Source organism: Medicago truncatula, chromosome 3 (assembly GCF_003473485.1).
Source record: "Medicago truncatula cultivar Jemalong A17 chromosome 3, MtrunA17r5.0-ANR, whole genome shotgun sequence".
In the NCBI taxonomy this organism is placed as follows: domain Eukaryota; kingdom Viridiplantae; phylum Streptophyta; class Magnoliopsida; order Fabales; family Fabaceae; genus Medicago; species Medicago truncatula.
The window spans coordinates 33,328,172-33,400,260 of NC_053044.1; the positions used below are offsets into that span (position 1 = coordinate 33,328,172).

General features: G+C 31.5%; 5 protein-coding genes across 7 annotated transcripts; 4 read left to right on the forward strand and 1 right to left on the reverse strand.

Moving 5' to 3' along the window:
* The first annotated feature begins 1,648 nt into the window (after positions 1-1,648).
* LOC25489234 (TATA-box-binding protein) lies at positions 1,649-5,320 on the forward strand. The gene is made up of 9 exons (XM_024778179.2): positions 1,649-1,851; positions 1,952-2,039; positions 2,199-2,270; positions 2,655-2,705; positions 2,890-2,934; positions 3,048-3,140; positions 4,385-4,486; positions 4,578-4,651; positions 4,993-5,320. Coding segments are annotated over exons 1-9 (645 nt in total). The 5' UTR covers positions 1,649-1,732; the 3' UTR covers positions 4,994-5,320.
* A 4,279-nt stretch (positions 5,321-9,599) lies between these two features.
* Positions 9,600-16,416, forward strand: LOC25489235 (protein PTST, chloroplastic). Of its 2 annotated transcripts, none has more exons than XM_013605131.3 (9): positions 9,600-9,741; positions 12,235-12,275; positions 12,383-12,692; positions 13,514-13,606; positions 14,442-14,510; positions 14,729-14,834; positions 15,012-15,100; positions 15,995-16,107; positions 16,200-16,416. In XM_013605131.3, exons 2-9 carry the CDS (start codon positions 12,253-12,255, stop codon positions 16,300-16,302), a joined length of 906 nt encoding a protein of 301 aa, XP_013460585.1. In that variant the 5' UTR covers positions 9,600-9,741; positions 12,235-12,252; the 3' UTR covers positions 16,303-16,416. The 2 variants fall into 2 exon arrangements, with proteins under 2 accessions (XP_013460585.1, XP_013460584.1); XM_013605130.3 differs by having other exon boundaries at positions 9,601-9,741; positions 13,517-13,606.
* A 4,851-nt stretch (positions 16,417-21,267) lies between these two features.
* LOC25489237 (uncharacterized) lies at positions 21,268-23,307 on the forward strand. 2 transcript variants are annotated; one of them, XM_039832344.1, is made up of 3 exons: positions 21,268-21,803; positions 22,442-22,629; positions 22,877-23,307. In XM_039832344.1, exons 1-2 carry the CDS (start codon positions 21,554-21,556, stop codon positions 22,606-22,608), a joined length of 417 nt encoding a protein of 138 aa, XP_039688278.1. In that variant the 5' UTR covers positions 21,268-21,553; the 3' UTR covers positions 22,609-22,629; positions 22,877-23,307. The 2 variants fall into 2 exon arrangements, with proteins under 2 accessions (XP_039688278.1, XP_013460588.1); XM_013605134.3 differs by lacking the exon at positions 22,877-23,307 and having other exon boundaries at positions 22,442-22,750.
* Positions 23,308-25,364: 2,057 nt separating this feature from the next.
* Positions 25,365-27,447, forward strand: LOC25489238 (uncharacterized protein At4g22758). Its single transcript, XM_013605135.3, has 2 exons — positions 25,365-25,875; positions 27,124-27,447. Exons 1-2 carry the CDS (start codon positions 25,626-25,628, stop codon positions 27,297-27,299), a joined length of 426 nt encoding a protein of 141 aa, XP_013460589.1. The 5' UTR covers positions 25,365-25,625; the 3' UTR covers positions 27,300-27,447.
* Positions 27,448-40,841: 13,394 nt separating this feature from the next.
* On the reverse strand, positions 40,842-43,075 carry LOC25489240 (DELLA protein 1-like). Its single transcript, NM_001425021.1, has one exon. It carries the CDS (start codon positions 42,840-42,842, stop codon positions 41,058-41,060), a length of 1,785 nt encoding a protein of 594 aa, NP_001411950.1. The 5' UTR covers positions 42,843-43,075; the 3' UTR covers positions 40,842-41,057.
* Between the last annotated feature and the right edge of the window lie 29,014 nt (positions 43,076-72,089).

The following is a 72,089-nucleotide window of genomic DNA, read 5'->3' on the forward strand; positions in this document are numbered from 1 at the left end:
AAACAGATAGTTAAGTTAATTAATTGTAAAAGTTGGCCCTTTAAGTTTTTTCCGTACCAATAAGGTCCTTTAAGTTATTTAACCGTAACAATATGGGGATTTCATATCTTAAAAATGTAAGTTATTTGAGGTCTAAAAATTTAAATTAAATAACCTAAAGGATCATAGTGTTACAAAAAATCCTAAAAGTACTAACTTGTTGCAATTAAATAACTTAAATGCGTAAATGGTACGAAAAAAACTTAAAGGACCGGTTGTTACAATTAAATAACTTGATCTCCGGTATAAAAATTTAGTTTTTTTTTTTTTTTTTTTATTAGAGGAAGTTTTTTAGGCTCAATTTAGTAAAAATAAGGAATACTCCCTCCGTCCCAAATTGTATGACATTTTGGGCATTTCACACATATTAAGAAATGCAATTAATATTGTGTGGAAAAGAGATATTATGAGTCGTTTTACAAATTTGTCCTTAATAAATAATACGAGAAAGATAAATGAAAGAATTGAAAGAAGAGAGAGTAATAAATAGTTAAGGTTATAATAGGAAAAGTAACATTAATGTTGCATTGATATTTTAAAGCGACATATAATTTGGGACATTTTTTTTCCCTAAAGCGACATACAATATGGGACGGAGGGAGTAGTTGATAAGCTAGCTAATAGGTGATAACTTATAACTGATGATTGATAGCTGATAAGCTAGTCAAACTGTTTAATAAAATTAGCCGTTTAACTAACTAATAAATGTAAAATGACATAAAAAGGTATTTTTAATTCATAATAAAATTTATATCAATTTATATTCAAGCATTTAGAATTTTGTAATTTAAATTACATTTTTTTCAGTTATTTAAATTATTAATTTAATATACCTTTTATATTATAAATTAAATTTTACATTTATTTAGTGTTTTTACTTTATAAAACAATAAAACACATTATTAGCAAAGTAAGAGCTAAATAGACGTAAAACAATTTTTTTTTTACAGATATACTTAGTTCAAAACCAATGAGGTATATTTTCATTAAATAACAAAACAAATATTAAGCTTATATATTTAAAAATAAAAATGAAGTGGCAGGCTAGTAACAAGCAGACCAAGTGAAATTCCTAAAATAAAAAAATAAAAACAGACATATTTGTTTTTAAATTGGTATACAACGACTGCACATGTATTAACGAGGCATTCTCCTTAAAAAAAAATGTATTAACGAGGCATTTTATAAAAATATTAACTAGGTATATTTGCTTTTTAAGGTCACGAGTTATATTTATTATACTAATGTATTATTTTAAATTATAAGAGTAGTAATAAATTATAATGGATTAAATTGAATTTTTGATAAAATAACAAGGGTAAAAATGGAAGAAAAAGATCCTTATCAAAAAGGATTTCCTTTGTGAGACGAACTTATAAACTATCCACTATAAACTATAAGTTAGCTTATTGTCCATGCCAAACAGAGCCTAATTTGTATGTACATTGCAAAATAGAAAACAACTCGGGATGAATTGGTTTAAATGGTAAATCAATTATATGTTTATTTATCAAATTTTGTGGAAATATACCTCAATCAAATAAGAAATTTAATCTGCAGTGGAAATTGTTCTCATTCATTACAATAAGATTTAACTCCTTTCAAAAGAAAAAGAAAAAAAAAAAGATTTAACTGATTTTTTAATTAACACTTGTTTGTGAGTAGTATCAGTTCAGTGCTCCTCCCTTCGTTCATGCTGTTCCACACCGACTGCCACTCGCCTCTGTTCACACAAATGGACGAACAAGGATTCGAAGAGAAACAATCTGTGAAATTACAAAACCATCCTTCTGGGATTGCTCCCACCATTATGTCAGTATCCCATTTTTTCTTTTTCTTTCGATTAATAATGGAATTGCTTTTGTGTTTTTGAATATCGAAAAATGAATATGATTTGAATTTGTATTGCCAGAAATATTGTGTCAACTGTGAATTTGGATTGTAAGTTGGACCTTCAATCCATTAAGCTTCAAGCTCCTACTGCAGAGTACAATCCCCAGGCAAGTGTTGTTTCTTAATTGTGAATGGCACCTTCAGCCACGTATGCGCTACGCTTGTGTTATCTGAAATCAATTATCAATAGTTACATGTTTGATATGTTATCATAATCGTTGGAAATTTGTCTGCAGTGCTGATGTCTGTGATTCGAATCTTTTCAGCGTCATCCTGCTGTGGTTATGAGGATCAGGGCACCAGAATCAAAAGCACAAATCAATTCTTTTGGAATGATGGTATATGTTCCTTTTATTGCTTCTGGCATACACTTCTGTATAGTTTAGATGGAATCGTAAGTAAGATACAATTTCACTACCAACTGTTTGCTTCGTTGTTTTACTTAATTATGCTAATGAGATCCGTGGACACGTATTTTCACTTCTTATGCCAATTGAATGCTATATTGAATAATTCATAAACAGATCTGTCCTTTTCCCACTCATTTAGCATTATTGCTGCTTGTAATATAGTTGCAGAATTTACAATAGGATCCATTTTTACTGCCTTATTTTATTTTTGAAGTACACTATTGCTATTCTAACAATAACATTATTTTAGCATGTTGCTTGTAATGGATTTATGTTTCTAAAGTTTTTTTTATATTTAATTTCCACTGTTAGGTTTGTACTGGAGCTAAGAATGAGAGCCAGTCAAAATTGGCAGCAAGTAAGGTATACTAATTTTCTTTTCTAAGCTCATTCCTTTATCGTCGTCTATATTAAAGCTTCTAATTTGAAGTTCATTAGACTGGAGAACCGTGCCATTAATGTTAGCTTGTGTTGAACATATTCATTTTGTAGTTTGTAGAAAAATAAAATCCTTGTAATACTATTCTAATTTCTCGGTCTCCTTTAGTATGCAGCAATCATCCGGAAGATGGGCTTCCCAACTAAATTTAAGGTGCGTCTACTCTCGCTTATCGCATAACCTCCACTAAAAAGCTTCATCCAAACTTGTTTATGATTTTTCCCACTTCTTGGTCATTGATTAATTCCTTTTCTATCGTGCTTTAGGATTTTAAGATTCAGGAAATTGTTGGCTCTTGTGATGTCAAGTTTCCCATACACCTTGAACGTCTTGCTAATTCCCATGCCGCTTGCTCTAGTGTAAGTACAAAATGAAGCAATCATTTTTTGTTTTGCCAGGTGAATTTAGTGGAAAACCGGTCTTGACAACAATTTGTCGTAGTAACCAGTAGTGTTTCTGGTCCTATGGAGCATGCAATATTTTCTATAGATTGTTGTCAATGATATGAAGTTTTTATTTTACTTTTTTTAAAAATCTTATTAGGGTATGTTTAGGCTTGTGATGAGTTTTATTTTACATATAATTATCATTGCTCACTACACTTTTCATTAATATTTTGCATTAGTTTTGCATTTCCTTGAATTATTTAATGATCTCAAGTATTTTACAAATGACTGAATTTTTAAACACGGTTCACTAACCGAACTCTTTTGACTCAGTCCAGTTCGTGAACAGAACTGGCAGCCACTAAACATCAGTTGCTAAATCGAATGTTTCAATCAAAATTCCAAATCTACTCATTGTAGTTAGCCATAGTACACAAAATTTAACTAGTTACCCTCAACAACCTTGATCGTACCATTCATCTTTACTTTCATAAACCTTAAGGCTTCATTCATCTATGACAGTGAGGCTCACTTCGGCAATCAGCATTCAAACTAACCTTCTTCAACCTTAGTAAGTACGTGTCAGACACTCATTTTGATGTGCTTTTCATTTTTGCAGATTATATATTTTTACTTCTGTTTGTTTTTCTGAGTTTTCTTCTAAGAGGTAACCGCTTGTTTGATGAAATACTCCAATGACCCAAGGTTTATCCAATTCATAATACATGACAAGATGCTAAACCTTAATCTATCTGAGTATTTCATCAACAACTACAATAAAACCCAGAAAAACAAATGAAAGCAAAATTTATATGATCTACAAAATGTCAAATCACAGCAGGAGAGTCTTTACCCATACCTCATTTAGGCGAGGAAAATTGCATACAGAAGAGAGCCTCTGTGTTGAAGATGAATGAACCACAAAAGTTCATGCAAATTAAGATGTCTAGATTGGAGTTAGGATTTGGGATTTATGGTTAGTAAAAAGGAGATGGTTTGGTTTTTTTATAAAGCTATCCATTGGGAAACCAGAATGGGAAGAACTAGTATTTTCAGTTATGATGCTTTTGTGTGGTGAAGTGTAATAGATGCAAAGAACCCTTTTCAATTTTGTCTGCTCAAGTGCAGTTGGTTTCCTAATTTCATTCCATACTAGAACTTGTAAGTTTAAGGGATGATAAACACATATTGAACTTGCTTGTTTGTTCCTGCTGTAGTATAACCCAGTGTTGTTTCCATGGCTAATCTATGAAATGAAGCAACCAAAGATAGTCTTATATATATTCAACTCGGGAAAAATTCATCTAAAAGGAACCAAGGTAATGAATGATCTTGAGATATACCAATGTAATTTATATATTGTTATTTTTCTGATTTATTTGACTGATATTTTCATTTTCTTTTCTTTAGTCGAGAGATGAGATATTCACAGCCTTTGAGAAAATATATCCAGTGCTTACTGAGTTCAGGAAAAACCAACAATGGTATGGATGTAGCTCTATTTTAGCTATCTTTTGAATTGGTAGTCGATATGCATGTTCTTTATCTGTGTTTTGCTTTCTTCCCATCAACTGTCAGATTATTATTGCAAATGAAACTTAACCCTCCATTCTTTTTAATGGAATGATGGAATATGTCATATAGATTTTGTTATGGGTTTGTATATTTCCTCAATAGTTAAATATGATGTATCTTTAAATGTAATGTGGCATGTTTTTTGAGCATTTTTCTTGGTGTTGTGTTGTGGAGATCGTGTGATTATGTGTTTGTAATGAAATATATATCTCGAGTTCTAATGTCTTCGGATATTTGCTGTTAATGGCAGATCATTGTCAAGAGCAAGGTTTTCTGGTTGAGAAAGCTGTCTATCGCGTGGGTTTGATCTAGCTGTAATTGAGACTGTAGATATTTGGATTTTTTTAGATGAACTAAGCACCCTTTATTTTCTTCTTCCTTGGTCAGAAGAGTAAAAGCAACCATGTTCTCAAGTGTATTGGAGCACTAAAATTTAGATGCGAGAAGGACCATATTATGACCTATAGTTTGATGAGTTGACTATGATTTGTATCCTGCAAATAGGAAAACAATTTTCCAGTTTTAAAAAGTTTTTAGATTGCAAGGGAAATATGAATTATTGGTTATTTATGATTTTAGTTTTATTTTTTATCTTCAAAAGTGGTTGAATGGAATTTTGGATTTCTTTGGATAATGTTAGGTATGAAACTGCATATGATTATTTACCAATCGTAGATGTTCTGTTGTCTGTTGTCAATTAGTAATAGGAAAACATATATTTCCTCCAATCTCGAATATAAGAAAAAATTCATTTTTAAGGTTCATTCGATAAATGATGTATCTGATCTATTATAATATAAATTGGATGCATCCTTTTTAAATGGAGTATGTTACATGGTTGATCATGTAGGCAAAGCAAACACTTCTAGGCCATTTTTTTATGACAAAAGTTGCAGTCTTTTTATAGGAATTGGATCACTGTTGCAGTCTTTTTATAGGAATTGGATCACTTTTTGTTTAACAACATCATTTTCCTAATCCATATGGCTGATGACTCGCAAAGAAAATATCAGTGCAAAAGGGAGAGCATAAATAGTTTGTCACAATATAAAAGGGGATAGAAAACCCTTTTTACTCGTGTCATTTCTACTCCACCACTACACCAAAGAATCTTTTATTTTTGACTTCTTAGTAAACCGTTTTAAAAATATGCTTTTGAAAAATAGGCCTTATATGTTCCCACATTAATGTTATAATTTTTTGTAAATTAAAACACGTACATCTCAATTCTCAATTGGAATTTTTTTTTCTTCTTTCGCACCGGTTTCCGACCCACCAATGGTGGACGACTAATCCAGCTCATGCATAGAGGCATGCGCACTGGCCAAGTGTTGTTGCCCCTGAGAATCGGACCCGATATTCCCCGAATACATCCTTGGAAGGAGCTCCTTGCCACTGGAGCCCAAGCAACTTGGTTTCAATTAAAAAATTTGTATCAGAAGGCTAAAAGTTGGAGTACTAACTACGTCATTACAATTTTCAATAAAGTTACATTACATATTCTCAAAGTTAGTTGGGTAGCTAGTTAGTTTTGCACGATAGAGTTTGGATATTTTATGACATAATAGAATAAATTTTTCATTCCATTATTTGAAAAGTGAATGACGTGGAATGAGTTATCAACTTTTTATTTCATTTTTATCCTTATTTAAAAACATTATTATTTAGAATTATGACACTATATTTTATTAAGAGTCAGGATCCGTTGATATCGGGTATTTCGGGTATTTGACTTACACCAAATCTTGATCGCTCAAAAAATTAATCCCACGGTCAATAATTAGGCTAATTATGCGGCCCTTTTTCCTCTTTCACAATTTGTTAAGAGTTAAGCGCCGTATGCTACCTTCTACCTCTTGGATCGGCAGCATCACTATTCAGAATCTCAACCATTTTTTAGAGGATTAACTAATCATAAAGCTTTTTCATATACTGTATGATACCAACTTAATTATTATGCATCAATTGGGAGGCTTGTTTTTATAAGAACATATAACAACCCAATTTGATGGGTGAATAAAACAGAAATAAGAGACTTTCAATTGAAATTTATTGAAATTTTAGATTAAGAACACGAATTCAAATACCTAACGAAAAGTAAAAAGTATCAAAAGTGTTAAAAATTAAGAAATTGCGTTGGATTTTCTAAAATTGAATCAATAGATAAACATATCATGAAATTTTGAGATTTACTAAGAACATGTGATATGCAACTATCAAAGATGGAGAGATGTGAAGGTAGGAGCTTCCCGTGGAGTGTGACTCGGTGAGATCTTTAGCTACAGTTAAAAAACAGATCTTGTGGTATAAGGTGCACGGAAAGGAAAAGTTTATATTCATTATTTAGTATGAATTGTATGATTTAATAACTTTAATGGTTGAGATTTGGTGTAACTCAAATGACTTATAGTGTCAACGGATCCCGACTCTTTTATTAAAGTAAGTAAAAAAATATATAACTTATATATACTAACTAAAAAGGGGTGTTGACAATTAAATCATTTTATTTTTTGTCAAAAGAATTAAATCATTTTACCTATATCAGGTTTGAAAGTTGAAACCTTTCAGTGAAAAAAAACCTGAAACCCCATATGACTAGTGTTTTGGAAGGTTAAAAATATGCACAAAATAACTATGTAAAAGAGGAGATTTAAAAGTGACGTTGTGGATAATGGTGATTTAAACCTCTACAAAATAATTGCATACTCTACAAGAAAAGGTAGAAGACACGATGAAGAGAGGTTGTTGAGGAGTAGGCACACACACATAAAAGGATTGGAAGTGTTGAAATTTAGGGTCTAATTCATCCTTACAAAACCGGTTCATAAGATGGGGAGTGTCTCCTCTTTATAAACTCTTATCAAGAGTCTTATCTATCCGATGTGGGATTGGGTTTTGAGCACACTGACAAATCTTTTGTTTGCAAATTAAACAAGACTCTCTATGGTCTCAAACAAGCTCCTAGAGCTTGGTTCGAAAGACTTAAGAGTGCTCTTGTTCGACACGGTTTCGGAGCAAGCAAGTGTGATCCTAGTCTTTTTATGATCAAAAGTTCTTCACTCACTATTCTAGTTCTAGTGCATGTCGATGACATAATTATCACTGGAAATTCTTTACCCTACATTCAAAATCTTATCGGCCAACTTAACTCAGAATTTGCTCCCAAACAACTTGGTGCATTAGATTATTTTCTCGGGATTGAAGTTTCATATCTTCTTGGTGGTTCTCTATTTCTTTCTCAAGCAAAATATATCAGAGATTTGTTAGTCAAGGCTCATATGGATTCAGGTAAAGGGATAAGTACGCCTATGGTATATAGCAGCAAACTGACCAAATTAGGTTCCAACTTTGTTGCTGATCCTACTCTATACCGATCCATTGTTGGTGCTCTTCAGTATGCTACGATAACCAGACCAAAAATTTCATTTTCTGTTAATAAAGTATGCTAGTTCCTCTCCCAGCCTCTGGAGGAACATTGGATTGCTGTAAAACGTATCCTTCATTATCTCAAAGGCACGCTACAACATGGTCTTCTTATTCAGGCTGCTCCTGTCCATCAGCCTTTCACTCTTACTGATTTTTGTGATGCAGACTAGGCATCTGACTCAAATGACAGGAGGTCCACGTCTGGAGCTTGCATTTACTTAAGGCCCAATATCGTCTCCTGGTGGTCTAGAAAGCAGAATCTTGTTGCTAAATCTAGTACAAAAGCTGAATTCAGGAGCCTTGCCACTCTATCCACTGAGATTCTCCGGCTTCAGTCCCTGCTCTTTGAGTTACAATTCCAATATCAGACACCTCATATCTTGTGTGACAATTTAAGTATTGTTTCCCTTGCTCACAATCCTACTCTACATAGCAGAACAAAAACACATGGAATTGGATATATTTTTTCTCAGGGAAAAGGTCTTAAATAAAAGTCTCACTGTCTCACATGTGCCTGCTCATGAACAATGGACTGATATTTTAACCAAGCCTCTCTCTGCAAATCGGTTTCTGCAACTCAGAGACAAACTTAGAATCTTTGATAAGCTAACTGCTGCAAAGACTCCTCCAGTTTATAAGGGGTATGTTAGAGTAGTGCAGTAAGGTTAGCTTACTTAGTGATTAGTCATGACAGCTGGTGCATGTGCCGGCTATTGAGTTAGTTAGAGTAAGAGAACTCTATATATACAAAGTTTCAACCTTATAACAATTGAATTAGTTAATATAAAATACATTTACATTCAGAATTTCAATAGGAAGAAAATAAACTATTTACATGAAATAGAAAACAGGGATAAAATCGTAGTTACATTATTTATGGGTTCGATTCCATTGCATACACCCCAAATTTGGGGTAATGAAAATTTGGAGAAAATGGTGGTATTGGATGGAATTGATTCCATCATGCTCCATTCCATTCCATTATGTTTTACAAAGCCAAACAATGGAATCTAGGTTCATCCCACTCCATTCCATTCAACTCTATCTCATACCACAATCCAAACAGAGCCTAAATCTGACAAGGATGTTTAGTTATCCTTGGGTCAAGTGTTATGATGAAGCATTTTCTATTAAAGTCTTGTACCGTAAGAGACCTATTAAAGTCTCGCACAGTAAACGGCACCTTATTTTGTACCCAAAAAAATAAACAAATTATATCACAAAACCTTTGAGTTGAATCGCATGTTAGAAGAGTCCAAACCACACAAGTGAATTTAATTTTCTTCGATCAATACAAATCCCTAAAACACATTTGCATTGTCTGATTTCAAATCAATGGTTGAAATTCGCTCCAACTTTGAAATTGTGTGAAATCCCAACAACAACAAAGATACCATGTCCCTACAAAACGGGTTCACTAATATATCCACGTGCCAATTTATTTCATCTTCGACACACGTGATCTAAAATAGTCATTTGGCGTCCTTCACTAATCACCACTCACAAAAGCTAATGTTATTTGTTGGACTCAAAAGACTTCAACTCAGCTCTCTGTTGCTAATCTTCGTTCCTAGTAAGTTTTTTGCATCGCACCTTTTTTCTTTAATGTCATTTTCTTTTTCACTCTTTCTTATGTTTCATTATTAAACTTTCCTATGGTATGGATATGGTTATCATATAACTTTAATTATCAACTAATATATGGACCATACTCTATATTAATTGACCCAACATACATGATTTGTTAGCACCCGAAAATTCGAATCCGAGACCTATAGATGAGCACACTCCCGAATTGAAATCCTACATAAGCAAGCAAACCCCCTGGGTTTGAGATATGTATGGCATTGGGTCAACTTTGTGTGTTTAACTCACTTGGGATCTTGGAGTGTGCTCCTGTCTGAGGTTCGATTCTACTTGGTGTCAATTTTAGTGGGTTCTTAAAAAAAAAGTGCTTTTCACACGAAGAACATTGCTATGCTTGATAATTTTACTGAATTGGAGTGTACATGACATGGATGAATGTTTTTGGTGTGGTTTGCGACATGAAAGTACTACTAATGTTAAATGGAAACTTTTATTACCTAACCATGAGGGTTTGAATCTTGGGTGGAAAAGAGCCAACAAGAAAGTAAACTTTGGTTGGTTGAGCGTAACTCAACCCTACAAAAACAGGCTTGTAAGGTAAGGTGAATGGTGTCTCTACTTATATCATCTTATCTGCGATACGAGTAAGATTAGGAATTGGGATAATTCATATCGTAGATAAGATGGTAGAGTAATGTCTTAGGTGGTTTGTCAATTTGTGGAGAAGTACCGGTAAAGAAGGTTGAAAAATTGAAGGATACATGATAGTCCAATAGTTAAAGGTAGAATGGGAGCAGGAAAAAATGTAAGCCAAATTGTAAAGAGCAATTTAGAAGTAAATGGTATATCTTTAAACTTATTACATGATACGGATTTATGATGTTGTTTAATCATTGTATATATTATCCACGCCTAGTGAGATAAGAATTAGTTGTTATTATTTGTGGTGGTGCTGGTGAATTGGTCGATTGCTGATTGAGATTATCTATAAGGTAGAGGTTCCTTCAATGGAGGAAATTTGTCAATATAGCTTCATGATGGACAAAAAGTTGCGTGCTTAATATTGCCTTTTAGAGTTTACTGTTGCATCAGAATGAACTATTTTTAAAAAAAAAAGGTTTTAATTTTAGTTGTAACTTGTAACCAATATGAGTGAGATAAAAGAAACCCTAAATCGTCCCTGTGAGTATAACTCAGTTGGCAGGACATTGCAATATACAGGGGTCGGGGTTCGAACCTGGGATTCCCTACTTATTCACCTTAAGAGGTGAAATTCTGGCCATTAGGCTAAGTGACCAGAGAAAGAAAAAAAAAAAAAACATGAATCATTTTCATATCTCTTTTAATTAGAGTTAGAGATTTCTTCTTTTCATTATGTCCGGTTGATAGTTCGAGTGGTATTGTTGTTCATTCTTGTTTTTAAGATGCTTCATGCTGCTATAGAAACCAACAAAGATGACCGATTTATTTATAGAGTAAGCCATATCAGCTTATGTGTGAATAACTGGATCTTGTTTGGAGAATTGGCTTATACTAGAATTGGAAAGAAATTTAATGGATAGGAACACTGCTGATATTTGATAGATGTCAAACTGAGCCACTTGATGATGAAGATAAATCTTGTCGCAATTGTACGGTACCAAGTATTTGACCTGAGGGAATGAGCTCAAATCTGTAGGAGGAGGCGAGTTGTCTCTAAAAACACCCCTTATAACCATTAAACTGGACATGAAGGGGGATTGTCCAAGTAAGAGCGACCATCCACAATTCTGGGATTGCTTGTAGACAAATCGCTAATTGACATGCCAGATAAGGAGCTAACGGTAAAAGATTATCTCCACATATTGAGTGACATGTGTCTGCCCTTCGTACCGCACCTAATCATTTCTAATCATGAGGGAATATCCAGTGGGGACCTTGCACCCAAATTAGGGTTAGGCCAAAACCCTAGGAAAGGGACATATTTAAAAAAGATAAAGGGCAGAGAGAGAGAAAGTAGACTCCACACGGAGATAGTGACCTAGGCTCTAGTTTTCAGACGAGAACAATAGAACCTAATTGATGTACATTTTAGTTCAGTTTCCTTGGTAACATTCAACACTGATACTCTTTAAGGGGACACAAATGGTTTATTTTGATTCACATACTTCGTAACTGCACAAGAAATAACTTAAGGAACATTGTATCCCATTATTTTATAAGATAGTTGTGTACTGTGTTATAAAGCCTGCCATCCTTAAGATATGGAAGCTAAAACCTGTTACGTTTAAGTCATTCTTTATTCTAACTTTTGGTGTCTGTTGTACAATATCTGGCCAGTAATTTTCAACCACCTTGTTCAGAATATATGTAATATTTTTTTCCTTTAGTCAGTTATCCTAAGTTCTTACATTTTGGTTGTCTAGCGTTTAACTTGAAGTTAATTTCAACATATTTGCTTGATTAGGTGCTAATGTTCCTTTTCTCTTCTCTTTGACAGGGGAAGTAAAACCTCTTCATGATGGAAATAAGTATTGCAAGGTAAGCTTACACTAGATGTATAACAGTGCACGTAAACATTGAAGGCTTGGAACTTTGAATTTTTTTCTGTTAAATTCTTGGTCATGATTCTGTCATAATTTAAATAGGTGTCATCTAGAAGCTCAGGGGATATTCTTTTCTAACACTTTGAGAACACTAGGAAGGGAAAATTCTCAGAAACTTCCATGTAATGTTGCGTCCCTGCATTCTAGACGGGACCTCCACGTATTAGCCTCTTCCTATCAAACTCTTACTGCCATGTATCGAAGAAGGCTGTTTTTCTGTAGAACACAATCTATGCAAACTGGTTTAGAAGAATATGCATCATTACAATCCAGAGATAATCCTAACAATGATATTGATCCATCTATAGACTCAGAAGACGAGATCTTGTCACAACCACATACCAGTGAACAGGTATACCTTTACATTTACTTGATTTTCCTAGCCATGCTATTTTTCTCTATTTGGTAAACAGATGGAGCCATTGTTTTGAAATTTTAGAATGCTTTTCGAAGCATTACTTTGTGCACTAAAAGATATATATTACAGTGTTAAACACCGTTCTTCCCTGATTTTCTTCTTTCTCTACTTTTGTCTAGGTTTTATTTTCTTATCAATAATTCAGTCTCCTTTGTTAGATGGGAATTGTTTCTATGCTCCACATATTTGTTGTCTTTGAGGTTATTAATTTCTCTTGTAAATATGTTATTAGATCTTTTGTATTAAACCCATTAATCAGGCCTATTAGTTAGAGTTTGACTAGATATTCAGATTAGTGCTTGTACTCTTTACACAATTATTTGTATTCAGAATATTTATCTACAATTTCCATAATAAGAAAAATCAACCACAGGGGATGGTTTAGCCAAGTACCAAAAATTGAACACCTTTGTTTGTTTCGTTACTTTTTAAGTGACTGCTATTATGCTGTGTATTTGTATGTTCCTCTTTACTTCCCTTAGTTGAGTATATTTTTTTGGCAAACGGGGAAGAGAGCTTCTTGAATCTGTGGCTCAGAATTCATAACAAATGGCAGTTTGTATGCGATCTATGTCTAGTATGTTATGAGGTTTTAAAGCTTTGATGCTTATTGCAGTACATTGAGATTACTTTATTAAGCTAAAAGTATATCGCGTTTTTTTTTTGGCTGACACTTGCTGTAGATACCTTTTTTTAGTGTATGCAACTTCAATCAATTTATCTTACTTATATCTTCAGTTTCAAATTGTATATAGCAGATAAAGGCTCTGCTTGCTGATACCGAAAGAGCAAAAGTCACTAAGAAGCTTAGTGAAGCCAACCAACAAAATCGGTTCCTCAAAAGACAGGTGTGTGTGTGTATTCCTGAGATCTTTTGCATTAGCATTAATTTGAAATCTGGGTGCAGTTTTATTTTTCATAGCAATGGTTTTTGTTTTGGTAGTTTATGCTATATCCTAAATGATCACAGTTGGATCACAATGTTGAACGTTAAATATGTGAATCTTATTCGAGAAAAAGTAAACATACTAGCCCCTTGGTTGGGTTTTGACAATGCAATCTGGATGTAGAATCTTACTAAGTATGATCCCGATAAATTTAAATGGATTAACAGGTGAATTGGATAGCTTGGCATTCAATGAAAACATCCAATTTGAATGAAATGTGAATTGGATCAAGTTCTATTGGCCATAGTTGTTGATTACTGATCCTACATCTGATATTTAACCATCCACAAATTTCTAGGTCTGCAAACTTCACCCTGCAGAAGTCAAGCCTTAAGCACGAGAGAGGTGCCTGTTAGAACTTTCACTTTGGCTAGATATATAGCTAAAGTAGTTGGTTTAGTCAATCCTTGCCCTGCGAGCTAACTTTTGCCTTTTGGCATTGAGAGCCTAGCCCAAATCTAATATTCATAATTATAAATTTATGAAGTTCGTTCATATAAAGGATTGGTGCTGAGGTTATATGACTTTTTTATTCCTAAAACTATCACCGTGGCAGATAGAGTAGGTAAGAAAACTGCTGGACGGATTGGGAACAGCCTTAGTGGTTTGATATTCTTCATTTTATAGTATCTCTACGTCATGCTGATATATGATTACATGCTGAAACATGTAATAAGGGAAATATTCTTCTACTAATTTGAGACCGTATCGTAAACTTTCCCCTTTTTCTTTGCAGTTGTATATAAAGGAGGATGCTTTGGTAAAATTTAAAAGTGAACTTGCTGTCTTAGAGCTCGAAGTTCAGGTTAAAATCTCTTGCTACCTTCTCGATTTTGAGGCTATTTTTCATGTTCCCCGCATTTCTTTGTTTGATACTAGTTGACAGATTAAATGCATTGATTTTAGTATGCAGTACACCAGTTTTTCCTCATTGAAATTCATTTGCTGCATTATAAAATTATTCAAACTTAAAAGCTGTCGAGAATCATATTCTGTGCTATAATGTTGTCTCTTTGGAGGCAGGCTTTGGCCAGACTAGCAGAAGAAATAGCTAAATCTGGTATTCCAGAAGGTTCAAGGAAGATCAACGGAAAGTACATTCATACTCACCTTGTTACTAGATTAAAAGGTACTATAATGTTATTTATTTACCCCAATATATCCACCACTTCTATATGGTTTGCATGTGTACTTATGGACAATTGTACTTTATTTTATTATGAAATAAAACTAATAAAACTTACATTAATGCAATTTCTTCCTCTTTTGTATCCCTATTGATGCAACTCCATTGTTGCCTTCATAGCTGTACACGAACAATTGAATGAGCAAATAAAGGGTGTTGATGCGGCACAATCAAAGGAGGTTTCCGTATTTTGGGTCGGCATGGCTGAGGTAAATATATATGCAAGAATATACTTCCAAATATCGAGAATATGGGTTGGAACTTTGTACCATGGTGACTGTGTTTTGCCTGCATTAATCACTATTTGTATAGTGCTCTCAAAACATTAGTATATACTCACATAGCTTTATAAGGATAGTGTTATGAACATAACTTAGTTATTACTGGTTAGCTGATGCAATTAACTTTAATCATTAAAAGTTCTCTTTTTCTATGTTCCTTCTCCCACATTCACCCCTCAAAAATGTTCATCTTTTTTAAGGGAACACACAAGTTTCTTTGGCTATTATTATCAAGCTAATCTAAACGTGAGTTATGATTGCTCCAAAAAAAAATCCATCCCATGAAACACATAATTTCCTTGCAACCGGTACAAAATAAGTAGACATTGACCTGTACAAATTTGATTTCATAGCTAAGCGTTGGCTTCAAATGCCCTGTTCCGATAAACAATTTAATTAAGTGTTTATCCTATAAGTGTATAAGTTATTTCTATACCAAAAGACAAAGTAAAGTGAAATTATTTTCATATAAACTATAAGTTGTTTCATAATGTGTATAATATTTAGGATAGTTTAAATAAGCTATCTTGAGAAGCTTATGGAAATAAGTTGAAAACAACTTATGGACATGTCCTAAGTTGTTTCTTTAAGCTCTCATAAATAGTCTCACGAGTATTTATGTCAGTTGATAAGTTCAAATAACTCAATCTAAACCAACCCTAAATTCTTTTCCAAAGTTTTCTTATAATTATGTGTTATGGTAAGTAAATAGTTTATCAGTTGATGAGAAAGTCAACGGTTAATATTTCGACATATTTGTTTTAGAAAATCAATGTGTCTGCTTATGTCTACATTGCTTGTTTGAACTTTTGTTTCCATCAGAGTGTGCAAGTTATGGGCAGCTTTGATGGTTGGAGCCAAGGAGAGCACCTTTCACCAGAGTATACAGGTTCATACACAAGGTTCTCAACAACATTGATGCTTAGGCCTGGAAGGTACAATTTTTATCAAATAACTGAAGCTTTCAAATTGATCTTATAGTCTATAGAGTTTTCTTCTAACTCAAACACTAAAAATTATTATGTAGGTATGAAATCAAATTCTTAGTAGATGGTGAATGGCACCTATCAACAGAGTTACCTGTTACTGGTGAAGGGTTAACCAAAAATAATTTGTTAATTGTTGAGTGAGTGTTCTGTATGTTTAAGTAATCTTAGCAACACTTGCATGTATGTTGTTTGATCACAACTCTTCTTTATAAGGGTCGTGCTAAGAAGTGCCCCGGAGCATTTCTTAATGAATTACTTTTTTTTTTTTTTTTTTACTAAAGACAAATATTGCATTGAAAATAACTCTTTTTCAACTTTCAAAAAATAAAATACACAACTATGAAGCTCGAATGCTCCAAACATGGAGACGTATCGATATTAGATATCAATACTTCGTGGATACTTGCGGATACATATTCACAAAGTATTAGAATTAATTTTTAAAATTTTTAAAAATATTTTATTTGATACTTCTAGGATACAAGACATATATGCAATAATATTTTAAGATGTTTCTCATATGTATCCTAGAATGTTAGAAGAATTGTCTATTGATGAACTATATTTAAAAGTTGTGTTTTTGGTGGACGAAGATAATGAGAGATGAGACATAATCAGTTAACATTAGACAATTTGTTGAGCATGTTTTGTTTGATGTTCTAACATAAGCATAAAAATAGAATATGAACTATATGATAACCATACATTTTATGTTTTGATCACAAGATTTTTTTTTTTTTTTTAAATTGTGATATTATAACTGAAAAGAAGGCAGAAGCCAAATTTCTAGTTTCCATGGCAAGGCGATAATGTGGGAGCGAAGGATTGGAGAAGCAAGTAGTGTTTCAGTTTCTCCAAGATCACCAAACTTCAACAACAAAGTGATTGACGTTGGTAGAAGAAAATTGTTTTTCGGACATAGAAAAGTTCACATTGACACAAGAAAATTACCTAATAGTCTCCGGCGGAGTTAACAACCGCTTAAATAACCGACAGTAGTTAACAACCGCTGGCACTAGCGGCAATTAACTACCGTTCACACAGTAAACAGAACCTGTGCAGTCTGCAATGGTTTTTCCAGCCATTTTGGTCTGTTTGTACCTGTAATTTCAAATGACAATTCTGAATGAAATCAAACCGAAACAACATCCAGCAATCACAAACATCAACATTTCATAGTTTATCAATTATTCGGTGACATTACACAAAACCGATAATGCATTAACGTTTCACAATTGTTTGAAATTCGCCAAATTTTCCACATTATGCAACACATTACACATAAAATACATTAATTTATAATAAATGCGAAACTCAAATATATTGATATATATATATATATTTATGTATGTATGTATATAATTAGTTAAAGGTTAGTTACATGTTAGCCAAAAAATTGGTCATTACATTATATATCCCAAAAAATACGTCGGCGCATATCGACCAAAAAACGGATTAACACCGACCAAAAAGTGTCATATTTCATCTAATAAAAGTAAATCATCTAAATGTTCCAGAACATCTTCAAATTCTTCATTTCCTTTAATCGGAGTGTCATCAAACATAATAGTATTGTCTTGATTTGTTGTTTTTTTTTTTTTTTTTTTGTAAAACCGATCTCTCTTTTAGCTCAATCTCCATGAGTGTTCGAAAACGATCGTGTTGATCCAAGAATTCATCCTCCCAAGCTGTTGCCTCTTCGCTCTTGTGTAGCTTCCACTCCGTAGATAATGGAGGTAGTGGGCAGCCATCTTTCAACGAAAGACAGACAAAATGATTTGGGATTAAACCAAAGCAAATCATGTTGCTTTTCGGGTTAACCGGAGGCTTACCTCTAAGTGGGAAAAAGTCTCGGAGACTTCAATATCAAGGGTAATCATCTCTACCACCGGCCTATTGTAACAAGATGAAACGATGTGTCCCATATCCAGCAATGTCAACCATTTGTCGGGAGATGCAAATTGTGTGTAGAAACGTTGTAATGGAGTTTAACGTTGTAATACATGTTCTTTGATGCATATTGTGTGTGGAAACGTCCTAGCAATCAATCAACAATGATTTGGAACCAAGATTTTGACACAACATTTTTGAAATGAGAATTTTTTGAGTTTAGGTAATGGTGAGGTAAGGTGATGAGTGAATAGGAGGTAGGGGTTTACTAGTTTTGGGGGGCAAAGAGCAGCGGCATTTAACTGCTGCCGGTTAGCCCAACGGTAGTTAACTACCGCTGGGGGTTATTTCGTCATTTACTTGTCTTGTTAAGAAACATTTGATGTCAAAAAAGCAATTTTCTTGGTAGAAATAAGCCAATATTTGGAAAATTGCTCTTCTCTAATACAAAATTGTTCACTCCCACGTGAATTGATTAAAACACCTCCAACATGAGTTTTTTTTTTTGAACAAGCCTCCAGCATGGGTTAACACACGTTCGGTATAATCAACGTGTGTTAACTCACATCCATCATAAGTTAAATTACGTTTCGAACAACAACATGAATCAATCAACTCATGTTGGTAACAAACCATGCATGAGGAATGCTAGCAACACTCTCTTTTGAGCACTCTCTCTAGCACACTCTTTTATTGGGTGAAATCAAGGTAGGACCTACACTTTGGAAATGGAACCCACATAATGTGGAGAAGTGAGGTGTTCGTGGTCCGAACCCCAGCCCCTGCATAATTTATACAATGTTCCTATCAACTGAGCTAAGCTCACGGGACAAATTTGATATTAATTTTGTCAAAAAATAATAATTAATTTTTATATGAATATATTGTTACCACCGTCTACCAGTACCACATTGTACCAGGTACCAACACAGTACACCATGTGAACATTAGTTATTGTTTTATATATAAAAATGGCAGCATCATCGTATTGATGTCCAAACACGCAAACATTTTATATTTAGTTTGAGTCATTCATTTCAATTAGCAAAAAGATTCGTCTATTATTGTACAATAAAATAATATTTTAAACAATAATTAATTGTAATTATGAGTGGCCTCGTCTATTAAAATTCATTTGATAGTCAAGTTTTTTTTTATTTTTTTTTTATCAATAAAGCGATTGAAATCAAATGATTAATAAACTCAATATTTAAAAGAACTTAAGTTACATTTATGCGTAAAATAATGTTACGTCAAACATTATTTCTTTCTCGATTGAACATCCAATTAAGATCAACTTTAACAAATTAGCCGATGAGAAGAACTAAGAATGACTAAGCATTGATGCAGTTGATGACCAATACCTTACCTGACCCCATTAATTTATTAACTCAAAAAGAATGCTGCACCAAATGTAATTCCACCATGATGAAGCCATTACTTACCCTGTATTATTATATCAACTGAAAACAACATCAAAGCAGTGATATATTATTTATTTAGCTTTTAATCTAAGGTCAATTTATGTCCTACATGTATTTATAAATGGGAGTAATAATCATCTCATAAACTGATTATGTGGAGTTGTGTTAAACTTAACTATAATTTGTAAGAATTCAATCTAAAGATTTGAATTACATGAAGGTTGGTTTGAATTGAAATTCAATTAATAGCAGCGTTGATTTTAATGGTATTTTTCTTGATTAATACCTATTTCTTTATTATTAGGCCTCCTATATTAAATTACAATTTTCCGATAAATGATGGATTAAGTATAAATTTTTAAAACCAAAATAATGAAATGGTAACCTAAAAATTAAATTGAGTTGCTTTTTTAAGAGACCGATGTTTTTTTTATGATAAAAATAAATGATATTCATTTATTCAAATTGATAGAGTACATTGATACAATGCAAATTCGATAAAAACAAAAAGGATGAATCTGCGATCAAACTCACAACAACCATGTTAATAGCGTAAAACGACAAAGTACAAAAGCCTGCACATATGACTATATTCAAGTCTCTGAAATACCCTTGTCTCCGGATTTGTGACGTGGACAACACCAAAGTTATTGATTGGATTTGCACTGAATCTAAGCTGATCTGACAATCAAAACCGAACAAATACCTGAACGAAACAAGAAAGACAAACAACGCCGTACAAAGACGACGAACAAACAAACGTCGCACAAAGATGACAAAATCACAAAATAAAAACGAAATAGATGTGAAAACCACTTATTTCAGTAAAGGGAAAGAGAAAAACGAGTTAGAGGGGTGATTTTGACCCTAAATCACCCCTCTTTGGTGGATGAAGGAGAAAAAACTAAGGTTTTAGTGACGGTTCACAAGAGAGAAAGGGAAAAGAGAAGTCAAAAATTTTAAGAGACTCATGTTAACACTATAAAGTTTGTCTTGTACCCCAAACTTGATTCACTATAATCAATAAAAACGCACGGTCATGCGAATAATTTGGACCATCCAATCTTGATCAAACAATTTAGAAAATATACATATTAGATTTTTATTTTATAATTTAAAATACTAAGGTTGAATCTGGAGTGTTTGATCAAGACCAGACCATTCTGAATACCTAATTATGTGATTACGGGTTCTTGATGACCACATTCACCTAAACTTTTTCTCTAAAAACTGATTAATATTTTTTCCAACTCACTAAAATGATTCCATTAGTTTTGTCAAAAAAAATAAAAAAAAGTTGCTTCCATGAGTATTTTGTAGGCCAAATACCTCCCGGGTCCTTTACGTTTTATGTTTGTTTCAGATAGATCCTTTAAGTTTCTAAGGTTTCATATAGGTCCTTTAAGTTTGGAGTTTGTTTCGGATAGGTCCTTTAAGTTTCTAAGGTTTCAGATAGGTCCTTTATGTTTCGAGTTTGTTTCATATAGGTCCTTTCTATCAACCTCCGTTACGCCAAAGTTAATTTGATAGAAATGACCTATCTGAAACAAACTCGAAACTTAAATGACCTATCTAAAACCTTAGAAACTTAAAGGATATATCCGAAACAAACTCGAAACTTAAATGACCTATCTGAAACAAACGTGAAACTTAAAGGACCCAGAGAGGTATTTGACCTATTTTTTATTATTTTTATTTGATTTGACCTATTTTTTATTATTTTTATTTGCTCATGATTACATCATTATTGGGAGTAAGTATATAAGATGAAGAAGCATTCCGTGCAGGGTAAAACAATTCCATTTTCTTCTTCTCATTAACTAGATGCATTCATTTTCTTCTTTAAATCTTCAAATTCTCTCTTGAATGTTACGTATTTATGTTCCTTTCATATTCTTCCACGTTGCTAGCTTTACAACCATCTCCTTCCTTTTTTGGAAACTCCAAGAATGTTTGGTTCTATCGCTGCCTAGGCCTAGACCCCTAAACAAATTTAGTTTCATAGGATTTTATTGTGTTTTGTTTCTTCAAATCATTTAGTTTGAAGAAAAGAAAGAGAAAAAAAAAGACACAGCACAATGAAAAAGATTGTTTTTGAGAAGAACAAGAATAGTGGAGACCAGAAAACAAGCAGAATCAATAGGTTCTTGGTAACTATTAACATCATGGGAAGTTCGGGTCCTTTAAGGTTTGTGGTAAATGAGAAAGAGCTTGTTTCAGGGGTCATTGATACTGCTCTTAAATCTTATGCAAGACAAGGAAGGCTTCCTGTTCTTGGTTTTGAAGCTACCAATTTCTTTCTTTACCATCCAAATTCAGGATTTGATGGTATGATTTCTTACCCTTTTGGAAATTTCTTGTTTCCTTTCCTTTTGTTGCATTCTAAGTAACACTCTTTTTGGAAATGACTTTGCTTCACGTAGATCTTTAAAATTCTGTAATTTGAATTGTCTTATCTATAACGATCAAAATTGATTACCGGGCGAGTTTAATATGTGCTTCTCTTATATAAGGAAATCTTGTCCATCTTTTTTCTATCACCTTGATGATTGTGTTTTTTTTTCACATGTCATTGGAAAATGGTTTTTGAGGCAAGGCAAATGTTTCTAATTATTACTACCTCCGTTTTATGATAGATATCATATTTGAGTTTTATACGGTTATTAAGAAAATAATTTATAATATTGATTTTAATAGCAAAAAGTGTATCGTTTACTGAAACACATTTATTAATTATGGTTGGTGGAATAGTTATAGATGATTGAAATACAATAAAAGAGTATGTTAGTGATATTATAAAAGGGAAAAATAATTTGAAATAAAAATTTAGAAAAGAGGACACCTATTATGAGACGGAGTTTTATTGTTTCTGAATGATAAATGAAGTTGATCCCTACATGCATGTTGTAAAGTTTGGTTCCATGCAATTTACTAATAAGCTAAAGGGTTATTTTGTTTGGTGATAGCTCTGAATCCAATGGAACCCATAGGATCTTATGAAGTGAGAAATTTTGTGCTGTGCAAAAAGCAGATGTACCTATCAAGGAAAGAATCACAATCAGAGCTGATTTCTCCAAAGAGAAAGGGTGGCTGGAAATCATGGTTAAATAAATCATTTAGTTTCAAAATCTGATTACATGTTAAATATCACAAGGTGTTCTAAAAGTCTGTTTGTATTCTGTTTGTGTTCTTCACTTCTTCATTATTAAGTCAAATGATACTTGTACTTGAAAAATATTTGGTTGGTCAAATTATCTGGACACTTGATTTAAGTACACTCATATTTAATTGATATCCTAGTATTAATTACTTCAGAAATTTATATCATGTGCATGTGTTCTTTATATCACATGCAAATGTGCTGATATTGACTTTCAATATTTGACCTTTAATCCATCTAGCTTATGAAGTCAAGTTTGGAATATATTGAAAGCATAAAGGGGGATGTGATTCTCATCATTGAAAGGTAGCCCTGAGACCCTGACTGTTTAAAGAAAGGTAGTGAGTTAAAGAACTTATTTGTTTTATATGAACCATAGAATGTAGTAAGATAAGCATAAAATTTTTAGGATTATGTTTCTTCTCATATTAGCTTATTATGTACAAAAGCAATAATATTGGAACACAATAAAAGATTATGCAGGGATGGATGAAATCAAATTCTTTGTAGATGGTGAATGTTACCTATCACAAGAGTTACCTGCTACTGTATGTTGCTTAATCAGAGGTCGTTTTTTAACCTAATTTACCACATACACGATTGTAAATTGTAAATTGTAAATGTTAACACACTGACATGCAATGTAGACATAGGCTTTAAGGCACACAATCAATCTTTTATTTTTTGGAAATAGTGGTGGCTGGCTGGAGAAATTTCGTAACTTGCATAACCATTTGGGTTGAACGTGAAATAATATCATACGATGAAAGTAAAACTTTAAATGATTTAAATTAAGGTAAAAACTGAAAATAAGTAATATGAAAAAATTTCGTTAAAAAAAATGTGAAAGAACGTGCATATTTGATATCACTTTCTATCCGGTGAAACTTGATGATTTTTGTGTGTGAGAACATCTTGTTGACGTAATTAATACTAATTCTTTAAGTCGGATATGATCATAAATGAGTGTATTATTTACTTATTTTTACTATTTTTTCTAAAGATTTATCTATAACACAAGTTTATCATGTGTGGTAGATAGAATTAAGATACTCACTTTTTGGTGGTCGAAAACAGTCGATGTTATTTTTACTTTAGATTATTAATATGTGGTGGCTTAATCTTATAGTTTGTTTGGGATTATGCTTTTAGTCTTTTTTGTTCTCTTGCCTCAAATTTGTAATTATTTGTAATTGTTCGTACTTCCTTAGCACTCCTTATGCCACTTAAAATGCATTGTTAGTCTTAATATATTTCATTTTTACTTCTTCTTTATGCGCCTTAAATTAAATTATACTTTTAATTTGATAGACTTTTCAAAATTACACTAAATCTTTTTTTCTTTTTTTTTTTTTTTTACAATACACTAAATCTATATCAAATGAGAATGTAGCAGAAAGTGCCAACTGCAGGTTAATGTTTTCAAAATATGTTATTTTAGTATTTGTCAATGTTTTAGCCGTATTGATTTATCACAAAGTTGATAAATTTTAAAAAAATTGAAATGAAAATAGTATTTTTTAATGTTATCTAAAATGGAGATAATATTTTTATTTTACGTATTGTCGAACATTAAATGTGGACACCTTTCATTTGAAATTTGAACTTTGGTTCGACATCTTATGAAAGACTAATCATTTTAATTAGATCTAAAATCTCTTGGTAATTAAATATGATTTAAGACTGAGTTTGTGTTAAAATACCGACTGATTTTGTAAAATTAAATTATATATGAAAGTTTGGACAAACACACTACGTACATCATGACAACATTATGTTTACAATTACATGAATATATCAGTTATTATTATTATAAGAGAAATGATATTTGTACAATTATATTCTAACAACTTTTGTGCCAATCTTCTTTCTCATATTCACATTATATTTTTACTTTTTTTCTCTATTGTTTTGATTTTCGTGCCAATACAAACTTTTCTTTATAAAAATATGATTGTCCATATGATTGTCAATCAAATTGATGTCCAAATAACATTACTCTCGTTATAAATGGCAGCATGGAGTCATTATAGTGATGTCCAAGCACACAAACATTTTATATTTTCCTTCAAAAAAAAACATTTTATATTTCTTTAGTTTGTCTCATTCATTCCAGTTATAGCAATTGCAAAAAGCTATCTTTCATATATCACAAATAAATAATTAATATTTCTAAAGTAGTACTAATAAAAATTATTATTTACCTCGTGCATCTACTAAAAATCATATCAAAATGATCAATCATCAATTCACTATTTTTCTAACATAAAAGAGGAATATTCAAGGGTAGATGCCAACAAATTTGTTCATGAATGCAAACTAAGAATGACACATCTTTCATGCAATTGATGCTTGCCTGCTTCATGCAGCATTTCCTCTCAAAAAGAATGTTGCACCAAATGTATATCCCACCAATAAGGCATTACTTATCTATTACATTGACACATTAAATTTTCTATTTACCTTTTGAGTCCAAAATATGTCCATCTAATTAAATTACATCAACAGAAGATAACATCAAAGTAATGTTTTCTTTATAATTAAGAGTTTAAAAAATATATAATAAACTATGAATAAGCAATGCTATGGAAGTCATAATGCTTAACCAAAAAGAAAAGTGTAAAGAAAAAAAATAGAATAAAGTGGGTTAGTGAGCGATGCAAAATTAGGCAGAATAAAGTTTTTGAAAATAAATTAAACTATAAATATTACATATGAGTATTGAGAAAAATAAAATAAATATATAAGAAGAAGCATTCTTATTCTTCTTCTTCAAAACTTCAAATTCTATCTTGAATGTTGCGTATTTCTATTCATTTCATGTTCTTCCACGTTGCTTCACAACCATCTTCATCCTCTTTTGGACTCTCCAACAATGTTTGGTACTATTGCTACCTTGCCCTAGACCCTTAAACAAAATTAGTTTCATATGATTTTATTGTGTTTTATTTCTTCAAATCATTTAGTTAAAGGAAAAAAGACACAGCACAATGAAAAAGATTGTTTTTGAGAAGAACAAGAATAGGGGAGACCAAAAAACAAGCAGAATTAATAAGTTCTTGGTCACTATTAACATCATGGGAAGTTCGGGTCCTATAAGGTTTGTTGTGAATGAGAAAGAGCTTGTTTCTGGGGTCATTGATATTGCTCTTAAATCTTATGCAAGACAAGGAAGGCTTCCTCTTCTTGGTTTCAATGCTGCTGATTTCCTTCTTTATTATCCAAATGCTGGATTTGATGGTATGGTTGCTTACCCTGTTGGAAATTTGTTATTTCCTTTTCTTTTTGGTGCATCATAAGTAGCACTCTTTTTTTAAATTGAATTGCATTGCATTTTTCAATCTCAACCGTTTAATTTAAATAATTTGATAAAAAATGTTTAAACTTTTTGAGCAATTTGAGTCGTTTGATCTCAAACTACCGGAGATTGTTTATTACGTGTAATACGTAGTTGGGAATCCAGTCCAATTTTTTACACACCTTGATGATTGTGTTTGTTTTGTCATGTCTTTTCATTGGGAAATTGTTTTTAAGCCAAGATAAATGTTTTAATTACAAGTTTATATTCTATACAAGCCTCTTTTTTTTCCTTGTCTAGTTGTAATTTTATGATTTCGCTACACTTGCAGCCTATTTTCACCATGTTGATCTCTTTTTTGTGCTTTGTTGTTTCCCAATGATAAATGAAGTTGATCCCCATTGTATGTGTGCTATGGACAGATAAAGTTTAATGATTGAATGTGTCAAGTTTCATGGTGGACAACATTAAAATTGTTATACTTATTGGCTCATGCCATACATGATTTTTGTAAAAGATGAATGTTTATATCAAGTTTTATATCAACTTGTTATTAGTGAAAAGTTTAAGAATATAGACACATTCTAAGGTATTATTTTGATAGGTGATTCACCATAAATTAGTACTTAAAAATAATTCAAAATTCCAATAGTTAAAAATGTCATCTTCTAGAGATGGAAGATCGTAGTCCTCCTTGTTTCCACAGTTGAGACAATGACCTGGTTGGTATCAATTCAATTAAAACGAAGAAAAACAAATATGCATGCCTCAAAACGAAACTTATATTTGTTTTCTCTTGTGTTTGTGGAACTGGCATCAATTAAGTCGTCACCACAACCATAAGGATGCGAGGATCATGAGCATCTACTTTCGATGGACATCGATCGTCATTAAAATTTGAAGTTATTTTTAAAAATTGATCTATTATAGACTACTTATATAGATTGCACATCTTAGAATCCGGTTCAAACATAAACTACTTTCGCTTCAAAGTCAAATTTAACCAAATCAATCCTACTAAATTTATTTATTCAAAAAAAAAAATAATCCACCAAATTATTAAAAAATAATTCAGATTCTTATCTCCTAACAAAAAGCACCCATTTCATGTCATAAAATAAAGTTTGGCTCCTTGTAAATTGTAATTATAAACTAAAAGGTTATTCTATTTGGTGAAACATTTTGGATAGCTCTGAATGCATTGGAACCCATAGGATCTTATGAAGCAAGGAATTTTGTGCTATGCAAAAAGCAGGTGAACCAATCAAACAAAGAGCCACAATCAGAGCTGGTTTCTCCAAAGAGCAAGAGTGGCTGGAAAGAATGGTTAAACAAATCATTTAGTTTGAAAATCTTATCCCATTGATTACATGGTTATAAAATTCCATTTGTATTCTGAATTGTGCTCAATGTCACACTATATGATAGTGGCCTTAGCATTGAAGTGTATATGTTCTTCACTTCTTCATTATTAATACAAATGATACTTGTACTTAATTTAGAAATTTGTATCACATGGAACATGTGTTGGTATTGACTTTGAATTTTACCTTTTTTTGTGCTAACCGAGGTTTGAACCCCGGATGTTGCACATATTATATATTGTCTCTACCAACTAAGTTAAGATTACGATGACAGAATTTTACCTTTAAACCGTAGCTTATGAAGTGAAGTTTGGAATAAATTGAAAGCATAAAGGGGGATGGGATTCTCATCATTGAAAGGTAGCCTTGACTTTTTAAAGAAAGGTTGTGAGTTAAAGAACTAATTTGTTTTATATGGACCATAGAATGCAGTAAGATAAGAATAAAATTTTGGGATTATGGCCCCGTTTGGATAAACAGCTTATATAGATGTTTATAGCATTAGAGCTTATAACATTAGAGCTTACATCATAAGTTCTTATACTTGATAAGCTATTTATGTTTGGATATGTACACTAAAAAGTACTTACATAAATTGAAGTGTTTGGATGTGACATTATATAAGCAATTATTGAAATTTTAAATATTTTTAATTTAACAAAAAAATCAAAGAATTGAACCACAATTATCAAGATTTTTTTTTATGAAATTAATCAAGGCATAGAAAAAAAATATTATAATATATTAATTATAATTATATATATATATATATATTAGCGTACAGTTTGTTAAAAAAAAAAAAGATAAGTTAAGTTTGTTTTTTTTATTCAGTTTCATTTTGTTACGTAACCAAAAAAAAAAAAATCTTAGTTAGGTGTGTTACTTTAGTAAGATAAGTATATAACAATTTTGTTACTCATGTACCGCAAAAGATAACTAAAATTATAATTAAAATATTCCTTAAAAAAAATTATAATTAAAATATATGTTTTGAAAAAGTGGATCCAGAGATAATCGAAGGAGGTTACATAAATTCATAAGCTCCTTGTTAAGCCGGAAGGTAAGCTGAAAATTTAGGCTTATTAAAATATGGCATAAGCAGCTTATGAAACTATGATAAGCTGTTTTTGTTTATTTACCCAAACACCTTCAAAAAGGCTTATGCGAGTAGATAAGCCCACATAAGCTCAAAATAAGCCAATCCAAACGGGGCCTATGTCTCTTCTCATATTAGCTTATTATGATTTTTTTTTAAATGTATTAGGGTCCCGTTTGGATTGGCTTATTTTAAGCTTATGTGGGCTTATCTACTCCCATAAACCTTTTTAAAGGTGTTTGGGTAAATAAATAAATATAGCTTATCATAGTTTCATAAGCTGCTTATCCCATATTTCAGCTTACCCTCCGGCTTAACAAGGAGCTTATGAATTTATGTAACCTCCTTCGATTCTCTCTGGATCCACCTTTTCAAAACATATATTTTAATTATAATTTTTTTTAAGGAATATTTTAATTATAATGTTAGTTATCATGAGTAACAAAATTGCTATATACTTATCTTTCTAAAGTAACACACGTAACTAAGATTTTTATTATTTTTTTATTACGTAACAAAATGAAACTGAATAAAAAAACAAACTTAACTTGTTATTTTTTGGTAACAAACTATACACTAATATCTATATATATATATATATATATATATATATATATATATATATATATATATATATATATATATGATAAGTTTATTTACACCTCTAATATTAATTTTGTCTTATATGAATATTGATATTTTTTTAAGGACAAATATTGATTATACTATATAGATATATATAATTATAATTTTTTTTTTTACGTCTTGATTAATTTTATCAAAAAAAATCTTGATAATTGTGGTTCAATTCTTTGATTTTTTTGTTAAATTAAAAATATTTAAAATTTCGATAATTGCTTATGTAATGTCACATCCAAACACTTCAATTTATGTAAGTACTTTTTAGTGTACATATCCAAGCATAAATAGTTTATCAAGTATAAGAGCTTATGATGTAAGATCTAATGTTATAAGCCTTAATGCTATAAGCATCTAGATAAGTTGTTTATCCAAACAGGGCCTAGATCTTCTTCGACCGACTTTATGGTGAACCCGTTATAGAGGATTCGAGTTCATATATGCTATATGTTGTGGGAGGCAATAGAACCATAAACCTCCGTATCAATCAACTTTTGAATTCATTCACTTCAATCAACAAGCAAGCCTTATATCCTCTATTAGATGATTATGATATAGAATCATCTAAGGAGTTATTTGACGATTTTAGATATTGGAGTTATGTTAAGGTTTTCAGGATGTTTGAGGTATATATGTGTTTAAGCATCTTTATCTTTCGAATTAACTTTTAAAAGTGAGATATAAACTCATTTAAACTTATAATTTAGAGGATCGATATACATAATATTTTTCGTGTTGGATACAGATAAAGAAGTTGAAAAAGATAATAATATTTCACTTTAAGTTGATCATCCATGTTTCTCCCCTAACTAGAATCCACTCAGATAACATGGTGATTTCATTGGACACGATAAAATGTAAACATATAAATGCACGTGACAAAATATAAATCTAGAGTTGTAAACATGGTTGTACACATGATAAAATATTTATTACACGTGGTACCAAGTACCAGTGTACCACATTAAAATCTGTACATAAATACTTTTGAACTGAACTGATACAATGAAAAAAAAAGTCAAAAAAAATGGAAAAGGGATGTTTTATGGATAGATAATTGGGAACTTCTACGGTACACCTGCAAATTAAGGTGTACCGGTACTCTCGCTTACAATTTTTATAAATTAACTATCATTTTTTATGAAAGAAAATAAGTGTTTGTTGACATATATATTTTAGAAAATATCATTTTATAAGAAAAAACATCATTTCATTTTTTAGAAAAATCATACTAAATTTTTCTACATTTTATTGTAAAAAATAATCAAAATTCTCTATTATGAGTAATATGAATTCAGAAAAATCAAATTTTATTGTGTTGACGTTTTTGGTAAATAAGATTTAGTTATTATAATTATAGGTGATAGAAAATATTTTTTTCCTACAAAAAATAACTCATTTAACTATTAATTTAAGAATTTGGTGTACCAATACACTCAAATTGTTGGGTGTACCATAGAATTTGCCTAGATGGAATGGGTTAAGGTTAAAATTGTAAGAAGGAAAAAAAAAAACTGATGGGGACTTTTGTAGCAAAAAGGGGGGTGTGCAAAGCCGCACCCTCTTCCACCAATTTAAGGATTAGATCTATAGGCATTAGTAGGGCCCATCCTAAGATTGGGATGTGGCAAACGGACTATACAAAATGTGCTGCCTTGAAAATTTGGAAGAATTGCGCCAAGAATTTTTTTTTTTTTTTTTTTCCATTCTATTTTAATCATTACCAACTCCAACTTTCTAAAATATCCTAACTTGAGTTAACTCACGTTCGATATAAACAACGTGGGTTAATTCACGTGGATACTAACATGAGTTAACTCACATTGACCTCCAACGTGGGCTAACTTGCGTTTGTTTTAGTAAGTTAAGAAACCATCAATTCTTGACATAGATGTCATTTTTTTAAGCCATAATCGTGCATTTTGTAGAATATGTTTTATACATTTATTCAGTCACAATAATTTATGTTAATTTTCTTTAAAACATTCGCTACATTTTCTAAAAACATTCATTTGCTAAATTTTTAAAGCATGATCCAAAATAAATCATAACTTAAAAATACACAAGTACACAAAATTTATTTAGTTTTAATTTCAACTTCGTTTAAAGCGGGAAATAAACAAAGTGTTGTTTGCATTACATTACATTCTCCCTAAAGATGTTGGATCATCATCATGTTGGGTTTAAATTATATTCATGGAAGTTTACGGAAAATGTTGGCATTGAAGTGTCTTATATTTAGTGTAAAAATTTGTTAGTCTTTTTGAAAACTCAAAATAATGAAGAGAACACATCACATGTATTCTACCGAATCAACTATATAGGTTCTCACATCAAATTCCTTCATATAAGATGAATAGTGACAAGCATGAATGCATTCTAATCTATTTTTTTGAACTTAATCTCATTTCCCTACCAACTGACAAGTTTCAATTGACATAGGAGCATGATCAAACTCAAAACAACATCTTATAAATGCATTCTTGTTCGTCACACTCAAATTATACGAAGGAATTCGATGTGAAAACTTATATAGTTGATTCGGTAGAATACAAACGTGTTCTCTTCATTCTTTTGAGTTTTCAAAGAGACTTGCAAATTTTTACGCTAAGTATAAGACACTTCAATGTCAACATCTTCAGCAAACTACCATGAATTAAACTAAAATCAAACAAAATAAAGACACTACATAATAATACTACCTAAACATCTTCATCTGACCGAATCAAACTCTTGAGAATTTCTTCAAGTGATCTCAGCAACGAAGTATCCATCTCGATCGTCACAAACATGTTGTGCTGACCAAATATCAAGAACATGCTCCTCATGTCGTCGTTGTTGGTGAGCATCATTCAACTGAACTGCAATCTCCTGACTGGGTCGATCGATGGACGTTGATACCCAACGTCTTCCATCCTCCTTGTGTCTCTGTGGTTGAGTCGTTTGTTGATTTGATCAAGTTGATCCTTTAGATCTTCTAACGTGACATCGATCCAAACCCTGAACAAATTGGGCTTTCCTTGCCATGAACTCATGGTCATGGTCATGGTCTCCTTCCCCGTGCACTCATGGTCATGGCTTCCATATTTGCATGTGCACTTGTGGTCATTGTCTCCTTATCGAATCTGTGTCTGTTTGATTTGTTAAACATATCTACACAAACATAAAACAATGAAAAAAATCAACCAACCTTTCATTGAGACAAAAATATTTGAACATAAATATCTTTGTGTTTTTTCGAACCAAGGTGAGGAAAAATAATCACGCAAAATTCTAACCCATAGTCTTCCTAAAAAAAAATTTAACCATCGTCGGATGCAAAACTTAATGTGAGTCAAGAACATTTCAAAACCAAACTTTAAGAAAATAATTAAATGAGTAAATCATGCATAGTTTATAATTATTCAATAACACCACGTTTTTTCCAAGAATATTTCGATCATCGAAAATATTCATCATGATCATGTAGATAATTTTATAGTTCAACAATTGTAATTGTCAAATTCACATGTTATTAAACGTGTATGCCAACTTTTACGTATAAGCACTCCAATCATAGAGCATATGTTTATGCATGTTTATAAATTAGACATATGTTGCAAGGTTTATCTTTTATATCATTTCTAATTAAAATTTAGATAAAGCAGATTAATGGATTAATTATCTCCGCTTATCGAGAATCTACTAACAACCTTTCAATTCAAAGAAGAAAGCTTAAATTTAAATTTTTGATGATGAGTTGCCTACTTGTGACATACATACAACCTAAATTTGATAGATATAGAAATAGTAAAGGTTCAAAGAACATTGAATAAAAAATAAATGAACAAACAAATGACTATCCAAAGGGTAGAAGGTCAATTCAAGAAATTCAAGTGGAAGGGTCAATTCCATTATATCAATGGAACTTTTTAAGGTATGCATAAGCCATTGAATTGATATAGAGATAATAACTTATAACTTTATAGGCAACACTAGTGTATATTCTATTGACGGATCAGCTGCACTGCAATAAATAAAATCAAAGGGTCAAAAAAAAAAATCACAAATTATTGTCTTTCCTATCATATTGTTTTGTGTGGTGAAAGAAAGAGGTTAATTGGATGAAGAAAAACTTTTCATTAGTAGTGGATGAGTTCTATAGGCTTTGACAATGGCCTTTCAAAGCAAAAACGATCCTACTTTTCTTCTTCTTTTTACTTTGCTTTTTAATATAATATTTTCTTTTATGAGAGATTTTTAATATAATATTATTAGGTTTAATTACACTTTGATCCATATAGTTTGAGTTATGTGTAATCGGTCTTCTAGTTTGTTTTGAGCAATTTTTTTATAACATTTTTAAACAGACAATATTAGTATGTTAATTTTTAATATTTGTTAGTATATTTTTGGGGTGATATCAATCTCTTTATTATAAAAATGAATGAAATATAGACCCTCCATCAGTTGTATTTCACATAAATCCGTTAAAGATTCACTTTTTAATAAAAAATTTGAGATTTGGAGGACATATTTGAAATATAAAATAAAATAAAACTAAAAGTTAAAAAGTAAGACATTGAATTTTTATTTTTTTTTTGAAGATTTTATAGAATTCGAGATTAGGGTTTCAAGAAAATAAAGTTTAATATTTTTTATTTTCAGTTAAATTTGATATTTTAATTGATGAATTTTAAGTAAAGTAATGTTTAAAGTAAAAAAAAATATAAAAAAAATAGGGACAATGTTTAAAGTAATTTAGTAAATTCAAATTGTGAATTTTACAAGTGATCAAAATAAGAGGGTTTTAAACAAATGAAATATGATAAAGAGACTTAATTAAAACAATCACAAGCTTAAAAGATTAATTAAAGTCGCTCTAAAAAATAGAGGGATTAAAACTACACATCGTGTAAACTAGAAGTGTCGAATAATAATTATAATTAAGCTTTATTATTATGTTATGGATGATTTGATATGATGGATAATTAAGATTTATATAGTTTCAGCAGGTAAGTAGTGGAGAATTATGTGATAGTTGATTTTACTAGTACTCATGGGAAAAGGGAAAACTTAGAAGTGGTTGGTTGAAAAGGGCCCTTGTGCACTTCAAAGTGGGAGATGCAAGAAAACCTTTTCTCATGCTTGGAGGGCCCCTATGTTTTCTCTAAGGTAGAAAAAAGCAGTGCTTGATGATGGAGAGTGTCATAGTGAGGCAAACCCCTTGTCCATTTCATGAGCCCAACACCAGTAAATTTGTTTGCTGAGACTGGTTTTCATTGATTGTGACCCTAAGGTCGAGTGCTTAAAGATCGAGTCTATACCTTGAGATCCTATAATAGTAAACATTGATTGAGTTCTTTTGGTCAATTCTTTATTTTAGACGGATTGAATTGAGGTTTAAACTATATCGTTTAGGTTGGTTCATTTCATTAATATGTTGAAAATAGGACGAGGAAGGAGTGGATGGTTTGACACGTCAAACCAATTTTGAAAATCATTTTCTTTTCTAATTATTTTTTTATCGCCTCGATTATATTTTATGTTGTCATTTGGTCGGGCGAAATGGGGGTTCAATACAAATAATTAAGTCGATTTGCCTTATCCCCTCTGTTTTAAACGGGTTGGTTGTGTTGCGGGCAAAAATGAGACACGAATGGTTGAGTTAAGTTCATGGGGACTGACGTACCTAGTTTACATCGCGCTGAATTTTCTCACAAAATAATTAAAAAAGTTAAAATATCACCAATAATAAAAAATAGAATTAACTTTTAATTTTGACGTCCGGAGCACTTAGAAACAAATTAATTAGAGTCAATATTTTGTTTTTATATTCTAATTTTCAATATTATTTTTTTAGGAATTCTAATTTTCAGTTGTTAATTCAACTTTTCAAGTAATATTTAATATTAATTATTAAATCATTAATCTTGATATCATAGCAGTTTGGTGGAATGTTTATCCACACCACCAGTCATCTAGTCTCGTATGCTGACCTGCTGCTACATGCCCTGCAAATTAATATGGACCCATCTAACTTTGAAAATCATACATATAGGATTAAATTATGGTTAATATTGGTTTATCTTGACAGAAAATTTGTATGTTTCAGCATGAGAGTACCAAAACCATAAAGATGGACTAATTACGTGTAAAGTTGGCACAAATTAATATATAGTTAATTTCCTGAAAATTAAATGATATGTAAAAATATTAGAATGGTATGATACGTGCATAAGTTTGATAAAATTTATATTCGTGAGTTTAACTCAGTTGATAGAAACAATACATAATATATGTAAGGTTTGAGGTTCAAATCTTGGCCACCACCTAAATTTTTTTGATAAAATTTAATAAATATTAAGGAGGATTTCTTATAAGCTATTAGTCATCTTACCATTTAATTAGTAACTACTTTTCAGAGAAGATGTATTAATAAATTTATTGTTGATAGAATTTGAGATATTTGGCTAAGAATTTGACTAAGAAAGCATCTACCTAAGCTTTTATTTTAGCTTAGATTGGCAAATGAATTCATACATCAAATTGATTCGAATGTAATTGACACCATACAAGTGGCAAAGATTTGCGATATGAAGCATTTAAGTTGGTAATGCCCCTTTGAATTTGTTTATTCCCTTTATAGGTAGCTAGTTCCTATATAGCTATATATATATATCCCCACAACACTAGATGATGATCATTCATCTCAAGTAACCAATAAAGGGCAGTCATTATAAGCCACCCGTGTGTCCATAATGTAAAAAGAAAAAGAAAATAAATGACAAAGAATAGCCATGCTTATTTCTATTGTTTCTACATGTATATCTGTTGAAGTTTGCTTAAAATCAGAGATTATGTTATGTATTTGAAAAGTAATGTTGGTTAGGTTTAATTTACTTGCTAGTTAGGGTTTTATCAAGTACTAGCTAGCTAGTTTATGCATCACATATGGAAACATGGTGAAAAGTTCTTAAATTACATGATTTTTTTTTGACAAATTATATTTCATGATTTGGTAAATACAAATTAACTATTTTGATAAACTTGTATAATATAATGAAAAAATGCTACATGTCGTGAAAACTTTTTTAATGTTATCATCACGATTCGTATAAATGTAAAAGCAATAAACTTCTCTCATATATTCTAACAATTTTAAGATCCAACGCTTCTCCTTCATTCATTATACCTTTGTTAGATATGTTTTCGGATAAATAATATGAGTTAAAGTTTAGTGATGTAATTAGTAATTCACAAAATGAAAAAACTATTTTAATCAATACACATAACTTTTGTGTTTTTTTTTTTAAATAATCAATACACATAACTTGGAATATCATTTTGCTTATTCATGCCAAGACATTGAAATATACAATGAAAGAGATCATAGCAAGCCTTGGTGTTAATGAGAAATAGCTTTAGATTAGCTGTCACCTACCTATATATTAAGCAATTAAGTAGTAATTAATTAGTAGGATAAACATCACCAACAACCTTCTACTTTGATGCCCATCACTGTCAGTATATATGCAGCATCATACATTCATAGCAACCAGCCTTGTTTCTCTCTACGTATATCCACCTTAGTAACATTACATTATAGTTACTCCAAGGTGTTATTGTTTTTTAATTCTTCATAACAATAATGATGATATTACTCCCTTCGTCCCTTAATAAGTGACACAGTTAACCCAATTACGCATACCAATGCATAATTTTGAGTTTAAATATCTTAAATAATATATTGGAAAAAATTATGAAAATTTGATATTTTGAAAATACTCATCGAGACGAATCTAACGACATCTTATATGATATTATTTATCTTTGTATATTAGTAGAAAAATATGGTCAAAGTAAGTTAGGTCAAAATTGCACATTTTCAAACAGGTCATTTATTGCGGGACGGAGGGAGTAATAAAAAGAAACATTGTCTTGGAAATTGTGTATTTTACTTTTTAAAAGTTAAAAAAGTGTTCTTTTTAATGTAAAATTTGACTTTTCTTTTTATTTTTAGCACCTTAACTAATGCCTCCGAAGCAATAGTTAACGAGAACCTACATTTATTTGACTTGATATTCAGCTCGAAACTAATTATAACTAGGGTATTGCTAACTTTTGTCCTAAATGCACAAGATAATAAACTAAATATAGAAATTTGATCTTGAAAATTATGTATTCATAATCTTAAAAAAATTTCAATGCAACATTTATTTTTTAATTCCACTTTTATATTTTTATCTTGTGTCCTTAGGGCACAAATTAGCATTTTCCTTATAACTATATATTTTCATAAAACAACATAGTAATAGACCCAACGAGTGAATTGTGTGTTTCACGGGATATTGTTTAATAATCATAAATTTTAAAATTATACTTTAAAAATCAAACACTTCAAATTCAAATGCATTGAATATACATATTTTTATAAAAACTTATCATTTAAAGTCTTTAATCAGTATCCTGAAAAAATTAGTTAGCATAACCCTTACTTTTTTTATTAAAAAAAATAATATATTTTGAAAAAATATTTTGTCCTGGAGTAATTTATTTTTTTTGCAAAGGTAAAGTTACTTTTAAGTTTTATCCGCAACATCAACTTTTTAAAAGTCACAATATTTTGAAAAAAAAAATGATTGAAGGGCAATGTATCAAGCTGTATATCATATCAAACCCATTAGTCAAGGTTACTAAAACAAACTTTCCCTTATTGGTTTAAGTGTATAGTGTAATTTGGAAGTTTTTCAATCACAATGATAGTAGAAATAGATGCTTGGTTTGGAACAAGGTAAACAACTAGATGCAATTATTAATTTAACAGTAAAATTAACAAAATAATGTATCTTTTTTTGTCCTAACTACATGATTAAAAAAATCCTTGTCCTTCTGTTTTCTATTAAACCTCTAATGAACTCAAGATAAATATGTTTCTTCAAAAGATAAAACTCAAGATAAATGTCAAAATTCGTAATGGATGATACATTAATTTGTTACATCCTCAAAAAATATTAATTTGTTACATTATGTTAGAGCAACAACTAATAACAAAAATAAAAGACAATAGACACACGATATTTGTTAACGCAATTCGATCAATTGTGCCTACTTATACGATTGTAGAGCAGCTATAGTTTTGTTTCTATTACTGTGGTGATTTAGGGTTACAAGCAATATATAGTATACTACTACGATTTAGTTTACAATATTACCTCTTAATTGTACTTTAGTGTCTTGCATAGTAGTATGTCCCGCACTTTGGTATTTTTTTTTTTTCTTCATACACCCATTTGCATGAAAGATGGGTTCATTGTAATAATTTTGCACAAACAAATAGTGTAATGTTATTGAAATAAAAATGCTGTATATATATATATATATATATATATATATTATTATGCTTCAAATAATAGCAATTTTCCTAAAATAAAAATCTTTACACACGAATATCCGTCCTAATTAAGAAACCATATTGGCCCGACCATGTGCATTACCATGTGATCTTGTGCCTTCAAACTTAATTGACACCTTAAGCAATGTAGGAATCCCATAAAAGATAACCAATAGCATGTTGTAGACCAAATCTTGAGAGAATATGGCAGATGTATACTAATATATATACAGGGACTAAATTAGATGCTCAATGGTTTAGCAAATTCAGTGATAATGGTAAAGCCTATAAATGTTGTAGTTATAAAATTAATTAAAGTGTTTCTACATGTATAATTAAGTGCATATTCAATGGTAATGATGGCTTAGATTAAGATTTAGATGTTGAATCTTTGAAAGATAAAGATGTACTTATGTTACATTAAAAGAGGTTACTTTTTAACACTTTTAGTTTATACACTTCTAATTAAACTGTTTTTGTATTAGATTGGACAAGCTTTATCAAGCAGCACTTCCAAGTTAGGGATCTACTTACTTTAATCATGTCCACAAAGGTCTACAAAGTGAATGATATTAATTGTAAAGTTATCACAAATTTGTATTAAACTGCTTGCATGTATGGGAGTATTAATTCTAGTTATATTTTGAAAAATCTAAGACTAAATTATTTATTTATTTTTCAACTATAAAAGTTACTACTTAAATTGATCTATATGATTCAAAAGTCCATGATGACAATAACTACTAAGTGGGTTCCTTGTACCACACTTTAATTACAACTTACTAAACAGAAAATGAACGTGAAATTCACTCTGTTCAAAAGAGGAAGAAAAAACATCGAAAAAGAGTGATATTTGTCATAATTTTATTTTTTAATTTTGAACTCTCATTATTTTCTATTGTAATTTTCTTGAGGCAACTATTGTAATTATTGTTATTGTGGATATAAATGATTTCGGCCTCAAGTTCACATAATTGTGTTTGTGTTGTATTGTTTATTTTGAGATTTTGTTTTGTACTTTTAGAAAAGATTTTGTTGGAAATCAAGTGTTAGTGATTATATCTCACATCGACTAAAAATAAAGAAAACGTTAGATATATAAGAGGAGATTCATAAACTCATTATCTTAAGGTTTTAGATAAGAGTGCGTGTCTCTGTTTATAAACTATCTTTAACTTTGATTCTCAAGATTTTTTAGTCTATACATCATTGGTGAATCCTTATTTGCCAGCTCTTACACGTGATCTTGTGATTTGTGTGGTAAACACAGAGAATGCAACATTAATCATTTATCAACGATGGAGTTTGAGAGGTCTAGATGTAGTTTAGATTTTCAGCTAAGGCTGCAAACATGCAGTAACCTGCACAGCCATTGAACCAAAATTCAGTTTGGTCCTATTTTGTGTACCCTTCAATCATGAACACCACCCTACAAAGAAAGGGGCTGCAACCACCTATTCATTTGAAGTACTATTTTTAATATAAAAAAAAAAATGCATTTACAGTACTATATATTAAGACCCCTTTTAAGAGCTTGGATTAGTCCCTGAACAGTCGCTTACTTTCTAAGTGCATGTCTCTTTCTACATATGATCAATTCTCAGTAACTTTGACATTTGATGAAATAGGTAAATATTTAAAAACAATATCAAAAGAACTTGTCAAACTGTCTGTGGATGATTAATAGGATTTTTTTTACCCTTGTAGCATGAATTGATTTGATGGAAATTAACAATGACACTTCATAATTTGATAACTTACATTAGTTTATTTGTTGCTTTCAAGCATAACCATTTTGACCTCACCTAAGTGAAATCCAAATTTACTATGATAAATTCATTTGGTAAAAACCTTGAATGGTAAATTATTTTCATTGGTCATAGTAGATAGAAAAATTTACTTCTCTGTCTTATTATTGGTATGAAGTGTTTTTGAAATCTGAGTATCTTTGATAAGCATATTATGTGCTCTAATGAAAAAAATCAAATTTCATAGAAATTTAAGAACAAAAGAATCATCAAATCACTGTCATTTCCAAATCAAAATATTTTTATATTCTTCACTTCATCAGCAAATAATGCATAGAAACCATTAAACAAAGAGTTGAACATTTAAAATTAGTGGGAGCATCAAGAATCTTGCCTCGATGTGATTAAACTTTACATTATACACCTTTCATTCATTCATTTATATCATTAAAAAACGGAATTAACAAGAACACATAATTTCCCTGCATGGACCCTGCCAACCCTATAATTAAACATTAAAGTCGTAAGGCAGCACCGTCTATCACATGGCAGTAGACAATTTAATTAAAGTTAATACAAGATTAAGCAAAAAAAAAAAAAAAATATTCAAAAATAAAGTAGATCCATCAAGCTCAAGAATTAAAAAAATTATTTAACTTAAAGCAAAAAAAATAAAAAACACTAAAATAAAATAAAATCGAAATTAACATTACAATTACAAATTACAGACAGAATTTGATTGTTTTTACTTTTTTTTTTTTTACCCTTTATTTATCTCATCCCTTGCCTCACTCACTTTTCACTCATCAACATGAAATTTTCAACTAATCCACCACCCTAATTGGTCATATTTTCATAATTAACCCATCAACTTACCCTAGACTTAAGGGTACCCTGAGTTAACTCACTTGGACTCATTTTGTGGAAGCTTCCAAGCAGAAGTAGCAATGAGTGACCTTGTATGCCACCCTAACATAAGACATCCATTATTTTCCTCAACCCTATAACCATCACCACCAGCAAACAAAGCTAACAAAGTACTAGCTTGTTTAAACGCATTTGAACCCAAATGAACCGGTTCGAACCCAGCTGAACCCATCCTAGACCGCCATTGAGTCAAAGTCTCATGTCTTTCAACTCGGTCCACTCCTTCATAAGCCACCACGTTACATATTTGCTTTCCCAAATAAATCTCTGACATCAACAAATCCTGACTCGGTGAACCCAACCCGGTCGAGTTCGAGTTGGAATTATTCGAACTCGAATTCGAACCCTCCAGTGAATCGAATAAGCTTGAGTAATAATGTAAAGCTTCGGTAAACCGGTCTACGAAAACCGGTCCGTTATGATTCGCTTCTTGCTCAACGATTGTTACGATTTTAGGGTTTATCTTCTTAACAGTGTTGAGAACTTTCTCAACTGAACCGGGTCGAGCTAACATGGTATGAAGCTCGAAAACGGAGTTAACAGCAACAGCTTCACCGGGTCGGATCTCAAGCATATTCGGGTCAAGATCCGCAATACTGTTACAAACAAATCCACGAAATTCGAACTGAACACCGATTGTCTGAGCAAGCTGAGCTAATTTCCAGCCAACTTGTTGCAAAGCATCAGTATTGTCCGCCTGCGGCGGTCCGATGCCGGTTAACCGGAACGTAGGAGGACCGCCAGGACGTAATGCCAGCGCTTGCATAAGCGCAGGCCATTGCATCCCTTGTTTAAGACCAAAATCTATAACATGAACTCTTCCGGCACCGGCGAAAGCTTCGAGAATAGCTTGATTAGCAGTGAAATGAGCGAATTTGAGATAAGGTGAAGATTCATAGAAGTGCATGTGAAGAATTTCTGAGAATGATGAATCGATTGTTTCTTCTGGGTTACCGTAGATTCTTCTTGCAAGTGCTTGTGCGAAATAGGAAGCAACTTTTCTCATCGCACCGGTTTGTAACGAAGCTAATAAGCTTATATGCTTCACAAGCGCTTCTGCAAGTTTCAGATTCTTTTGCTGAATCGCTTCTGCACAAGCCATTAAAGTATGAACAAGACGAACACCAGTTTCTTGTGTGTCAACAAGAACCACCGGTCTTGTATTTTCCACCGCCGGCGGTGGTGACATCACTACCGCCGGTTCAGATTCTGGTTCAGACCAAGTCTTCATTCGTTTAGCAGCTGTGTTTTCTTCTTGAGGTGGGTATGCTGCCATTCCAGGAATAGCGCTAAGATCATACTCAGAATCATCATTGAAAGTGTTGTTGAGGATTTCAGAAGAAGAACCCAAAGAAGCCAAAGGGTCGTTGATTTGAGAAGAATCAGGGTTGAGTTCAGTGAGCATGGTTTGAACCCATGAATATAGATCGGTTGGGTCATAGTGAACAGTATCAGAAGAAAGATGATTGATACCTTCTTCTTGAGCACTACCCATAACCATCTCAAGCTGTTCAAGCTTTTGAGCTACATCAGCCATGTCGGAAGAGCGAACCTTGTAACCTAATGCTGCTAACAACTCGTCCATTCCACCACCGTTGGTTTCTTTTTCTTCTCTCCACATGTTTTGTTTTGTGTTTGTGTTTTGCATTGATGAACATTCACCAAAGTTGATGTTTTTGCTGCTGTTAAGGTGGTTGGTGTTTGTTTTGTTGTTGTTGCTAATCACACCCCCACCAAAACTTTCTTGGTGTTCTCTCTTCATTTTTTTTTTCTTTCTATAATTTGTTGATTAAATTGGTGAAGTGAATAGATTTTGATTTAGAATTTGAGTTGGGTCATAGCAAAATGGGGTTTTTTGAGTTTATGGTTTGAAGTTTAGAAGAATGGGAGAAAAGGGGTTGAGACAAGAGAAAGGAGGAAGAGAGAGAGAGGAGATTGAAAATGAAAAAGATAAGGAAGAACGGAAACCATAATAATAATGGAATTTTTTTCAACTAGTTTCTTTTCTGTTTTTGGTGTATGCTTTTTTGCTAAAATAAAAAGGTTGTTGATAATTGTGGGGAGAGAAATTAATTAGATAAAAGTTTTACATTAGGGAAATTTTAGTAGTAGAGTGTGGGGGTGAGTAAATTTTGCGTGGTGGTGTAAATAAAAGGAAAATGAAGAATGAAAAAGGAAAAGGTTTAGTGTATAACTTTTTTTGGTTATTACGATATTGGTTATTAATATTCATCTCATTTTCTTTTGATTAGCGTATATTTGATTTAACTTTTAAAAGATCAAAATTGATTTTAAGAATTTAGAATTGATTCTAATACATTTGATTCCTTTGATTTTGTTGTTAAAATTAATTGACTCAAAAAAGTTTAAAAATTAAGGTTTTTAATTTTATAATTGATTTAAATACTCAACTTTACATATTAAATTACTTTATCTCCAACTCATTTTAAACAGCTTTTGATCTAAATCAATCTTTTTTTTTGTGGTTGGAGTTTGAAATTCAACCTTATAAATATTATACATTGTCTCTATCAATTGAGTTAAGCTCATAAATATTAAATTAACTTATTTAAAACAAATTAACACAAAGCAAACATATGCTTAATTTAAAAGGAGAGAGAGGGGCGTGACAGTACCGTAATGTGAAGGAAGAAAAGATGCCCATGATAGTGTACAGCTTGTGCATAGCACAGAAACCATACAACACTAGAAATATCAGGTGGCCGTACATTTCATCAATTGAGGGTCTTGGGGACCGAGAATGATCATGGGCTCCACCTCTGTCCTGGCCCATTCACGCGCGTTCTGATAGCGCGTGGTTTCCAATTCTTGCTCACACTTTTTACATTTGGTTTGGAGGAATGATATTTGAACAATTATTTGGTACAACCTATTTGAAAATCTTCTTTTTCTCTCTTTTCATTGGTCAAAAATAATGGAGAGAGAAAAAGAAAGAGAGAGGGTAAAAATATAATGTAAGTATGAGAGAAAAAGTTGTCTAAAAATTATCACAAAGTAGTTGTACAAATATCATTTCTCTTTAGTTTGGGGCTTTACCGTTGAGATTAGTACAATTAGCATTAGTGTTGTACTAGTAACCACAGCAATCACTTTACCCCTAAAAAAATCGTATTAGGATGAGAAATTAGAATGAAATTTAGAAATTAAGGTTGAAATCAACAATAATATGTTTTTGGATATAAAAATTTGATTTGGAGTTCGTTGAGGTGGTCATCGATGTTCAACGGTACGATATAGAGTAAAAAGTGTTGTTTGGACAAATATTGATGATTGAGTAGAGTGAGATTTTTATTAAAATAGAAATCTATCTTTCTTATGTTGCAACTAACATTTTATAAGCGGGAATTTAAGATAATCAAAGTAAATTTCATTGAAGTCGTTGAAATATTTTTGTGTGATCTACAAATCGATTTTTGCGTGATGTAGATCATGTGGTGATTGATTGATGGAAAAGTATGCTAGTATTTTTTTTTTTTGAAAAAACTAAATTAATCCGTCCAAATTGACTCCGGGGAAAATCGAATTTGTAACATTGAGAAGAAGTACACTCACAAGTCTCAAATCAATACTACCAAACCAGTCTAAGTGGGTTAAAGTACGCTAGTATTATTAGCGGTGTAGCGCTCTTTTTTGGTCAAATGATGTAGCACCTTGGTGTGTACCTTCCCTAGCTGAAGTTTGTCTTGTGTCTGGTCTCGGCTTAGTTCGAAACATATGTAATATCTCAAAATTAATGGCATCTATTAAATATATGGCTTAATTACACTTTTGGTCATCGTGTTTTGGCATACTCACAAAACTGGTCCTGCCCTTTTAAAACAGAACAAAACGGTCCTTCAAGTATCATTTTTGTTGCATTTTTCGTCTTACCCCCCCCCCCCCCCCCCCATTTTATTCTTCAAAAATGCAGAGAAATGACAGTTTTAGACATACCTCATATGCTCAACCATGAAATAAACAAGGAATAAAGCATGTGGGTACAAAGAATCCACTTTATTCAACACACTAACCAAAAAAACCCTAATTTCTAAGATATGTTTCAAATTAGGGTTTTTTTGGTTAGTATGCTGAATAGAATAGATTCCTTCTACCCACATGCTGTATTCTTTGTTGATTTCATGGTTGAGCATAGAGGTAGGTCTAAAACCGTCTAAAATTGTCATTTCTCTGCGTTTCTGGAGTTTGAAAATAGGAGGTGGGACGAAAAATGCAACAAAAATGATAATTGAAAGACCGTTTTGTTCTGTTTTAAAAGGGCAGGACCAGTTTCGTGAGTAGGCCAAAATACGAGGATCAAAAGTGTAATTAAGCCTAAATATATTACACATGAAAACATAAATAATGAAGATTTCATTTTTTAAGAAATGAAGAAAATCTCAACTCATGATGTAGTATTTTTTTTTACTAAAACTAGTGTTATACCTTTTTTAATAATAAATATTAGTATATTAATCGTTAATTGTGTTATACATTTAACTCTTTTAATCCATTAGTTCAACTAAGTGAGTTATTTTGCTCAAAAAAAAAAAAAAAAAAACTAAGTGAGTTATTTATCTCCCAAAATCTTGTGTTATACTACTTGATGAAAGGGAGATGAAAAAAAAACATATTTGATTGTTTCCCATCATTTATATTTGACTTGAAAAATTAAACTCTTGATAATGTCCCCTCACTTATTATTTTTTGGTTCAACTATGTCCATTGTTCAATGTCTCCTTACTTTTTGAGCAATACCGACGCCGTTTGTGGGGATGCTGTGGTGAGTGTTGCCTCTTGTTTTTTCACAGATGATCTAATCTAATTATTAGTATGATTATATGGATGAGAATTGCACTTAAAAGAAAATATCAACTTAACAGTTGTAAACGTTATTTTATCTTGCAAGTGAAGACTAATCCTTTTCAAGAGAGAATTTTAGAATCCATATTGCTATATCAAGCAAAGTGGAATGCCGTATTTATGCTCCACCCTTCTAAATGTGTTATGACTTATGACAATTGTATCAAAGATGTGATTGGAAGAATCTCATGATCTTGAACAATAAGATAGAACTGGATGTAAGTTTTTTTAAAAATGAGGTTGATTTTGTAAAATGTATGAAAATAAAATTACACTTGATTGATTGGCGAAATTTAAAATAAAGTAAGAATGTGATTTCATGTATATAAAAAATTGTTTCTAAATCTTTATTTATATAATGTTGCAAAGATATCATATAAGAGGGTCAATTAACCATGTTATAAGGAATCCAAAATTAAATTCATATCCAAAATCATCCTTTATTTCTACTAATAGTACATTAGATAAAGAAAGAGATATTCAATCCCAAAAAAGAAAGATAGATGGAAGCCATTTGTTTAATGAAACAAATGCTCTCTAATAAATGAAATGACATAATTGTAACTTTAGCATTTATTCATCCATCTTAAAATTCCACTTCCTTTTTTTCTCCCCACTAAGGCTTGTTTATTTTAGTATGCCCTTTCTTTGCTTTTAAAAAGTTATTTCTACTTATGTTATATTTGCTGCCACAAATTTTAAAAGAAAACAGGAGCTTAATTATACAGTAAAATGTTATATAAATTCATGAAGTATATTCTTTTAAGGGAAATCCATGAAGTATATTAGTTACAAATTTGACTATTATAATTTTGGAAATGATTATTATGGTTTTAAATAACAAAAGCAAATATCCAAATTAGCTGATAAGATTTTCAGATGGAAAATTGCAACCAGTACTATTATAACTCAACCCTCGTGACTCACTCCATAAAAAAAAAATCTAAAGATTCCCCTAAGGATTCTTAAAGAGATAACACTCAAGTTTTAAGTGTATATTTAATATCATAACAAGTGTATATTTAATATCATAACAAGTCGTCAAAATTACACAAAAAAATACAAATAGCAGCTTTTTGAGAAAAATTACGGTAACACCATGATTCTGACAAACAATTATGATACTAATTATTCTCGTTCATTTTTAAGTGTCACTTTTGGAGAAAAAATTTGTTCATATTTAATTGTCACTTTCAAAGTTCAATGCAACATTAAATGTTTCCTTCAAAAAAAAAAAAAAATGTTGTTTTACCAATATTATCCTTAGTTATTTATTGTGGAGAGAGAAATATATTAAATGAATAAGATCATTATAGTAAAAGTATAACTTATTGCATCAATAATAGTATCAATTGTTGATTGTCTTGGTTCGTGTAAAATATCAAAATGTGACAATTAAAAAGGAACGGAGGTAGTACATGTTTGATACAAGGTTGCGTTGAGTGATATCGTGGCAGAAAAATGCCTCAACCTAAAAAGCTAAGTTTTTCGCTTATGTTTTTTCAAGACCGGTGCTCATTGAGACGCACATTTGATACTTTCACTGTCAAATCAAATGGCTCATAAGCATATGTTTGTGTCGTAATTCTGACAACCAATTATGATATTACTTACATCTTTGGTATGATGTTGCGTTCAACAAAACTACATTGTGGGAGAAAACCGCATCAACATAAAAAGTTATGTTTTCTACTTCTCTTTATCTCCGGTCGTTAATCACATAGACGCACATTGGCACCTCTACCGTCAAATCAACATAAAATTGCATATTCTCTACTTCTCTTTATATGTGATCGTTAATCACTAAGACGCACGTTGACACCTCTACCGTCAAAACAAACAAGTAATAAGTAAACATGTTTAATATCACGATGATTGATAGTTTCCGTAATTTTATGAAGAAAAAATTACAACATAAGTTAAAAAAAATCACGATGATTCATCGTAATTTCAATAAATACACCGTGGATCACAAAGGTGGTGTGGCCTATGGCAAGTGTTTGTGGTCGTCTTCATACGTTAGAATAACCCATATTGCTATAACAAGGGTCAACTTTAGTCACCACGCGCCAAACTCACACCTATAATCCAAACAACAAGCTAGCAACAGTTAGTTACAGCGACCGTACCATTGGTGGCGTGTTAAAACAGCGCGTGAAATATCACGCTCTAGATCCGAGATGGTCGGTGGAGAGTGAGAGCTGAGTTGCCACGTGGGGCCCACAGAAAGAGAGGGTGTGTGTGTGTGGAGGGAAGATCAACGAAGAAAGGGATTCAGACGTCAACATTGATTTTAGGACCATCCGTCGTGGGACCCACTATCCATCAAGCATTCTACTGAAAGAAATGGTATGCCAGCAGAGCACGTCCTTTGTAACGCCGTTATCAGTTTGCTTTTTTTGTTACTTCAGATGTAAAGAAATACTTTTTCTTGTAATTATACTAGTAGTATTATATGAGAAGATTATCCTATTCATTAAAATTTAATAAAATATGTGATTATACTAGTACCATAACCATACTACCATGAACTATATTTTGTGGTCCACTATTATTTGTAGTTAAAAAATTATTTGAACTTTTTGTTGGGTTCGAAGTTTTATCTGTAGTTAAGAAATTGTTTGAAATTTTTGTTAGGTTTGAATTTTGAGTCGTTAAATTTTATATTTTTAATGAGAGGATAAATTATTAGATATATAAGAGAACTAACACGTATATCTATTGTTTTATGATTTGAGATGGAGATGTAATGTCTCACTCTTTTGTGGTCTTGAAGTACTGTTGGGACATTCCTTCCGTGTACTCCTGAGCCTTGATTTGACTTAGTGGTAGAGCATAAATTGTATCATATTTTTTATCTTGTTATAGAAGATGGAAACTCACACTTAAATATGGATTGTTGGATTTGATGTGTGAGTAATTAAATTTTATAGCGCATCTTGAGTAAAATATGTGATATATAATAAATGTGTCTTATATATCTCATGTTTTAAGGTTTTGTGTGAAGATATAATGTCTCTCTATTATGATACTAATTCATTGGCTTGTTCTTACTCTCGCCCTCTCCCGAACTCTTCAACAATTTTAATGATGGTCAATGGTGCCTTCCATGGTAAAAATCACATATTTTCTTATTTGATGTTGAGATGAAGACTTGATCAATTTTCACTCGACAAAAACAAAGACAAATAGGTAATAAAAAGTTAATTGACTAGGGTGAGAGAGCTCAAAAGTGAAGTTATAAACAGTTGAAAGTTCAATTTCCACTTCTATCATCTGTCCAAATTAATATTCAGCCATCTTAAAAAATTTATACGAATTAAATTTTGAAGTATATGTATTCATTTTCTCATGTTTTTATTATCAACACATATCATGTCATCATTTAACTCTCAACCGTATAGATAAAGAGATCAACACATTCTTTATTTCTACCATCTTTATTAGAATTTCAAACGATTTTTAGACATCTGTCTATAATAAACCCCAATTAAAGCAATTCAAGATATAATTTACCATAAAAATATTGGCAAATTCTACGGTACACCTAACATATTTGAGTGCACCGGTACACAAAACCTTTAAATTTATAGTTTAAATGAGTTGTTTTTTGAAGAAAAATATTATTTTTTATCATTTATAATTATAATGATTAAATCTTATTCACCAAAAGCGTCAATAAAATAAAATTGATTTTTTTTTAAATTTTTAATAGAGAACTTTGATTATTTTATATGATAATATGACAAAAATTTACTATGATTCGTATAAACAATGAATGATGTGTTTTTCTTATGAAATGATATTTTCTAAAATATAAATGCTGGCAAATAATTATTTATTTCATAAAATTAATTGTTAATTTATAGATTTAGGAAGCAAGAGTACCGGTACACCTCAATTTGCGAGTGTACCGTAGAAGTTCCCTTTTATCTTTAGTGTAGTCACAATACATAATTATTTTTTACTTCTAAAGCTAATTAAAAATGATATAATACAAACGTAAAAGGGACGTTATTAGGTTTTCCGTTTAGTGTAACTGTATAAAAGGGACATCCCATAATAGCAAAAAGGGTAGCGTCTTCATCCGACGGTGACGTTTGAGGACGAACACCAACGCTAACACGAATTAGTCATTTTCATTTCCCTTTTTTCATGGCCAAAGAAATATATAATAAAACCATATTCTAATGCTTTTTATATTATTGGTATTGTTACATAAAATATATGAATATTAATTTTGATAATTGAAATGGAAAAGATTGAAAGGTGGTAGAGAAACGGAACTGACAGATGGTGTTGTACTGAAAAGAAAGAGGGCCATAGCCATGTGATTCTGCCACGTTTCACAGATTCTCTTGTCCCCGTGGTCCCGAACCTGCACCTCCCGACCTTCTTCTCTCTCTATTTTTCCTTTTTTTTTCTCTTTACTATGTTTATTTACCACACAAATAGATATTTTTCAACACCAATATATATTATTTTTTCCTAGATTTAATTAACTAACATTAACCATATGTGAACAACATGGAAGATATTAGGCATTTGAATTTTGTTTCTGGATAGTACTCTTGTTTAATACTCCCTCTATTCTAAAATAGTTTTGAATGACATTTTAAAGAATAGGGAATTCACTATTATCATAAATGTAAAATAAAATATATTGAATTGAAAGTGATAAAAATAATATTAACTCGAGTTAATTTTATTATTTGAAGAAGTTTCTAGTTTAAAAGTTAATTTTCAAAAAAGTATGTTAACTGGCGTGAGTATTACTGATTTGTGGTTGAAGGAGACATCTCGAGTTATGAAATGCAAGATTGGTAGTATCTCTTTTGTGTATTTAGATATTCCTATTGGAGGGGATTGTCGTCGGTTAAGTTTTGGGACCCTCTCCTTGAACGCATTAATTTGAGGTTGTCTAGTTGAAAAAGCAAGAATCTTTCATTCGGTGGACGTATGATCCTTCTGAAGTTTGTCATGTTTTCTCTTTTGGTTTACTTTCTTTCCTTCTTCAAGGCCCCCACAATTATAATATCTTGTATGAATCTATTTTTAAAAGATTTTTTGAGGGAATTGGGACTTTGTTTGTCGGAGTAAGGAGGATGGAGGGTTAGGTGTCACGAGTATGAGGGAGCTCAACTTGTTGTTACTATGTAAATGGTGTTGGAGGATGTCGGTTGATAAAGACGGATTGTGGGCGACTTAAAGAGGTAAGTAGGTTAGGTTCCTCCTGCTGGCAGAGTATGGCGGATACCCGTGATGGCATATGTATGGGTGTGGAGAGATGGTTTGATGATAATATTTTCAAGGAGGTCGGAGATGGTAGTAGCACTTTTTTCTTGACGGACATGTGGATAGGTGATATCCCTTTGTGTGATAGGTTTAGCCGTTTGTATGTTTTGGCTGAAAACCCATTGTGCTCGGTGGCAGAGATGCAACTAGGGGTGGCAAAAATACTCATGCCCACGGGTATCCATGGGTAAAATCCGTCACGGGCACGGGGCGAGTAGCTAAATGGGTATTCACGGGGATAATAAATGGGTGTTTGACTACCCATTATTATATGGATACGGACACGAATTTGATTGTACCCATACCCGATGATAAATTAAGTAAATTACTAAAATATCCTTGTATATCTTATCTTATCTTATTACTTAAAATTGTTACCTCATTGAAGGAAATTTTACCGTCCACCTAAGATTTCTCATTAATAACATATTTTTATTTTTAATTTTTATAATTCATCTTATTAAGTTCGCAATTTTCACTTCATTCACATCATAAAACATATCCTATGGATTATGTAAAAATCATGAATTTTCTATTGATTATGTATGATTTATGAAATTTTAAATGGATTATGTATGAATATTTAATAGTTGAAGTTTTTTGGTAAATAAAAAAAGATATTTATACAAAAAAAATTCAAAAATCCATGGGTACCCATGGATACCTCAATACCTATGGGTACTCGCATAGTGGGTACCCACTAGGGTATGAGGCAGACACGAGTATCATTTTTATCCAACGGGGCGGGGACTAGTATCATACTATCCGTACCTATGGGTACCCGTTGACATTCCTAAATGCAACAGTTAGGGTGGGAGGAGGGAGGAGAGGCGTAGAAATGAAGAAGGATGTTATTTGCTTGGGAGGAAGATCATCTTAGGAAATGTTGTTTTCTACTTCATAACATTGTTTTGCAAGATGGTGTTCACGACCGTTGGAAATGGCTACTTGACCCAATCAAAGATTTCTCAGTCAACGATGTTTATATCTCATTTTGAAAGAAAAAAAAAATATATATATATATATATATATATACCAATAAAATAAAAATTTAAAAAATATATATACTTTTTTTAAAGAAAAAAGTATAGATATATTTGTATTAATTATTTGTTTATCAATTTATATCTTTACAAATACACACACATATATGTGTATGTGTGTGTGTGTATATATATATATATATATACTTCAAAACAATTTATTTAATATATAAGGGTGGACCGAAGCCCTGTTCTAAATAAATATTAGATATAATGTAAGAATATTCTTTTTTATCTTTTCACCAATAACTGATCGTCTCAATAAAACATTTTGACCAAAAAAAACTGTGTTAATAAAATGTTGATTGAGTATGAAAAAGGATTTTTTTTTTTTGACAAGATGAAAAAGGAAAATTAAATATTGTTAGAATGATCAAGTATGATGATGCACATGATTATTAATATGACATAAATGCAGTCCATTAGATTAAGATAAAACTAACGGTGGGGATGTGGAGTAACTCTTTAGAATTACTCTTGGAGTCAAAATATCCCTCCATATATATATATATATATATTACTCCCTCCGTCCCGCAATAGATGACCTATTTGAAAATTTGCAATTTTGATCTAGCTTACTTCGACCATATTTTTCTATTAATATACAAAGATAAATAATGTCATATAAGATATCGTTAGATTCGTCTCATGAGTATTTTCAAAATATCAAATTTTCATGATTTTTTATAACATATTATTCAAGATATTTAAGCTCAAAATTATGCATTGGAATGCGTAATGGAGTTAACTGTGTCATGTATTAAGGGACGGAGAGAGTAACACTTTAGTTGTGTTAATATATATCTCATTTTTGGCTTAATAAAAAAAATATTAACTAGAGTTACATTAAAAGAAATTAATTAATATTTATTGAAAAGTGAAATAAATCAATTATTTTATGATAATTATTTTTTACAAATGACTCAGTTATTTTATAATAGAGTGATACATGAGAAGCATTAAATATGATTACACTACTAAAGGAAATTTATGAAGAAAGAAAACATATGTGCTACAAGTATGCAAAATTCAGTTTATTCGTTTAACATATCCCAACTCGAAATAAATGAGCCGAATCTGATTTAATCACAAAAAAAAAAAAAAAAAACGAGGACGAAAATAGGGACACGGTTGAAATAGGGGGATACAATATTTTTCATTCTTTCTTTTTTCTTTTTACTATGTTTTTTCCCACACAAATTTGAGTTCAAGACCATTTGATTTTTTTTCCTGGGTTTTATTAACTAACATTAATCTCAAACTCATATTTAGACTTTCAAAATATAGTACACTATCATTGGAAGTATGGCTATGAAAAATACTCGAACTCATATTTAGTTCTTGACACATGCAGACTAAGAAATGTATGTATGATTTGTCGTAAAAAAATTGATTTCAAGTGTTAAATTAAGTTTAAGGTAAACTAATTTGTTTATGTATAGATCCATATAAAAGTGATTTGAAAAGTCAATTTTAATTTAAAATTTAATTTTAAAATTATCGGTTAGAACTTTGAACTTCAATTAGAATTTTTTTTTTATCAAGTATGTATAGTGGTTGAAATTCAATATTTTAGATATAAAGAAGTAGAGTGTCTGATGTTCGAAACTCGACATCAGTGTTGTATTTGCCTTTAGTTTGTGAAGTTGAGAATGATGAGAATCGTGACATGATTTAGCAAGCGTGTCACAATTTTCTAGGCATTGAGCATGGTTTTGCAGGGTGTCCAATCGTGACACGATTTTAGAAAAACGTAGCACAATTTTTGGCTTGCTGGACAAATTTTCAGGATAAGGTTGGTCGTACCTTGGGTCGTACGCACCAAACGTGTCACGATTTGGGAAAACGTGACACGATTTTGACAGCTGAAGACTGCTATATAAGTGTTCTTTGCATATTTTGAAGAAAAGGTTGAAGAAAGAAAAACTTGGGAAATCAAAGGAGGTAATTTTAGGGTTGAGGGTCTTTGATTAGAGTTCTTTTGGGTTGGGAAACATTGTAAACACCTTGGGTGAGTGAAAATCATTGAATGTCTTATTCATTGGTGAGATTAGGAAAATATGTAGAAATTAGAGTTGTTCTTTGTGAACTTGTTGAAGCTAATTTCTTGTAACCCATTTGTATCTCTTTGTAAGAACTCATTGATAGTGGATTGGAGAGATCAATCTCTCCCCCAGATTAGGTCAAGTTAAACCGAATTGGGTCAACAATCTTTGGTGTGTTTGTTCATCTCTTCTCTCCCTTTATCTTTTGCTTGTGGTTTTGAGCTTTTCACTTTGATTCCTAGATTAGATCTAGGTGCTGTTATTGTTGATTATTGCTTGTGTTCTCTTTGAAATTGGTTACTACTTTCCTTTGCTCCACAAATCATATTTTGTATTGGTGTGAGTTTTGAGTTCGAATTCACAACAATTGGCGCCCAAAGTGGGGCGTAGGAGTGAATTGGTTTAGTGAGTACCATGGGTTCAAAGTGGGATATTGAGAAGTTCACCGGAAGTAATGATTTTGGGTTATGGAAGGTGAAGATGCAAGCGGTGTTGATACAACAAAAGTGTGAGAAATCTTTGAATGGTGAAGGTGCGTTGTCGGTCACCATGACACAAGCGGAGAAGACCAAGATGGTGGACAAGGCTAGGAGTGCCATTGTCTTGTGCCTCGGTGACAAAGTTTTGAGGGATGTCGCTAAGGAACCTACCGCAGCGTCCATGTGGTCAAAGTTGGAGTCATTGTATATAACCAGGTCTTTGGCTCATAAGCAATTCCTTAAGCAACAACTCTACTCATTCAAGATGGTGGAGTCAAAGACCGTGATGGAGCAATTAACGGAGTTCAACAAAATCCTTGATGATTTGGAGAACATTGAGGTGCAACTTGAGGACGAAGACAAGGCTATACTCTTGTTGTGTGCTCTACCGAGATCATTTGAATCCTTCAAGGATACCATGCTCTATGGCAAATAAGACACTGTCACCTTGGAAGAAGTTCAAGCGGCTTTAAGAACCAAAGAGTTGACCAAGTCCAAGGACTTGAGAGCGGATGAAAACAGTGAAGGCCTTAGTGTTTCAAGAGAAAATGGTGGAGGTAGAGGTAACCGAGGAAGCTCAAAGAGCGGTAACAAGGATAAGTATAAGTGCTTTAAGTGTCACAAGTTTGGTCACATCAAGAGGGATTGTCCGGAGGTCGATGAGAACTCCGCGCAAGTTTGTGTCCGAGGAGTATGAGGATGCGGGTGCTTTGGTGGTGAGTTGTTGGGAGGCTGAGGAAGGTGAGGTCTCTCACCTTGGTATTGATGCCTTGTACAGTGGTGTTCGTCTGGAGAGACGTTAAACACTCAACATCAGTTTGGAGAGGCGGTCGGAAGAATACTCATGGTTAGCCTGGAGAGGCGGTGTGAAGAGTACTCGTGATCAACCTTTGAGGTGGAGTTGCAAGGTGAAGGCATAGTGTGTGTACGCATTTGGAAGTTGAGGTAGAGAAAGCTCAACTTAAGGTGGAGTTGATGACACCGGGAATGGTACAACTATGGATGCCTTGAGTGCTATGCTCTAGTTGTGAGCTTGTGAATTCTTCATGAGAACGGAAGGCATTCTGGGGTTTGAAGAATGTATGGTGTAGCTTGTGTGGTTACCTAAAAGACCAAGCGTGATCGGATGCAAGGTGATCTTCAAGGAAGCGGGAGATGTTCCGGGGTTGAAGAGGGTTTGGTGTAGACTTGTGGAGCTACTTGGTGTAGTTGGATGCAAGGAAAAGAAAAGGGATTGGTGGTTGATGGTTAAAGTGACATCATCATCAATTTGAAGTCAAGGTGGAGAAATGTTGTATTTGCCTTCAATTTGTGAAGTTAAGAATGATGAGAATCGTGACACGATTTAGCAAGTGTGTCACGATTTTCTAGGCAGTGAGCATGGTTTTGCAGGGTGTCCAATCGTGACACGATTTTGGGAAAACGTGACACGATTTTCGGCTTGCTGGGCAAGTTTTCAGGATAAGGTTGGTCGTACCTTGGGTCGTACGCACCAAACGTGTCACGATTTGGAAAAACGTGACACGATTTTGACCGCTGAAGACTGCTATATAAGTGTTCTTTGTAGATTTTGAAGAAGAGGTTGAAGAGAGAGAAACTTGGGAAATCAAAGGAGGTAACTTTAGGGTTGAGGGTCTTTGATTAAAGTTCTCTTGGGTTGGGAAGCATTGTAAACACATTGGGTGAGTGAAAATCATTGAGGGGCTTGTTAATTGGTGAGATTGGAAAAATAGGTAGAAATTAGGGTTGTTCTTTGTGAACTTGTTGAAGCTAATTTCTTGTAACCCATTTGCATCTCTTTGTAAGAACTCATTTATAGTGGATTGGAGAGATCAATCTCTCCCCCAGATTTGGTCATGTTGGACCGAACTGGGTCAACAATCTTTGATGTGTTTGTTCCTCTCTTCTCCCTTTATCTTTTGGTTGTGGTTTTGAGCTTTTCACTTTGATTCTTAGATTAGATCTAGGTGCTGTTATTGTTGATTATTGTTTGTGTTCACTTTGATATTAGTTACTACTTTTCTTTGCTCCACACATCATAGTTTGTATTGGTGTGAGTTTTGAGTCCGAATTCACAACAACCAGCATATATTATACAATATTCTTACTAATTGAGTTAAATTCATGAGAACAGTAGAATGAGTTTTTTTTAGGTGGTTGTCAGGGTTTGAACCTCGAAGAGCTTCTAATAAAACCAATCATACACGACATTCATGAGAGGAAATTTATAAAGAAAAAAAGAAACCATACGTACTATGAGAAACATATCACATCGAATTATACAGAAAAAAAAAAAAAAGCAATGGTCAATATAAAATGTACACAAGACGGTTAAGGTCATGTTATTATGGTTAAATAAACGGTTGTGCTAACCGTAGGACCAACGAGATAACAACGTTACGAAACAAAGAATGCAGCCCCTACCTGAACAAAAAAAAACTATTTTCAGAAAATAAAATAAAACCTTAATCTTTAACAGAAAATCACTATAAAACTGACACATGCTGCATGCACAATCATGTTAACGAAAGTACGTAGTTAAAAGTAAATTTGTATACAGTTATTATTATCATGTAAAAACTTTGTATTCATGTTTTCTTTATATTGATCAGCAAAAATTTACTATCAAAAGTTAGATATTTGTAGAGAAAAGTACATAAAATTTTCAAATAACACGACAACATGAAAATTTTCATTAAATTATCCTTTGTTTCATCTACATCTCCCCACCAACGATAGTTATGTTACAAGACAGTTTGCGGATTTTGCTCCCCTGAGTACAAATCTTATTTTTCTCATGTACAACGTGATTTCTTCCACAAGTATAGTTAAACAAAATTACCCAAGTGAGAGACCAAACCGACATAACCTTCTTTCAAACCTCAGATCTTCTCCGACACATAATGGATCGACGGCTTATAAGCTACCGGTGACGACATTCATGAACGTCGTTGTAACGGCTCCCATTTAATACACAATGGCTTCCTCGACGTCTATATATAATGACCCTTCACAACCTCTCAAGGTACATATCATTTTAACCTCTCAACTCACCTCAAGCTTATGAGGAGTTGGATAGCTAACTGATTTGAGTTGAGGGATAAAGAGTTGAAAGTTATGGATTTAAATGCGGTGAAAGGAGAAAAACTAATCTAAAAGCTTATTAGCAACATTTTTCATCCAAACACGCAACCACCTCCATCTCAAATTCCGGCCACCACCTCCATCCACATAACATTTTCTTCAAATGATCGACCACACTAGATAAACTCCTTTATCCTCTTCGCAAAAACCTTGAGTATGTTCATATATAACATAGTCTAGATGTGTAGAATTAATTAAGACAAATTAAATGTTTTTAAAAAGAGTTAATTTTGTCACCAAAATTGATTCTAATTCGAAGTAATAAATTAGAGCTTTCATCTCTCTTTAATTTATTTTTAGTGTTCAAATAATTTTTAAACTCATTTTTACATAAAAGCATTTAAACATAAATCACTTTGCTACCAAAAAGTTATTGTCAGAAACAATTTTTATTAATTTAATTCTTTAAAAACAATTTTTGTCACTATCAAAACACACGACATTTTGAAATTTCAATGAAATTACGATGTCAGTTAATTTTATCAAACTCACCGTTAATTTAATCATATACTTACAAATATTTGCTTAAAAGAACAACATTCTATCAAAGTGTTTGTAGATATAGCATTCTCATTCGCAAGTAGCATTTTATTACTCAAAATACCGTATAAAGAAAGGTAAATTCTATGGTACACCAAATATTATGAGTCTACTGGTACACGTACACCAAAGGCAAATTCTTCATTAAATTAATAAGTAAATTAGTTATTTTTTGAAGAAAAAATAATTATTTTCTATCATTTGCAACTATAATAATTAAATCTTATTTACCAAAAGCGTTGATGAAATAAAATTTACTTTTTTTTGAATTTTTATTGCTCATAATGAAGAATATTGATTATTTTTTATGAGAAAATGTTAAAAATTTAATATAATTCTTATAAACAATGAAACAATGTTTTTTCTCATGAGATGATGTTTTCTAAAATATAAATATTGACAAATAACAACTTAATTAATAAAATGATAATTAATTTATAAATTTATGAAGCAGGAGCATCGGTACACCTCAATTTGTGAGGTGTACCGTAGAAGTTCCCATGTTGCTTATTTATAAAAATAAAATAGAATTGTAGCATGGCGAAAAAACTTAATAATAATCAAATAACTTTTCTAAAAAACAATATTCGTACAATATTTTTTAGGATAACTATCTCATCTACTCTCAGTGTGTTCTCTCTCATTTTCTCTTCATCTTTCTATTGGGTTTGTCCCAAATAAAATGGTAAAAGACAGTGTCTTGAAAGGTATCGTAAAGTAGTTTTTTTTAAAAATATCATAAAATAGTTGTATAAATATTATTTCTTTTCGCAAATGATTATGACACCCATATAGAAACATCACCCAGCATGTTAAAGAGTTGTTGATGATAATAATCAGATTCATGGTTTTAATGTTTGTTGTAGACATACATGTTGGCATTGTAGCCCTAGTACGGGTCAAAACTGAACAGCCCCACAACGAACCCGTAATTGTAAATGCCTTATCCTGTTTCTGTTTGTAGGTAGTGGACCTTCTGCTACGGATCATCACAAAAAATTACTACTCTAATGTATCCAATTCAAAGATGAATTGCCGACATATTCAATACTCAGTTTTTTGAATCATGTGTCATCAACATCAACAATTTACCTAGCTACCAATCTGTGAAATGCTTCCATCTACAATTCTAAAGCCTTCTTTGTTTCAATTGTAAAATTTAGTGACTACTTTGACTTGTAGATTAAAAAAATGGGAATGAAGTAATAAAGTAATGCATGTTCAATTTTTTTCACACTTGAGGTGATAGATAAGTTGTAAGAGTATAATCTTGTATCTCAAAGTAAAAAATTCAAATGATTATTTTTTTTAGAGAATTCAAATAATTATTTATGTCACTTTAATAAAAAAAATCTTCATTTTTCATTTTTTTTTTATAAAATATTCTGAAGTAGGGAAGGATGAGAAATGACAAGGTAGTAGGGAAGGATTACTTTAATTTTGATCTATAAGAACACTGGGGATAAACAAAATTGTGTGAGTTATATGAGAATTACTTATATTGAAGTGGGGAAGGATCACTTTAATGAGTCATATCATTAAGTTATAGAAAAAAGTGACTGAATGAAGACTAAAAAAGAGACTCTAGTTACTGATGACCAATTTCGGTTAATGCTTGGAAGGTAGGCTATAAAAGTGATCTACTTACTTCGACGAGATCGGACGGATAAAAAGATGTGTACTAAGTTTTCATTGATTTGGAGAAGGTGTGTGACAAAGTCAATTTTGTGGAAAGCCCTAGACAATAAATGAGTTATGATTGCTTATATTAGAGCTATTTAAGATATGTACGAGAGAGCTTCGTCTAGTATAAGACTGCATGATGCAACTACCAACGTTTTTTCAATAAAAACCGGATTGCACCAAGGCTCAACCCTAAGCCCTTACCTTTTTACCTTAGGTTTGGATGTACTTACAAAACACATCCTAGAGTTAGCACCGAGATGTATGTTTTTTGAAGATGATACAGTCCTACTTGGAGAGTCAAGGGATGAATTGAACGCGAGCTTATAGACTTAGAGACAAGCCTTAGAAGTGTGTGGCTTCTGCCTGAATAGAATCAAGACAGAGTATATGGAATGTAACTTCATCAAAAGGTGAAGTTGTTCTATCTTGGAGGTGAAAGTTGGAGATCATATCATACCATAAGTTACACGGTTCAAATATCTTTGACCATAGTACAAAATGACGGATAAATAACGGCAGATGTAAATCATCGTATTCAAGTTGGGTGGTTGAAATAGAGAATAGTCTGTTATGTTTTATGTGATAAGAAAGTAACGCTTAAGTTGAAAGAAAATTTCTACCGGACAACAGTTAGACCGATAATGTTGTATAATATGGAGTGTTAAGTGGTTAAGAACTAATACAAAAATCAATCAAGTGTAGCAAAGATGAGGATGTTGCGTTGGATAAGTGACAAAACTGGACATGATATAATTAGGAATGACACTGATAGAAATAGAATTGGTGTAGCACCTATAGTAGAAAAGATTGTAGAAAGTAAGTTTAGGTGGTTTGGACATGTAGATGTTGTAGTACGAATAATAGATCAATAAAGGAGTGTCAGATCAAAAGGTGTAGAGAAAGACCTAGAAAAATCATAAAAGAAATTTTATGAAAGATTTAGAACTTAAAGAGTTGAATCCAAATATGACGTAATTTAATCTAAATAATCGATTCCATTTAGTAAAGTAAAACTTGATTGTTGTTGTAAAAGTTTGAACCCTAAATCAAGGTGCTGACAACGTCACTAGCTAGCACCTCACAAGTATGATATACATGTATAAATGTTATAACACTCGATTTCAGTTATAAGCAGTTATTGTTACAATTTTTTATTAGTTATACAAATCTATTACACTCGTAAATGTTTATGTCATGAATTGAGTAGCTTGTAATCCAGTTTTTTTTTTTTTTTTTTCCAGAGTTTGAACCTAAACTTTATATATTTTATGCATTGTTCATATCAACTGAGTCGAGCTTATGAGGACCGTAATCAAGGTCTCTATAAGACTCATAGAGTAATCAAGGTCTCTATAAGACTCATAGAGTACATATATATACATGGGTAGATTTAGAGATAGCACTTCTGAGAGTGAGACGTAAATAATTTATCTAAACTCTTTGCTTTTATAAAAGGTTAAATTACCTTTTTGGTCCTCTAACTATTTAATTGGTATCAGATTAGTCCTCTAAATAAAAATTGATTTATTTCGATCCTCTAAGTTTCTCACTGTTACTACATTTAGTCCTTTCTGTTAGTTTTATTCAAATAAACGTTAGGGTTTGTGTTATATGGATCCTCTAACTTTATTTATTAGTATCATTTTGGTCATATGTTTTATTAAGGTATTATGATTAAATAGTGACTGATATTATTGGTAACTGTTATGGTTCATATGTATGTGTGAAACAGGAGGTCAAATACCCACATAACACAATCCCTAACGTTTATTTGAATAAAACTAACAGAAAGGACTAAATGTAGTAACGGTGAGAAACTTAAAGGACCGAAATAAATCAATTTTTAGTTAGAGGACCAATCTGATACCAATTAAATAATTAGAAGATCAAAAAGGTAATTAAGACTTTATAAAATCTTATTTTTTGCTCTATACATATTTGAATTCAAATGTTTATAGGTAATTCTAACTTCAATCATGATAGTTACTCAACGTCAGCCATCATTTTTTTATCACCTCGGATCAGAAATAAATACACATACAAGGTTATTTTTAAAATTAGAAATTTAGAATAATATTTTTGAACTCAATTTATTTAAGAGAAAATAGTTGGAAACACGAAATAAAAACTCAACCTTCGCTATATACATCTTTATATCATCCAAAATATTGACCCTCTTTGAAGTTATTATTTTTTTTTGGAAGAATGACCCTCTTTGAAGTTGAAAAGAAGTAATAATGTTATTATAGAAAGAAAAAAAAAGTACTTTCAAAGCATCACGAAAGTGATTATATAGTATTTTTTTTTTTTTTTTTTTTTTTATCAATTTAGGTAAAGAAGATACGCATAAACTCTAGTATAATGAATGATAATAGAGGACACGAAAAATTAGTATTAAAATATAATTAAACGATTCCTTTTAAATGGATGGCAATTTGGTCTTACTTTTTTGAAAGTTGACATATCATAAATCCAGAGAAATGGGAATCTAGTCATTTCTTGTATTTTTTTCTTCCCATCTTACATAAGCAAAATTTGTTGCCGAAAAGCTACTTTGGAATATTTAATTTATCTCTTTATCAACAAACTGATCAGTGTTTCATTATCCATATATCGATCGATATCACATAGTGCTAAAAAAATATCAACAAAAGATTTAAAATATAAAAAATTGAATAAATAATGTTCAAATTTTAAAGTATGGGAGTCCCTAATATGGACCCTAAAAATAAAGGTCCATCCATGGACCTGTGCATATTACCTACTACAAGAGGTTACCTTAAAAAAAATTACAAAAGGTTAGAGCAAGGAATGAGAGGGACAGTGGTAGTTTCACAGAAGGTATTGGAAGGTGGATGGAATTGAAAGAGAGTTGGAAAGGAAGATTTGGTTGAATCTTACAAGAAAATAATCATTGATTTCTACATAGATCTATGATGTTGGATTTTGAACTTTCATCATCACTATTGCATTTTGCTCATAAGTTTTAACTGGATGTTGAGAACTTGGAACTTATTTCTTATTCTTTTTTGGTAGCTCAATTTTTTTTTTCCGTGAACATTAATATTAATTCACATATGTCAATCCTTTTATTTTACTGCTTGTGTAATCTCTTCCTGCATAACAGAAACAAAAACCCAACTAATTTCTGTTATTTTAATTTTAATTTCATTTAAATGTAAAAAATTGATTCCCAGGGTGAATTAACAAAATAAAATAGCAACCCAATGTCACTTAGTTGTTGTTAAGTTGTATCCATAAGCTTGCTTATCAAATCTCAAATGACTTTACTGCAAATCAAAGTCATGCCGGCTAGTGCTTGGAGAAGAGTGAAGTAGTTGGGTGATTTTGTGATGAAGATAATAAAATTCAATTTTTACTAGGGTAACCTGCTATAGCAGGTAATATGCATGGTTCATTGGTGGACCTTTATTTTTGAGGTCCATATTAGGGGCTCCCTTAAAGTATATAATACCAATAAAGAAAAATTATTTTAAAACATGAATTCAAAATGTAATAATCTCAAAATAATAAAATTGAATTACTCCTCTATCCTATATTTCCTATCTAATTGAATTGGAGAAAGATAGGTAGACACCCTTTTTTATGTACCTCTCATGTACACACCCCCATGTGACAGAGATATTTTAGTAATTTCAAACCATCACCCCCTTCTCATCTCTTCTTTTAATGTTTTTGCTACATCTCACAATTGTATGTGGGTGTCAAAGTGTGTATGCCACCTAAGGTGGTCTATGTATATAAGAGTTCAATTGAATTACTCCCCCTACCCAAAGTATTATAATGTTTTTACATCACTATTATATTGTGTATTTATGACAATTGTTAACATCAAAGAGCATATGAACAATGTAACACTTAGGGGTTGCGAATAAGTCAGACTGACCTATAGGGGTTTATGGTCTGATTTGTTTAGGTCTGACATGTGCTGTTTATTAAAAATGTCAGGTTTAGGCTTTTAAAAAAGCCAATTTAAACAAATATGTTGGACTTAGACTATCAAAAAAAGCCTACAAAGTTTATTAGGCCGGCATGTTTATGCATATTATTAAAAAATATTTTTTATTTATATTAAATATTATAAAAATCAAGAAACAACTTAAATAATGGACTTTTTAAATAGGATTCAAGGTCTTGTAGTGAAATAAGTTTTTAAGGCCTTATAGTGACAGGCAAACCTTACGATGAAATAGACTTTACAGCCAATTTAACTTATTTTGAAGTATTAACAACTTTAATATGAAGTAAATAGACTTTACAGCCAAGTTAACTTATTTTGAAGTATTAACAACTTTAATATGAAGTAAACTTGTAAATAGACTTTCAGGTCAGACTAGGTCAAAAAAATAGATCTATGAAAGGCCATAGGCCATACTTACAAATATTTTCGTAGACCAGACTCAAGCCTATCAAAGTCTAGTCTGACCTAACCTATTCCACTTCTAGTAATCGTGAATGTTTCACCTATTAAACTTTTAAATAGATTGGGTTTCGGCCCTCTTTGTGATAAAAAAAAATATACTTTTAAATAGTCACATGTCTAGAGAGAAAGATGTCAATAAAAATATAGGTTTAATACGTGGTTTGGTCCCTTAATTTAATTCTTTTTTTCAAAATGGTCCCATAACTTTAAAACGTCTCAATTTGGTCCTTTATTTTTACCTCTTAATCAAGTTAGTCCTCTCCGTTAAGTTTTTTGTTAAAACCGTTAACTCTTGCTACGTGTCACTTAAGATTGATAATCAATGATTAGATTTAAAAAGCACACACTAGTCTACAATGGACTCGCAACATTTGATAATTTCTATCATCCCTCCCACCAGGTCTCTTTTCTTCTCTCTCACTCCCTCTTCTTCCATGACAATCAATATCTGCAAAAAGACACACCCCAATCTGCTATTCCCTCACATATTTTCTCTTTAACATTCAACATGCATCATTATCTTACTATTTCTGGGTTTTTATTTTTGAATTTTTCAATTTTTAATTTTTGGGTTTTTACTGTTGAGATTGATGAATATGGAAGAGATAAACCATGATTGGTGAAGATTCTAATGCTAAGGTTGTTGTTGTGAATTGTGATCCGCCTGGGCCACTGTTAGTTGGACAGAAACGGGTTATCAAAGCTCCTGCACATCATCAAAATTATATATGTTAAATAGTTTATTTATAATTTAAAATAATTGCAATAGTCAGTTTCTATAATTATGCAGTTTAGTAACTACCATTTTCTAGGAAGTTAGTTTCCATGTAATATGTATTTGAATGATTGTACTTTTATGGAATCATGAAGAAAATATTCAGAAAAACTTCCAGCCTTCCTTTCTTTTTTAGGAGACCCATCCCTTCTCGAATTGGAATAATCACTACTTCTCTAACAATCATCTATCATATTGTTGTTGAAATTGAGATTGGGGTGTTTGTGGTTTTTGAAAAGGTTGATGTTGCTGATATTGTAATGAAGAAATGTTCTTGTTTTTTTTTTTTTTTTTTTTTTGAGAGAGAAATGTTATTATTGTTGATGGCTATATGAGGACCAACATCATTGTTGTTTGCAACAAGTAGAAAACAAATTATTCCTCTAAAGAAAGAAGAAACCAAATTGTTGTTTTTGTTGAAATTTGATTCCCATTTTAGTTTGAAAAATTTGATTAACAATAAACTATAGCTTAGATTTTTTTATGTAAAAAAAATAAAAAATTTACTTGAGTCCTAGAATATGTTGTTGGATGATGAATTTTATTGTTGTTTCAGTTTGAGTTTTGAGTATGAAGTTTTGTGTTGCTGGAATTTTTTTGTTTGTTATGGGGATGAAGTTGGAAGATAAAGAGGAAGATGAAGATTATTTGTGATTTTTAATTTTAAGAAATTAAAGACAAATAAGTAAATATAATATAAATTATCATATACATTGAGTCTATTGTATATTTGTGAGTGCTTTTTAAATCCAACCATTCATAATCAATCTTAAGTGACATGTGGCAAGAGTTAACGGTTTTAACAAAAAAGTTAACGGAGAGGACTAATTTGATTAACAGAAGTATAAATAAGGGACCAAATTGAGACTTTTTAAAATTATGGGACCATTCTGAAAAAAAGAATTAAATTAAGGGACCAAACAATATATTAATCCAAAAATATATTAATAATCGTTTTGAAGTGGACTTTTTACTGGCCAAAATTCAATACCACATTCTCTAGGCTATATATAAGTCACACATCATCTATCAAACTATGCGTCATTTTAAACTTCACATGACCACCTTAAACATTAAGCGTCATAATGTTTGCATGTATATTCTCACTATCAAACATAATCTAATTAAACTAAATAATGAATGTGGTATATCTAGAAATATGAATTTTCAACAAAAAATAAAATATCTAAAACAATTAATTGATCATTTGTTCTTAAATCAAATGGCCGGTTTGAGGTCAAATCAGACCAAGTGTGCCGGAGTCATATTCTAATTTATGTTTGTTGTCTGCAATTATGTTTAAATCCATAATTTAATACTGTATGATTACCAAAAAATCATATATACATGTATAGTATAAAGCATCCTTCAAAAAGTATATAGTATAAAGCAATAAACACCAATACTTTCTACCTAAGATAGTCACTATCCAGTATACTCTCATAATTTAGATTTTAGATACAACATAACCCACGTATCATACCATGCTGGTCACTTTTTTAATTTTTTTTTTTTTTTTTTTTAATATTGAAGTCGATGTTGTAGGTATGAAGTGTATATATATATCATTTATCGTGTAAGGGTGATTAGTTTTATTGGAGAATCTAGTAAGCACACAAAGTGTTTATATCATCTCCTTTTAATTACAGTATTTTCACCACATGTACGGTTAAAAAATGAGTCTCAGTCAAGTTTGTATGAAATGTTTCAAATTTCATACTCCTTGGCCCAAATATGACATGTTAATTTTGATAATATATTTTTAAAAATCCTTATTTTTTATCCGATTGAGGAATGAGATTTGGATTCTCTAAAGTGAGTATAGTAAGAAAATCAAAGGTTATTATTGTAAAAAATTCATGATTTTTTTTTTAACATACCTATAATATCTACTTCTTAATTTTTTTGAAGAACCTATAATATCTACTTTTAGATTTTAAATTAATAGTTGATATTATTCATTTTACACTCTAAAGTAAATTGCTCATTTTATAGAAGCTAAATCCATGAAATGTATGTGTTATATGTTTTCCGAACATATTTTTATAAATAAAAAACAAGGTAAGATAACAATTAATCAATTTTAAATTAAAACTAAAAATACAAGGAAAACCGTATTTCATTTTAAAATGAAATATATGGTCTTAATAAATTTTCCATTTGATTAATTTTTTGAACCCAGATTTTGGAATTTTTAATTAGTTTCACAATTTCCATCTGATTACTAAAAGTAAATTTTTTTAATCAAGATATGATATGATGAGAAGAACTATGTCAATAATTGTGTAAAATATTCTATGTGTATGATTAATATATTAAATTTTTTTAAATACGTGTTTCATTTTTTAAAATCTTATGTTTGTCATTTCATCCTAGCTGGAGTAACTGCAACTCTTCCTCGTTCAAATACAACTCCATGAGATTCCTTTGGTTGCTGATAAAGTTCCAAATCCTGCTGATACTGTGTTTTACCTTTACGTGAAACCAAGTGGGAATATTTTTAAAATCTAATATATATAATCAAACACCAACCCTAAGTGCATATTTATATGCTATATCTGAATCTGATCAAGAAATTAATCACTTAATTATTCAACAAATTGCCAGGTCTAAGGTAGCTATCACTTAATAGTTTGCGCCGGCAGCAAATTATACAAACAAGATACATTCTACCAAGTGATTAAGAGTTAAATAATGGCATGTCTCAATCTCAATTTATGATCACTTTCTTCATTATTGGGATTACTAATATAAAATAATTATTGAATGCATAATTAAACACAAACCGACGTGTCCAATGAGATCACTTTAAAAATAATTTAATTAAGATCTCAACATATGGCACCTACATATATTAATATTGCATGGTTGGGAGAGAGGGATATGTAGAATATTTATTAATTTAACATCTAAAAAAATAATAGTATATGTGGCATTGACCCAAGGCTGATGATTCAATATTTCAAATGCTGCTTGACGCACCCTCAAAATTAGCCATGCCTAGGTGGCGTGCCCAGCTGGCTATGATGAATGAACAATGCAAGTATATATTTATTTTGGTGGTCGGGGTTTGAATCTTAGCCGTTGCATATATTATGCATTGTATATATGTGTAGACATAAACGTAGTTTATAGCCTCATAAAAATAAATATATAAGATTTTCGCGAGCTTATCTTAGTTGGTAGGGATATTACATATTATATGTAGGGTTGAGGTTCGAATTCTAAACAACCGAGTTCTCTAACGTTTAAAATGTGTAAGCTCTAGCCACTAGGCTACCTGACAAAATAAATAAATAAACAAGGACCAACAATTTTATGTTCAAACCGAGTGACTTTCGTGTTAAAAGTTTTGAGCACTTAGAATTTTTGAAATTTAGATTAAAGAGTTTATTTGAATTTATAAAATTTTAATAATTAGGCTCAATTTCGTTAGTGCAGCAAGAGTTTCTTGTTTTGCAAGCAATCAACTAGAATGAATGAAATCTAAGGAGAAAGAATGAGATTAGAGGATGATGATGAAGATAAAGAGAGAAGAAGAGTTTGTTGTAACTATATTTAATTGATTGTTTAAAATGACAGTTTAAAACTTATTTATATGCAAGTAACTTGTTGGTTAAATAACTAGAGCTAATCAAATAACAGAAGCTTAACCAAAGCTTAACAGTTTGCAACTAACATTTATTAAATATTATGGATTATTAACTAACTACAAACTTTTGGATTGAGTATTATTTAAAGTAACTAAAGAGTAATTTTAGATAGATGAATGATGATATTTTCTTACGGAATAAATAACAGTGAGGTATATATAGTATGTAACATTTTATTGGCAAAATGTTACTATTGTAAACTCTTACAAATGTAGTAAATTTTAATATGTCCTTGTCTCCGTCGTCATAACGCAGTTGACAGAGACAACTCATTATAATATATAGGGATTGATGGCTGAACCTCAAATATCCTACTTATTCACCTTTAAAAGGTGAATTTTAGTCAATAGACTACTAGACAATTTTTTTTAATATCTCCTTCAACAATCAATTAAATATAGTTACAACAAACTCTTCAACAACAGTGAAACATATACACGCTTATGCGAGTGATCTGAATGTTGAAGGTGGAGGACTTTAAAGTATTTGTCTCGCAAATAACTTGTTGAATAGAGTTGTTGATGACCAACTTCAAACCATGATAAATACCAAATAGTTGAAGAGAAAGTGCATCTCTTGCCCCTCATTAGAAGAGAAGCCAACAATCAAATCTCCCTTTTATCAAGAAGAAAACTGACAACAATAAATTCACTTAAAGCACCACAACTATCATCAATATTCAATTTTACGCATCCATCTTGAAGGGGGTCCACTTAACAATGTGAAGATTAATGTGATGCTTTAATTTGAGGAGTGAATATTAACATAATTAGGTCGGTACACGTGATGTCTATAAAATGAAGGACATTTTGAGTTTTCTATTTCCTGTCACTAAAACTATGATTGTCACCAAAACTATGATTGTTTATGAAGTGCAAGATCCGGCAAATAGCTATTGCAAACGTATTATCAAAAGGTCCTTTAAACATAGATTGTAACCATGTTTTCAAAGTTGTGAAACCAAAGAAATATGGATGATTAACAATATGTATCTGCTACCAAACTTCCTTTGATTAAGCACAATCCAGAAGGTAGTGAATCACATCTTCCTCGTGGGTTCCACATATGTTGAAGATAGGAAAAGTTGCCAAGATGCAATGATGCTAAAACTTGTTAGCTGGTGTTGGTTTACAAATCCAATCTCAATTTTCATTACCACTCCACTCTTTACAATGGGGGTAAAAGCCACCTATATGATGTAGAGCAAAAATATATACCTGTTTAAGTAGCTCTCCAACCTCATTACCATCAAAAGCCAAAGGAGGATCAATTGGAACCATTGTCATCAATTTATTTCAATCCCACGAGCCAACAGAGCTAACATCTTTACATTATAATTGAATATTCGAAATATTAACAAAATTAACCAAGTGATAAAGCACTCGTCATGCAATTGACGTACCACAATGTCGAGGATCTATCACAGATTAAAGAAATAATGCTTTAAAAAACTTCTCAATTAGTTTACTAAAAATCGTAAGAGTGAGCCTTTAAACTTTTTTTTTGTTGGAACTTGTGTTTGGGGTCTGCTGCAATAACTCGACCAAGAAAATGATGAAGATGACTATGATGAAGTTTGAACATAAATTCCAAAGATTGTTGTATATCTTGATTGTTGGAAAGATACTGCTGCACTTAAAACCTGAAAAGTTTAATGGTTATGCATGTAAAACTCAAAGCGCATGGGGTTACCACACTAAACCTTTAGGTTCGATTCGCCTCCACCAATAATTGTATATTGGATGCAATAGGAGCGACCGGCGAATCCCCTTCAAGATACTATGAGTTCCTTGACGTGTATTGCACAACCACACCAAGGGTATCTCCTAACAGTATTTTACAGATTTATCAGCAATTCACTCATGCATTAGAGAATTGATGAATGATTTAGAGTAAGAGAATGAGGGAGAATTAGGTTATTAATGCAACAAAATTCTTGTTTATGTTTTTTGTCAAACTAATGCCCAAATGCCAAGCATTTATAATGCATTATATGACTTTCACATGATAGAAAACACCCCTTTGACTTGAATCAATGTTATGATTCATTAAGCACCATTTTGCCAAAGATTATGACCATACACACTTGAATCAATGCTAAGGTTCATTAAGCACCAATTTGTCAAATGTTATAATCATATACACTTGAATCAATGCAAAGGTTCATTAAACACCTGTTTGCCAAAGGTTCCAATCTATATGAAAGATTCCCATGCAGAATTACAACTCTTGGTGAAGAGTTACAACTTTTGATTCTAAAGTGATTCCATTCTTTTGGAAATCACCAACAACTTTGAGTTCCATTTTAGAATATTTCTAGAAAAGATATACACTTTTTATATTTTAGGGAAAAAGATATATACTTTTATGTACATCAAAGAGACCCATCGTCGAAATCAAGCACATAAACATTTTCAACCCTAATCATGCAAAACATGCACCAAAAACAAATGGTTAGAAGAATTCATTGTCTACTAATGGAGAAATTGAAACAATGAAACCATTGTACACCCGCAACTTTTGCCATTTTTTTATGTAAATTTAAATTGATTCATATTGTGTTATAAATATGGTTTTACCAACTCAATTAAGTCATTCAAAATTCTTGTCCCAAGAACAACTAATGCAAACGAACTCATAACATTTTAAAGGCCTTTTTTTTTTATAATATTTTATTGAAACACTTGTAGTTTAGCATCATTAGTATACACTCCCAAACCCTAATATACAATTATTCAACTTGTTACTCAAATAAAGTTAGACAACCCATCATGAGGATCAAAACTTGAGAAAGCAATGAATGTGATCTATTATGAATACTTCGTGTGGGTCTCCTTATGTTTGTGCACCAAGAACATTTTTATGCAAATAAAATTGTGCTCTCCATAATGGGTTTGGATTGATACATGAAATTAATGAATGAGATTTCTCTGCATGTCTTGAGAGAGATTCCAATCAACTGACATGAACAATGAGGAATCCAATGGCTCTCTTTTGTGGTTGAAAAACATGCACGCATGCATTCAATAAAATTAGATAAGCTAT

Excerpts from the sequence above, each read along its gene's own strand:
- LOC25489234 (XM_024778179.2), top strand. The coding sequence starts at position 1,733 with ATGCTGTTCCACACCGACTGCCACTCGCCTCTGTTCACACAAATGGAC. Across the intron at positions 2,040-2,198 it reads CTGCAGAGTACAATCCCCAG|CGTCATCCTGCTGTGGTTAT; the intron begins GCAAGTGTTGTT and ends GAATCTTTTCAG. Across the intron at positions 2,271-2,654 it reads TCAATTCTTTTGGAATGATG|GTTTGTACTGGAGCTAAGAA; the intron begins GTATATGTTCCT and ends TTCCACTGTTAG.
- LOC25489235 (XM_013605131.3), top strand. The coding sequence starts at position 12,253 with ATGATGGAAATAAGTATTGCAAG. Across the intron at positions 15,101-15,994 it reads TTTGGGTCGGCATGGCTGAG|AGTGTGCAAGTTATGGGCAG; the intron begins GTAAATATATAT and ends TGTTTCCATCAG. Across the intron at positions 16,108-16,199 it reads TTGATGCTTAGGCCTGGAAG|GTATGAAATCAAATTCTTAG; the intron begins GTACAATTTTTA and ends ATTATTATGTAG.
- LOC25489237 (XM_039832344.1), top strand. The coding sequence starts at position 21,554 with ATGAAAAAGATTGTTTTTGAGAAGAACAAGAATAGTGGAGACCAGAAA. Across the intron at positions 21,804-22,441 it reads TCCAAATTCAGGATTTGATG|CTCTGAATCCAATGGAACCC; the intron begins GTATGATTTCTT and ends GTTTGGTGATAG.
- LOC25489238 (XM_013605135.3), top strand. The coding sequence starts at position 25,626 with ATGAAAAAGATTGTTTTTGAGAAGAACAAGAATAGGGGAGACCAAAAA. Across the intron at positions 25,876-27,123 it reads TCCAAATGCTGGATTTGATG|CTCTGAATGCATTGGAACCC; the intron begins GTATGGTTGCTT and ends CATTTTGGATAG.
- LOC25489240 (NM_001425021.1), bottom strand. The coding sequence starts at position 42,842 with ATGAAGAGAGAACACCAAGAAAGTTTTGGTGGGGGTGTGATTAGCAAC.